Source organism: Salvia splendens, chromosome 8 (genome assembly GCF_004379255.2).
Source record: "Salvia splendens isolate huo1 chromosome 8, SspV2, whole genome shotgun sequence".
Lineage (NCBI taxonomy): Eukaryota > Viridiplantae > Streptophyta > Magnoliopsida > Lamiales > Lamiaceae > Salvia > Salvia splendens.
Window position 1 is genome coordinate 17,703,070 of NC_056039.1, and position 72,089 is coordinate 17,775,158.

A 72,089-nucleotide genomic window follows, 5' to 3' on the forward strand; every position below is an offset into this window, starting at 1 on the left:
TAGCAATCACAGCAGCCGGAGTCAGAGGCAGGCGAAATGACCGAAGTCACATCGGAGCCGAACTCGATGGTGTACGGCACTGAAGCCGTGATTCCGGTTGAGATCGGCGTACCCAGTCCCCGAACTCTAAATTTCTCCTCAGAAATGAATGATGACGGACTGAGAGCCGAACTAGATCTTGCCGAAGAAAGAAGAGAATTGGCCTGCATAAAAGCAGCCAAGTACAAGGAGCAAGTAGCCCGGTATTATAACCAAAGGGTGAAAAAGCTGCAATTTCAAGTGGGAGATCTCGTCTTGAGAAACAACGAAGTAAGCCGAGCAGAAAAGCTGGGCAAACTCGAACCCACATGGGAAGGTCCGTATCGGGTGTCAGAAGTCCTCGGCAAAGGGTCTTGCAAATTGACTCACATGTCAGGAGAACAAGCACCCCGAACATGGTACATTTCCAACCTCATGAAGTTCCATTTGTAAGAGACAGTCCGGTCAGTCAGTCTTGTGTCTAGTTCGGTCCTAGGGGTATGTGCTTTCTTTGTTTTTTACTTGCGTTTTGTTTGTCTATATGCGTTTTGTTTGTCTAGGTGTGTTTTGTCTATGTGCGTGTCGTCTCTTACAAATGTTGCTGAGGTATCTTGTTCTTCGAAGGCTGATCCCCTTTTTAGAACATATATAAGCCTACGATTGTGAGTCCAAGCTTCTAAAGAGGATACAAGACCACAATTCGGCTTAAGAAACAAGCAGTTCGTCTGAAACGAACTGCAACAATAAGCCTACGATTGTGAGTCCAAGCTTCTAAAGAGGATACAAGACCACAATTCGGCTTAAGAAACAAGCAGTTCGTCTGAAACGAACTGCAACAATAAGCCTACGATTGTGAGTCCAAGCTTCTGAAGAAGATACAAGACCACAATTCGGCTTAAAAAACAAGCAATTCGTCTGAAACGAACTGCAACAAATGGATAGTCCGATCCACGCGATAAAACTCGCCGAATTAGGACAAGGGAAAGTCCGATCCAAGCGATAAAACTCGCCAAATTAGGACACAAGCTTAGTCCGGTCAAAGATGTTTATTTCATCAGACCAAAGACGAGTCCGGTCAAAGAAGTTTATTTCATAAGACCAAGGACCAAGTCCGGTCAAAGAAGTTTACTTCATAAGACCGAGGACAAGTACGATGAAATTTTTTCGCTAAGCTGTAAATACACAGTGTTAGAAGCGAAAACAAAATTTCATTTTTCAAATCTTGTTCGGCACACAACTCCGCTACCCTACGAGATGGCGTTACGCTATTACAAAGGACTATTCTACTGTCCAGGGTTGCTAAAGTTGAGCCATCTATTCACAAAATCCTCGTGAAGCTGAGTTCGGGCGTTCCAGGCAGCTGCAGAATAAGCAGGTCGACGAGATGCTCTAATCGACCTGCCACCTCTTCTCTGAGCCCGGGAAGCCCTAGCACCTCGGCGGCGAAGAGTCTCTTCACGAAGCATTTGCCGATCTTGCTCACTCATAACCACAGCTCCTCTGCGAACTTCAGTCCGTCCTCGACTTGACGTCTCTGGTTGTCCCTGAGTTCGTTGTTGACTTGGAGTAGGGTTTTGAGCAAGTGAATCAGAGGTTTGAGCTGGAGTACTAGCATCTGTTGGCGGGAAATGCCTGAGGAATCTCTCAATTAAGGGACGCCGGAAAAGAACTATGTCGTACTGAGAAGCCCAGCGCCGCAATGATTTCACGACTTGTTGGCAAGCCGAGCTCTCCAGCGCATTGTTCCTCCGGAGTACATGATATTCCTCCCACAGTTCGTCAACTCGTTCCTGAACTTCAGAGATGGTCATTCCCCCACGCCTGCAGATGAAATCCTCATACGCAGTCCTCTCAGCAACGGCAGTGTTCAGCTCGGCCTCCAGATCCTTCTTTTCGGACTCTAAGTCCTTATTGTCGGCCTCCAGCTTCACTGAACGAGCCAAGAGTTCGTCATTCTTCACCTGGTCAGCTATGGCTCTTTTCTCAGCTTCGTCTAAAGCCGAAGAGTACAGCCGCTTCCAGTGAAGTACCTCCAGCTCCTTAAGAGTTCAGAATATAGAGCAGCTATGTCAGTTCGGCATTTCAGATTACTGAGCAGGTAGTAAACCACAACAGGAGTAAAAGAGAGTACGAAAGGCTATACGAAGACACAAGAGCAGAAAGAAGAATTTTTTCATTCATAAGAAAAAAAATTTTCTACACAAGGGCTTCAAGGCCGTTTTACAAGAAGGAAGAAACTAAACTAAGAGAAGGTAGACGAAATCATACTCCGCCAGCTTCGTCTCCGCCTTCTCGGTGAGGTTCAGCTTCCTTCTCCTTGTCTGCTTCAGCTTCAGCCTCGGCCTCCCTGCTCTCCCCAGCCTGCTCGGCGCCGCCGTAGCCGATCTGCTGCGCCTCCTGCTCGGCCTGCTCATCGCCGGTCTGCCGCTTATGCTGCTCGGTCTCACCCTCTCCATGCAAAATTGGAGCGGGTGAAACTGACCCTATGGAGGCAAAGATAGCCTCCATGTTCTCATCGCGGTCAGCTCGGCAACTACGAACTTGGTCTGCAGAAAGCAGGACCGAGGACGAAGCAAGCTCCTCAAGCACCGGCAGACTCTGAAGCCGAGCTGCTATCTCTCGGCCGTACAGCGGCAGGATGACTTCGGGACCCTGCTCGGCTTTATCGGTCATCAGTTTCAGCAGATCACCGACAAAGGCTGAAAATTGGTTGCTCAGAAAGAGTTTCTCCGCGAAAGCACGGAGAACCTCCCCTTGGGCAACCACGGCGGCAGCATCCCTCCGTTTCGTCTGCTCTCGCTGGATGACGAGCTGGTTTTTGGCAAACTGAGCTTCATCTTGGGCCGAAATCCTAGCAGCTCTGGCTTTCTCAAAGTTTGCCTCAGCCTGCTCGGCCCGGTGACAAGCAGCCGCCAACTTCCTCTGCATCTCAGCATAGTCGTTGGACGCTTTAGAGAGTTCAACGGCGACGAGCTTGGAGAGCATATCGTTCCTCTGAAAATGGAAAAAGCAAAAAGTCAACAAAGGGGCCACAAAAAATACAGGAAAAAAGCAAGGCCAGAAAATCAAGAAGAGAATTCACCTCGGCGAAGTCCGTGGGCCATGCAAAAGGCTCACAGACATTTTCCGAAGGGGGCCCCATGACGATGTCTCTCTCCGACGCTCTTGGGGGCTTCTGGGCCTTCCCCTTCCCCTTTGCCGAAGTCGACTCCGGCTTCTTCGGATCCGAAGAGGTTTTTTGCCTCTTCGGAGTCCTCTCGGCATCAGACGCCGAGCTGGTGGTTTTCGGCCTCTCCGGCTCCTTGGACTCCAAAGATTTGCGGCTCAGCTTATTCAATATGTTCACTACCGAAAAACAAGGAAACAAGGTTAGTTTTCGCCGCTAAAGCAGTAAGGCATAAAAAAGAAATCCTCACCCTCAGTCTCTTCGTCCGAAGACGAGATATTGAACACGAGGTCGCCCTTGACGAGCTCAGTTTCCGAGTATTGTTTCCTAATCATAGGAATCTTATTGAGCTCGCCCTCGAGCTCGGCCAACGGTTCTAACCGAGGATGGGGAATCACGGACTTCGGCCCTCTCCAAGGAAAGCCCGGAGCCGAAGTCCTATTATAAAAAAAGAAACGGTTTTGCCATTTCGGCCACTTGGTTTTGCAGAAGGCCCTAAAAGGCTGTAAGGGGATCAAGTAAAACCAAGATCCCTTCCTTTTAAACTGGAAAAAATTAAGGATTGCCCGCAGAGACAGATCCTTATCTAGCCTACGGAGTTCGGCAGCAAAAGCCGACAAGTGCCTCCAAGAATTCGGAGTCACCTGACCTAAAGGGAGTTGAAAAAAATCAAGAAGCTCTACAAAAGTTGGGGGAAGAGGGAAACGAAGCCCGCATTCTAAGCAGGCTTCGTAAACGGTGGCATAACCCTCCGGCGGGTCGTTAGCCCTATGATCATCGTCGGGAACCACCGCCTTCCCCCCGGGAAGAAGATATTTTTCGTGTAGAGATATCACGGTGTCCTTACTCAAGACGCTGTGAAAGTATTCTACAGTCTTCTCCCCGGACTCTTTCCGGCTAGAAGACCCCTTGCCCCCTTTCCTACCGCTACCCAACTCAGAAGAAGAAGAAGAAGACATGGTTCTTACTCTTTGCAAAATCTGAAGAAATTCTGAAGAAATTCTTGAAAGCGGAAGGAAATTTTTACGCAAAAGAGACAGAGTGCAGAAGAAGCAATAGCAAAAGTATTCAAAGGATGAAGAAAGGGCGTATTTATCAGATTCGGAGAAGATTTCAAAATCATCGCACCGTTTCGAATCCCACCTTTTTAGGATTCAACGGCCGGATTTTACTGTCGCATTTAATGCAGTCACGCGCAAGGCACGTCCCCTGACGTCAGCCTCCCCCGTACCTTTATCCAGAATGCCGAAGTGACTCGCTTCGCCGAAGTGATTCACTTCGCTTTTCGGGGGGGGTAGTGATGGGGTACGGACTAAACAAGCCCAATAGCAGTGACGGCCCATCAGCCCAAAGCCCAAGGAAGAGTATCAGATCGGCATTACCAAAGAGTTCGGCCCCAGCCTACAGCTCGGTAAAAGCCAACCAATCAGTTCGGCATTACCAAAGAGTTCGGCCCCAGCCTACAGCTCGGTAAAAGCCGACCAATCAAGCTCTACTCTCAGATCGGCAAAAGCTGCTCGGCAATAGTTCAGCAGTTCGGTCTCAGTATTCGACCGAACTGGGAGATAGTGGACCCATGCAGGATCTCATGACCACTACACGATCTATTTAGTGGTGTCAAATCATGCAGGATCTCATGCGGGATAAGCGGACCAAACAAAGAGGTAGTGGACCCATGCAGGATCTCCATGACCTCCACGACATCCACAACCATCATTAGTGGTGATGCAAGCCACGATCTTAGTTCAATGTATAAATAGAACTTAGATCAGATAGAAAAGGGGGAAGTTCTAAAGAAGTTCTCTAGAGATCAAAGATCAAATAACAAATCTGTATTGTAAGCTGTAGAAAACAGATCAAGCAATACAACTCTGCCCTCTTTTCTTCCCGTGGACGTAGATTTACCTCAGTAAATCGAACCACGTAAATCTCTGTGTCGTGATCTGTATTTTCCTGCATTCATCACCATCAAAAACTCGCCCAACCATCACTCTCAATATTATCTTCTCCATATTCTCTGCATTCATGAAGTTGATCTCCGTGAGTTTGTTATGGTATCAGTGACAAAATGCTTCCGCCTCCTTGATCTTCTCTAGATCATCTTCAGCTCCTTCGATCTCCTTCTCTGATCTACTCAAATTTCTTCTCCAAAACTCCATCATCTCCAGATCTCTCTTTTATCTCCAGATCTCATCTTCTGATTTCCAATGGCTAATCGAAACCGAGTTGTTCCACTCCCATCCGAGGACACATTCAGTCCATACTTCCTTCATCCGAGCGATAATCCAGGAATCACTCTCGTTCAACAACAACTCACTGGATCAAACTATGCAGCTTGGAGCAGAGCGTTCAGCACTGCTCTCATTGCCAAAAATAAGCTTGTTTTTGTCGATGGATCCATCCTCCGGCCAGCTCGTGATGATCTCCTTTATCAGCCATGGATCCGTTGCAACAACATGGTGATTTCATGGCTCCGCAACTCTATCTCCTCACAAATTTTCTCCAGCATCATGTACCTTGATGATGCTTATGCGATCTGGTTCGATTTGAAAGAGCGCTTCTCCATTGCTGATTCTGCTCGGATCTATCAACTTCGCCAACAACTCATGTCTCTTTCTCAAGGATCTTCGGATGTTACCTCTTACTTCACCAATCTTCGTATACTTTGGAATGGATACAGAAATTCTCAGCCTACTTCTTGGTGCACATGTACTAGATGCACCTGTGACTATGCATCAAAATGGAACCAGCATAAGGAGAATGAATGCACTATGCAATTCCTCATTGGCTTGAATGCCTCTTTTTCTCAACTTAGATCTCATATTCTCTCAATGATTCCTCTACCTTCTCTATCTAAGGTCTTCTCATTGGTGATTCAGGAAGAAAGACAGAGATCAATCGATGGAAATAACACATCATCCTTTGCTCTTACTCGAGCTCCAGTCACAAGTGAATTGCCTTTTGCAAATGCAGCTTCATCCTTTAGTAGAGGCTATAATAAGTTTCTCTGCTCTCACTGTGGAAGAACCAATCATCCGATCGAAAAGTGCTTCATCCTTCATGGTTTTCCACCTGGATTTGGCAGAGGAAAGGGGAAATATCCACCAGCATCTGGCTTTGCAAAACCTTCACAGAATTCTGGTTTTGCTGGGAATCACAACACTCATCAGCAACGATCTATTAATTTTGTTGAAGACACTGCTGATCTACCAAGTTTGGATCAATATAAACAGCTCATTAGCCTCTTGCAGAGCCATAAACTCCAAAATCCCTCTCCTCCAGCCACTGCTCCAGCCACTGACTCACCTGCTCAGCCATCTACTCATGCCTCATCCAATTTTTCTGGTACAATTTTCTTCTTTCCTTCCATTAATTCTATTTCTTCATCATGTTCTACCTCATCTACCTGGATCCTAGATACAGGAGCTACTCACCATGTATTCTATGACCAATCCTTGTTCAACTCCACCTTACCCATAGCAAATGCTTCTGTAAACCTCCCTAATGGCAACACAGCTCCTGTCACTCATCTAGGTACTGTGAAGCTTACTCCCCTAATCACTCTATCTCCAGTTCTACATGTTCCCTCCTTCTCATTCAACCTTATCTCAGTTAGTGTTGTCACTCATAATTCAGCTTGCATTGTCACTTTTACTCACAATAACTTCCAAATTTAGGAAGCTTCACTGGGGACAGTGATTGGGAAGGGTAACCGAGTTGGAAATCTATACATTTTTTAGTTTTCAGAATCATTATGTTATAACACTGATTCATCTCTAGCTTGTTCCAGAGATAGTGTTGCATCTTCTCTATTTCTGCTTCTGTAAACTCAATTGTAAGCCTTGATACTTGGCATAAACGTTTGGGCCATCCTTCATTCAATAAAATGAAATTGTTATCCAACATCTTATCTCCATCCAACTCACATCTTACTACTTGTCAGATATGTCCAATTGCTAAACAAAAGAAACTCTCTTTTCCCATATCTACACACACTTCATCTGACATCTTTGATAAGATTCATTGTGATGTATGGGGACCTTTTTCTACCCCTACACACGATGGTTTCAAGTATTTCCTGACCATTGTTGATGATTTCTCCCGTTTTGTTTGGACATTCCTTCTCATACATAAATCTGAGGTTCAACCTGTCTTCACACAGTTTTTCTCTACTGTCCACACTTAGTTTTCCAAGAAGATTAAGGTCTTGAGAAGTGACAATGCACCTGAATTTAACCTTCATTCCCTCCTCTCAGCCTATGGAACAATAGCTCAACATTCTTGTGTTGAAACCCCACAACAAAATGCTAGAGTTGAGAGGAAACATCAACATCTTCTCAATGTAGCCCGCAGCCTCTTATTCCAATCTCATCTATCCATTTCTTTTTGGGGAGAGTGCATCCTCACAGCCTCTTTTCTCATTAACAGAACCCCCTCTTCTGTCTTACCAAATCAAATCACTCCCTTCCAGGCTCTCTTCTCAAAGCCTCCCTCATATACTCATCTCAAAGTCTTTGGATGTCTTTGTTTTGCATCCACTTTGGACAAAAGTAAAAACAAATTCTCTCCCAAAGCCATAAAATGCATTTTTATTGGATATCCATCTGGCTACAGAGGCTACAAAGTCATGAACATAGACACTCATGAGATCTTCATAAGTAGAAATGTTTCATTTCATGAAACTGACTTTCCTTTATCCTCTCAGCCTCAGTCAGTGTTTCCCCCTGATATCCCACACTCTCAACACATATCTCCTTCTGAAACTGATATTTCTCCACCTACTCTCATATCAAATGATCCAAGCTCTTCCACATCAACTCACTCAAAATCTGGCAGACAAATCAAAATACCATCTCATCTCACAGATTATCTATGTAACTCAGTCACTTCTTCTTCCAAATATCCCATCTCAGATTACTTTTCTCTATCCAAACTATCCAAACCATATCTCAACTTCATCAGCCTCCTTTCTGTTCTTACTGAACCCTCTACATACAAAAAAGCCTCCCAATGCCCAGAATGGGCTATGGCAATGCAAGATGAGCTACAAACTTTGATTAGAACCAATACTTGGTTAATCACATATCTACCTCCAGGCAAGATACCTATTTCTTGCAAATGGGTGTACAAGATCAAATTTAAAGCTGATGCCACTATTGAGATATACAAGGCACGTTTGGTTGCCAAAGGCTTCACTCAACAAGCTGGTATTGACTATCATGATACCTTCTCACCGGTTGCTAAATTGACTACAGTTAAGTTGATGCTTTCTCTTGCAGCCATAAAAGGTTGGTCTTTGGCCCATCTTGATATCAATAATGCCTTTTTGTATGGGGATTTGGATGAAGAAATCTACATGACTCTACCCCATGGATTGGTTATCTCAGATCCTCCACCCGGGTCTGGTCAGCTTGTTTGCAGGTTGAAAAAATCATTATGTGGCCTTAAATAACCCTCCAGACAATGGTATCTCAAATTCTCTCAAGTCTTAGCTGGTTTTGGTCTGATTCAATCTGCATCGAATCATTCTTTCTTCTTCAAACACTCTTCAGATGGGAAATTTTTTGGTTTTGTCATTTATATTGATGATATTCTGGTGGCTAGCAGTGAGGACTCCATGATTTCTGACTTCAAAGCTTTTCTTGCCAATCATTTTAAGTTCAAGGATCTTGGTAAACCGAAGTACTTCCTTGGTATTGAGATAGCAAGGAATGGAACTGGAATCTTTGTCTCTCAACACAAGTATGCACTTGATCTTGTTACTGATGTTGGCTTACTCGGTTGTAAACTAGCCTCTACACCCATGGATTCCACCATACAGCTGCAGATGGATGCAGGAGACCCTCTCCCTGATCCCACAGTTTATAGAAGACTTATTGGACGCCTTGTATATCTCTGCATCACAAGACGTGACATCACCTTTGATGTTAATAAGCTCAGTCAGTTCTTGTCTAAACCATGCACAGATCACCTTCTTGCTGCTGAAAGAGTTCTCAAGTATTTGAAGGGCACAATAGGTCATGGTTTATTCTATTCTTCTCTGGCAGATCCTTCATTAAGCATCTTCTCTGATGCTGATTGGGCTGGATGCCCGGATACTAGAAGATCCATTTCTGGTTTCTGTCTATTTTTGGGCACCTCTCTGATTTCGTGGAGATCCAAGAAACAACACACGGTTTCTAGATCTTTAGCTGAAGCTGAATATAGATCAATGGCCCTTGCTTGCTGTGAAGTGGTGTGGATCATCGCATTGCTAAAAGATTTTGCTATAGACATTAAGAAGCCGGTTCCACTCTATTGTGATAGTCAAGCGGCTGTGCACATCAGCACCAATTCTGTATTTCATGAACGGACAAAACACATAGAAATCGTTTGCCACACCGTTCGAGACAAGATTATTGCAGGTGTGATCAAAACGGTTCATGTTCCCATCAACCTCCAACTTGCTGATATCTTCACTAAACCGCTAGCCACTACCCCTTTTAACACATTGTTGTTCAAGATGGACTTCAAGAGTCTATATAGTTCATCTTGAGGGGGCCTATTAATGATACATCATCTTCATCCTACAACTGCAGCTCCATGCAGACAACCGTGCACCTCACCTCATCTACACTCAAGCTCTCGGCTATGCATTGTGAAGAGAAGTTAATTAGTTAGTTAGTTAGTTAGTTGACAGTTGGATGTTTCAGTTAGTTAGTTATGCTTATTAGTTGTTAGCTTCATATAGCTTCATGCACCGAATATATAAGGTGTAGTGTACTCTTTGTTAATCATTGAATAAAGTTTTCATCATTCTCTCAATATTATCTTCTCCATATTCTCTGCATTCATGAAGTTGATCTCCATGAGTTTGTAAGAAGTGGAGACGGTGGATCTTGAGAGCGCCGCCGCCGCAATCGTCGAAATCAGAAAACTAGTCACAATTTTTGCGCCAAATGCCAAAGGTTCATAAATTGCTAAAGTACTGAACAAAAATTGTTAAAATTCTGATCAATACTCCCTCGTCAATAATTTAAATTCCCACTTACTTAAGATTGAGTTTTAAAAAATATAAAAAATTATTGAAATATAGGTTTATTTTTATATATTTGTACTAATTTTATAGTAGAATGTGACTAGGAGAGCGCAACTGGATAAGAATTGAATGGGACATATGATGATATTAATATTAATACTAATTAAATTTACAGTTTTAATTTTTTTCTTTTTTATTTTAATTCTTCCTCCGTCCCATTGAAGATGACCCACTTTTCTTTATAATTCGTCTCATCTAAAATGACTCATTATTAAAAATAAAAATCTATTTATCTCTATTTTATTCTCTCTTATTTTTTTCTCTCCATCTAACACATAAAATAAAACTACATAAAATCTCGTATCACCCAAGAAAGGGGTATCTTCCTTGGGATGTAGGGAATACTTTATTTAAACTCTTAAAATTTGAAACTAAAGGAGAAAGCATGTAAAAGATTTGAGAGTATATAACTAAAAATATAAAGAAAGAAGGATGTACCGTTAATGGATCGTTGCCTTTCAGATTTAATACTTTATCTGATTAATTAATGGAATTTATATGATGTAAAATTTGTATAGTTAAAAATCAGTAAATGACTTATTCTTGCCTATATAATGAAATCAATGGGGTGAATTATTGAATCATCCCACCCTCTCAGAATTTCAACATGTTATTTCAACATGTTCAAGATACTAAAGAAGGATGTACCGCTAATGTTTCTGTAATTAGCAATTATTTTGTAGTTATTTGCTACTTATGGCTGCGACTTCTGATTGCGTAAGGATAATAGGGTTCATGTCGTAAATTTTTCCTGAAAAATTCTCAACTTTTGAGGTTGAACTGTAGGTAAAGATTATTAGCGGAAGTTGTGCCCTAATATTTTGGGCAATACTTTATTCTTTTTGTCATTTATGGTGGGTCTGAAGCAAGTAGCTTTTGATGTTTACAAGCATCGGGATTATGATATGACAAAGCCCTTACATGTGTTTGAAGTGAAGAGCGATGATATATATTTTGCATACGATCACTCCCGGTCATCTTTATAGAAATATATTTGGTAGTAGCTTTAATCAGATTGTATTTTTATAATTCAATTACTCATCTACATTATAGTGCTTATTTGAATGCACAATAACGAGAATTTGTCTACAGCATTACTAATGATTAATTTATATTCCAATTTATCGTTCTTTCACATATGAATACTCCAACATTTATTTTCTTTCATGCTAATTTTAAAATGTTCAATGGAATTTAAAGTGTTAAAAAGTGTATTTTACTCGTACAATTACTTCGCCTTCTTAATAAAGAAACAAAGAAGATGAAAAAGATTGCAAAAAATGAATTCTTGTCGTTTCAATTTGACAGCAGAATGAAGTTTTCAATTTTCTTCAATATCTCTTATTTTATCAATTTATATTAAAATTCGTGTAGTTTTAAAAGTGTCGATTTTTAAGAGACGGATGAAATACCATCTTCATAAAATAATCAATTATTATCACAATTTGATATTTTCATCAATTATATCATTGATTTGGATTTTAGGAAATTGCGTATGACCCAAAACTGAAATACATTAACTTAATCTTATTATATTCCATATTTTTCAGACTTAAATCCATAACTTCTTGAATGATATACATAAATAATCTATCTTCCCATTAAAGATGACTAACTTTCCTTTTTGATTTGTTCCAATTAAGATGACCAATTACTAAAAATGTAAAGAGCTTTATTTCTATTTTATTCACTTTATTTAACGCATAAAATAAAATTGTATAAAATCTCGTGCCGCTCAAGAAATGGGTCATCTTCCTTGGAACGGAGAGAATACATAAAAAGTTGTGGATTTAAGCTTTTACTTTGTACAAACCTTTTTTTTCAAAATTTAGATAAATGAAACAATTGAGAAAAATGTCAATAATATTATGATATAATTGATTTTTTCAGTTGTGGAATTAACCAAAAATTGACCAAACTTGATACTCCCTCCGTCCTAACTTAAGAGTCCTAATTAGTTCGAGCACGGGTTTGAAGAAAGGTAAAGAAAAGTGGGCTGAATAAATTAGTGGAATATGAGTCCCACTTATATATATTACTTTTATAATAAAATGTGAGTATAATAAGTTGATGGAATATGAGGCCTACTACTATTATGGTAAAAGTGAAATAAGACTCTTAAGTTGGGACGGACGGAAATGACAAAATAAAACTCTTAAGTTGGGACGAAGGGTGTAACAAACCGAAATTTCGTAAATTTTAAAAGTGGTTAAAAAAATGCGTTAGAAGTGTATACTTAAATGAAATTAGAGGTTTCGGTGAATAAAAATGTGTGTCGGATTAGTAGGAAATAAATTGATTAGAAATGTGTTTGTTTTAGTTTTAGAATACAAAATCTAAGTTGTGGGGGGTTTTTGATTTTTGTAAATAAAAGAAAAAAAATTAAATAAAGATTAATACAAGAAAAAGAAAAAAGAGAATTGAAGAAATTGAAAAATGGAATGAGATTTTGATCTCCACTCCCGCTTACGGAACATTCTACACTCCCCCACTCCTTTCAATTCACACATAGACACACACTGCCATCTTCATACACACAAGGTGACTCGTACACACACACACACACTCCCGCTGTCAAATCCGTCTCCGGCAACCGGTGACCGCTGCCCTCCGCCAATCACCGTACTGTATTGATGGGGTACGAACTAAACCCTAATGGCAAGCCCAATAACAGTGACGGCCCATCAGCCCAGAGCCCAAGAAAGAGTATCTGTTCGGCATCAAAGAGTTCGGCACGACCAAAGAGTTCGGCACGACCAAAGAGTTCGGACTCAGCCTACAGCTCGGTAAAAGCCGACCAGTCAAGCTCTCCTCTCAGATCGGCAAGAGCTGATCGGTAAAGTCCAGCAGTTCGGTCTCAGCATTCGACCGAACTAGGAGTTGGTGGACTCACGAAAGGCCTCCACGACCTCCACTATACCCACGATCTTTTTAGTGGTATGAAGCAGTTATTGAGCAGTTATTGCTCACCCACGATCTTGTTAGTGGGGCTGCAAACCACGATCCTAGTTCAATGTATAAATAGAACTTAGATCTGATAGAAAAGGGTTAAGCTCTCTAGAGATAAAATAGCATATAGCAAGTCTGTATTGTAAGCTGTATTTTCGCAGATCAAGCAATACAAACCTGCCCTCATTTCTCCCCGTGGACGTAGATTTACCTCAGTAAATCGAACCACGTAAATTCATTGTGTCATAATTCTCTACCAGCATTTACTAACATCAATAATTCGCGGATCCATCACTGGCGCCGTCTGTGGGAAGCAGAGAACAAAATTTGTGATAAAGCGAATTTTTGATCCATTTTTTCCACCCAAAAAATGCATACCAGATCGCAGAATACCCGTATTCCAGCCCGTGAGAACCAGGAGGAAGCCAATCCATCCCATAGGTCGGGAAAACAGCCTAGGGATAAATCCACCACCAGTTCTCATGGCGAAGGAACAAGCCGCTCCAAAAATCGTCCCACTGAGTCTTCCCAGCAGCCCGATTTGAATGAGGCTGTTAAGCAGTTTTTGGCTGAAAAGCAGGAGGAATTCTTAACCTTCCTGCGAAAAAGCCAAAAGCAGCCGGAGACGAAAACGACGGATTCTCCTTCTCCATCCGCACAAGAAAGTCACTACCGCAGTAGTGTCGCATCTCCCAGGAGAAAGAATCCTCAACCCCGACATATTCCAGCTCCTCCTCGGTACCGGAATCACAGGAGAACTCAATCTCCTCCATACCGACGAGATATCGGATTCGCCGTGTACGGAGCACTGAAGACTCCGTTCTCGGACGACATCACCCGAACTCCCCTACCACAGAACTACCGAACTCCGTCGATGACTTACGACGGGCTCGTGGACCCTCACGATTTCTTGGGGCGCTATCAATATAACATGGCGAACCAGGGTCTCAACGAGGTCCACATGTGCAAGCTGTTTCCCGAGCTGCTCATCGGGAACGCGAGAAGGTGGTTCGATAGCCTCCCCCAGGGCAGCATCAGATCTTACCGAGATCTAATGGATGCCTTCCACAGGAGGTTCTTTCAGAAAGCGGAAGCCCGAATCACTTCGGCTCAGCTGCTTTCCATTCGTCAAGGTCGCGACGAAAAAATTAGCGACTTTATGACAAGATTCCACAAGGAATGCCTGCAAGTAGACGATCTCAACGATCTGCTTGTCATCTCGGCATTCCAAAATGGAATCCTGCCCGGAGCTCTCTACAGGAAGCTCGTTGAGTGCGGTCCGCAGACAGCTCAGGAAATGTGGGACATTGCGGACCAGTACTCCCGGGCCGATGAGGCAGACCGTCGTAAACGGTCGTTAGACAGCTCATCGTCCCGAGGAGACAGAAGGAAGCCCGATCATAGCGATCAGGGGCATCCTCGCCGGACTCCATTTGAAAGAATTCAAAGGGCTCCGGTGCAAGACAGATTGGGACCTCGTCTCAATCCCGAGAAGCCGCCCGCTCAGTTCGTACCGCTGAACAAGCCGAGGGCGGAAATTTTCGAACTGCACTCTGACCTATTCGAAAAGCCAAAGCGGATGACGAAATCAGCCGCGCGCCGACCACAGGATAACTACTGCTCCTACCATCAAGACCACGGTCACGATACTGAGGAGTGCAGAAACTTGGCTGCAGGTATCGATGTTCTTGTGAAGGCAGGGACATTGAAAAAATACCGAAGTAAGCAGCCAAAGAAGAATAAAAAGCAGAGTGGTGCGAACTGCGCCCCTCAGGATCCGAAAAGGCAGCCGGATCCCGAAGACGATGACGAGCCGCAATATGATGGAGTAATCCAGACTATTGACGCGCTCCCTGCCGGGAAGACCAAGTCGTCCCTAAAGTCAGAACGCAGAGGCTACAATCGAGAGGAGCCAACGCATAAAAGGCTGAAGCAGGACGAAGTGATTACGTTCTCGGCTGCTGATCCCGTCCCGGCCATCTCTCCTCACCAAGACGCCATTGTCATCCAAGCCGGAGTGGCAAACAAACTGATCCACAGGGTGTTTGTGGATACAGGAGCGTCGGTTAGCATTCTTTTTAAAGAGTGCTTCGACAAACTAGAAGTGGACCCAGCTCGGCTCAGTCCGGCTCCGCTTCCCCTGAAGAGCTTCACCCAGGAGGACACCCGCCCTGAAGGTATTATCAGCCTTCCGATCACGGTGGGGAAAGCGCCTACTAGCTCCAGTACGATGATTGAGTTTTTCGTGGTGAAAGCTCGGTCCCCGTACAACGTCATCCTGGGAAGAGACTGGCTCAACACAGTTCGGGCCGTTTGCTCCACCTATCACCTCACCATCAAGATCCCCACTAAAGGAGGGATAGCGGTCATCCGAGGTGACCAAAAGAGAGCAAAGGAATGTCTGCAAATTGCGCTTAGAAGTGCCGAGCAGTCAGATCGGCACCACCAAGCATAGCAATCACAGCAGCCGGAGTCAGAGGCGATGACCGAAGTCATACCGGAGCCGAACTCGATGACAGTTCAGCTGTACGAAGACGATCCATCCCGAACGGTTAAGATCGGCTTCGCGGGAACGCCCCTACTTCGGGAAAAAACCATCCAGCTCCTCAAGGAGTATAAAGACGTCTTTGCATGGTCTCCGTTGGACATGACCGGAGTGCCCCCCGAGGTAATCACTCATCGGTTAAATATTGATCCTTCAGTCCGGCCGATAAAACAGAAGCAAAGACTCTTTGCGGCAGAACGAAATCAAGTCATCCATGACGAAGTCCGTCAATTATTGAAGGCGGATGTGTTATTCGAAGTGAAGTACCCTTCGTGGGTAGCCAATCCTGTCATGATCAAGAAAAAGGAAGGAGGATGGCGGATGTGCATAGATTTCACCGATCTAAATAAGCACTGTCCCAAAGATTGCTATCCCCTTCCGAACATAGATAAAAAAGTAGAAGCTTTGATAGGCTTTGAAATTTTTTGTTTTCTTGATCTGTACAAAGGATACCATCAAGTTTTAATGGATGAGATTGACGCTTCAAAAAACGGCCTTCATTACTGATTTCGGCATTTTCGCTTATAAAAAGATGCCATTCGGTTTAAAGAATGCCGGAGCCACTTATCAAAGGATGGTAGACAAGCTTTTTCGGCACCTGATTGGAAAGGAGGTCGAAGTGTATGTTGACGATATAGTCGTCAAAAGCAAAAGCACTTCGGAGTACGAGCACAACCTCAAGTCCACTCTCAACGTGCTCAAGAAAGCCAACCTCAAACTTAATCCCCAAAAGTGTACCTTTTTGGTAGATTCGGGAAAGTTTCTGGGTTGTTGGGTTTCAAAGGACGGACTCAAGGCAAACCCCTCAAAAGTTCAAGTCGTTCAAAACATGGCAATGCCGAAGTCCATACATGACGTGCAAAGGCTAACCGGATGCCTAGCCGCACTGAATCGATTCCTTTCTCAAGCAGCCGAAAAGCAACTGCCGTTCTTCACGGTGTTGAAAAAGGCACCAAAGTTCGAGTGGGGAGCCGAGCAGAAAAAGGCCTTTGACGAGCTCAAAAGTTATCTAGCCGAGCTTCCTATGCTCTCTGCTCCAACCGAAGCCGAAGTAATATTCTTATACTTAGCGGCATCGGATCAAACCATCAGCGCGGTGCTTGTACGAGAAGAAGGCCTAAAGCAGCTTCCCATCTACTTTACAAGCCGAGCATTAAGAGGTCCAGAAACAAGGTATCAACCACTGGAAAAGATTGCTCTGGCATTAGTAAATGCAGCAAGGAGACTGCGGCCATACTTCTATGCTCACAAGGTATGCGTCTTAACTGATCTGCCACTTCGGCAAGTGTTGACCAAACCGGAAGCATCAGGCAGAATCGCCAAGTGGGCTATAGAGTTGGGAGAGCACACAATTGAATATCTACCTCGGAAAGCCATCAAGGGACAAGCCTTGGCAGATTTTCTTGCAGAAGCAAAGTTCGATCAAGCAAGTCCTGTTATTGCCGAACAGAAGAATTCTGCCAATGCCGAACTAGCACAGCCCTTGGAATCCGAAGTAGAACCGCCGGACTGTTGGAGCGGATTCGTAGATGGAGCTTCAAACAAGATGGGAAGTGGAGCTGGTATTCTACTTGTCGCTCCCGACGGACACGAGGTAACCTACTCACTTCGGTTCCTATTCCCCACTACTAATAATGAAGCCGAGTACGAAGCCCTCCTGGCCGGACTCCAGTTAGCGCAAAGTCTGCTCGTCAAATCTCTCAAAGTCCATTGTGATTCACAAGTCATAGTAAATCACATGTTGGGTACAAGTGAAGCCCGTGACGAGAGAATGAAGAAGTATTTGGACAAAGCGCAAAGCATCAGCCGAAGTTTCTCCTATTTTCGGATAATCCGTATTCCCAGAGCGGAAAATAGCCGAGCAGATATCTTAAGTAAGTTGGCCTCAGATCCGAGCTCAAAGGCGGAAGAATTAATGCATCGAAGCATTGATGAAGCCGAGGTACATTCAGTATCCAGCTCGCCGAACTGGATGACGCCGATCTTGCAGTATCTGGATCAAGGACAATTGCCCGAGGATAAGAGAGAAGCTCGGAAGATCACGTGCCGAGCTCTTCGGTACGAACTTCATGAAGGAGTCCTCTTTAGAAAGTCTTACCTCCAGCCGTTATTGCGGTGCGTAGGACCAGAAGAGACGGACTACATCCTCAGAGAAGTTCATGAAGGATCGTGCGGTAGCCACATCGGAGCCAGAGCTTTAGCTAAAAAAGTTCTGAGATGGGGATATTATTGGCCAACCATGGTACAAGAGGCAGTGCAGCTCGTCAAGAAGTGTACGAAGTGCCAAATTCATGCAAATGTCCCAAGGATGCCGCAGACCGATCTGTACACTATGCAAAGCCCTTGGCCTTTCATGCAATGGGGCATAGACATAGTGGGACCACTTCCTCAAGCTCCTCGGCAAATGAAATTCCTTATCGTTGCCGTGGACTACTTCACGAAGTGGGTGGAGGCTGAACCATTAGCTACGATAACGAGCTCAAAGGCATTGGACTTCGTCTGGAAGAACATAGTGTGCCGATTTGGCATACCCCACATCCTCATCTCGGATAATGGGACTCAGTTCACCGACAAGACGTTCAAGAATTGGTGCCAAGAGCTAAACATTCAACAGCGGTTCACTTCGGTCTCCCATCCCCAAGCAAACGGACAAGCGGAAGTAACGAACCGGATTCTGGTGAAAGGGTTAAAAGCTCGGTTAGAACAAGCCAAAGGACAATGGGTAGAAAATCTCCCTCAAGTCCTATGGTCCTACCGAACTACACCCAAAACCTCCAACGGTGAAACTCCGTATAGTCTGGTGTACGGCACTGAAGCCGTAATCCCGGTGGAGATCGGCGTACCCAGTCCCCGAACTCTAAATTTCTCCTCAGAAATGAATGACGACGGACTGAGAGCAGAACTAGATCTCGCCGAAGAAAGAAGAGAATTGGCGTGCATAAAAGCAGCCAAGTATAAGGAGCAAGTAGCCCGGTACTATAACCAAAGGGTGAAAAAGCTTCAATTTCAAGTGGGAGATCTCGTCTTGAGAAACAACGAAGTAAGCCGAGCAGAAAAGCTGGGCAAACTCGAGCCCACATGGGAGGGTCCATATCGGGTGTCAGAAGTCCTCGGCAAAGGGTCTTATAAATTGACTCACATGTCAGGAGAACAAGTACCCCGAACATGGCACGTCTCCAACCTCAAGAAGTTCCACTTGTAAGAGACAAAGTCCGGTCAGTCTGTCTTGTGTCTAGTTCGGTCATAGGGGTACATGTTTTTATTTGTTTGTTTTTACTTGTATCTTTTACTTGTCGTTTTATAAAAGTTTAAAGTTTTTTTTCTTTCGTCTTTTTCTTTTTTTTCTCTATGTGTTTTGTCTCTATGTGCTTGTCGTCTCTTACAAATGGTACCAAGGTATATCGTTCTTTAAAGACTGATCCCCTTTTTAGATCGATTATTAAAGACTATTGTGAGTCCAAGCTTCTAAGGAGGATATAAGACCACAATTCAGCTTAACAAGCAGTCCGTCTGAAACGAACTGCAATAAGCCAACGATTGTGCGTCCAAGCTTCCAAGGAGGATATAAGACCACAATTCAGCTTAACAAGCAGTCCGTCTGAAACGAACTGCAATAAGCCAACGATTGTGCGTCCAAGCTTCCAAGGAGGATACAAGACCGCAATTCAGCTTAATAAGCACTTCGTCTGAAACGAACTGCAATAAGGGAAAGTCCGATCCACGCGATAAACCTCGCCGAATTAGGACGACTGAGTTCGGTCAAAGAAGTTTACCTCATAAGACCGAGGACGACCATGTCTAGTCAAAGAGGTTTACTGCATAAGACCACTTCGGTTAACTGGGAAAGTCCGATCCACGCGATAAAACTCGCCGAATTAGGACAAGGGAAAGTTCGATCCCGGCGACAAAAATCGCCAAATTAGAACACAAACCAAGTCCGGTCAAAGATGTTTATTTCATCAGACCAAAGACGAGTCCGGTCAAAGATGTTTATTTCATCAGACCAAAGACGAGTCCGGTCAAAGATGTTTATTTCATCAGACCAATGACGAGTCCGGTCAAAGAAGTTTATTTCATAAGACCAAGGACCAAGTCCGATCAAAGAAGTATACTTCATAAGACCGAGGACAAGTACGATGAAATTTTTTCGCTAAGCTGTAAATACAGTGTTAGAGGTGGAGACAAAATTTCATTTTTCAAATCTTGTTCAGCATACAACTCCGCTACCCTACTATTACAAAGGACTATTCTACTGTCCGGGGTTGCTAAAGTTGAGCCACCTATTCACAAAATCCTCTGGAAGCCGAGTTCGGTCGTTCCGAGCAGATGAAGAATAAGCAGGTCGACGAGATGCTATCCTCGACCCAACGCCTCTTCCCCGAGCCCGAGAAGTCCTAACACCTCGGCGATGAAGAGTCTCTGCAATAAGCATCTGCTGATCTTGCTCGCTCATAGTCACAACTCCTCGGCGAATTTCAGTCCGTCCCTGTCTTGACGATTCCGGTTGCTCCTGAGCCCGTTCTCGTCTAGACGTTTCCGGCTGTTCCGGAGTTCGTTGTTGACTTGGAGTAGGATTTTGAACAAGGGAACCAGAGGTTTGATCTGGAGTGCGAGCATCTGTTGGCACGATATGCCGAAGGAATCTTTCTATGGGGGGGCGCCGAGAAAGAACAATGTTGTACCGAGAAGCCCAACGCCGTAGTGATTTCACAACTTGTTGGCAAGCCGAGCTCTCCAGCGCATTGTTCCTCCGGAGTACAAGATATTCCTCCCACAGTTCGTCAACTCGACTCTGAACATCTGATATGGTCAATCCCCCGCGCACACGGATGTAATCCTCGTACGCAGTCCTCTCAGCAATGGTCGTATTCAGCTCGGCCTCCAGATCTTTCTTATCGGACTCTATGTCCTTGATATCGGCCTCCAGCTTCACTAAACGAGCCAGAAGCTCGTCATTCTTCGTCTGATCGGCTATAGCTCTTCTCTCAGCTTCGTCTAAAGCCGAAGAGTACAGCCGTTTCCAGTGAAGTATCTCCATCTCCTTGAGTACAAAGCAGCTATTAGTTCGGCAGCTATACCGAGCAGATAGTAAAATACAACAGGAATAAAGGCGAGTACGAAAAGCTATACGAAGACAAATGTAGAGAATTTTTCATTCACAAGGAAAATTTTTTACACTAGGGCTTCAAGGCCATTTTACAAGGAAGAACCTAGACTAAGAGAAGGGAGACGAAATCATACTCCGCCTGCTTCGTCTCCGGCTCCTCGGTCTGGTACAGCTTCCTTCTCCTGGGCTACCTCAGCCTCGGCCTCGCCTCCTGCCGGCCTCGCCTCCGCCTCCTGATCGGCCTCCTTCTCCGGATGCCCGGCCTGATCGACTTCGGCCTCCCGCTCCAGCGGCTCGGCCTCACCCTCTCCGTTGTAAGTCGAAGCGGGTGAAACGGGTCCCACGGAGGCAAAGATAGCCTCCAGGTTCTCGTCCCGATCAGCTCGACAACTCCGGACTCGGTCTGCAGAAAGCAGGACCGAAGATGAAGCGAGCTCCTCAAGGAGCGGCAGATTCTGAAGCCGAGCTGCTATCTCTCGGCTGTACAGAGGCAGCACGACGTCGGCCCCCTGCTCGCCCTTATCGGCAATTAGCCTTACCAGGCTACCGACAAAGGCCGAGAACTGGCTGCTCAAAAAGAGTTTCTCCGTGTAAACACGGAGAGCCTCCCCTTGGGCAACCACGGCAGCAGCATCGCTCCGCTTCGCCTGCTCTCGCTGGATGACGAGCTGGTTTTTGGCAAACTGAGCTTCATCCTGGGCCGAAATCCTAGCAGCTCTGGCCTTCTCAAATTTAGCCTCAGCCTGTTCGGCCCGATGACAAGCAGCCGCCAACTTCCTCTGCATCTCGGCATAGTCATTGGACGCTTTGGAGAGTTCGACGGCGACGAGCTTGGAGAGCATATCATTCCTCTGAAAATGGATAAGGAAAAAAGTTAACAGAGGGCACCAAAAATACAGGACAGAAGCCAAGCCAAGGAATCAAGAAGACAATTCACCTCGGCGAAGTCCGTGGGCCATAGAAATGGCTCACAGATATGCTCCGAAGGAGGCGCCAAGACCATGTCTTTCTCTGGCGCTCTCGGGGGCTTCTGGGTCTTCCCCTTCCTATTTGCCGAAGTCGACTCCGGCTTCTTTGGACCCGAAGAGGTCTTTTGCCTCTTCGGATTCTTCTCGGCATCAGGCGCCGAGCTGGTAGCCTTCTCTCTCTCCGGCTCCACAAGCTCGGAGGACTTTCTGATAGCCTTATTCAACATGAACACTGCCAAAAAGCAAGAAAGCAAAGTCAGATTTTCTTCGTTAAAGCAGTAGAGCATAAAGATAAAGAGAAATCCTCACCCTCGGCCTCTTCGTCCGAAGACGAGATGTCGAACACGACGTCGCCCTTGACGAGCTCAGACTCCGTGTATTGTTTCCTAACTAGGGGAATCTTGTTGAGCTCGCCGTCGAGCTCGTCCAACGGTTCAGGCCGAGGGTGACGGATAACGGACTCCGGCCCTCTCCAGGGAAAACTAGGAGCCGCGGTCCTATCATAGTAGAAGAAGCGATTTTGCCACTTCGGCCACTTCGTTTTACAAAAGGCCCTAAAAGGCTGTAAAGGGATCAAGTAAAACCAAGACCCCTTCCTCTTAAATTGAAAGAATTTAAGGATCGCCTTCAAAGACAAATCCCTTCCTAACCTACGGAGTTCGGCAGCGAAGGCCGACAAGTGCCTCCAAGAGTTCGGAGTCACCTGGCCTAAAGGAAGCTGAAAAAAATCTAGTAAATCTATAAAGGCAGAAGGGAGGGGGAAACGAAGCCCGCATTCTAAGCAGGCCTCGTACACGGTGACGTAACCCTCCGGCGGGGAGTCAGCCCTGTGATCACCGTCAGGTACCACCGCCTTCCCCCCAGGAAAAGAGTATTTTTCGTAAAGGGATATCACAGTATCCTTACTCAAGATACTGTGAAAATACTCTACGGTCTTCTCCCCGGATTCTTTCCGGCTAGAAGACCCCTTACCCCCCTTTCCTAACGCTACCCGACTCCGAAGAAGAAGAAGAAGACATTTTTCTTACTTTTGAAGGTGAAGATAGTCTGAAAAAAATTCTTGAAAGCGGAGAGAGAATTTTCGCAAGAAAGAGAGTATAGAAGACGCAACAGCAAAAGTGCTTCAATGATGAAGAAAGAGCGTATTTATCAGATACGGGAAAGATTTCGAAATCGTTGCGCCGTTTCGAATCCCACCTTTTCAGGAATCAACGGCCGGATTTTACTGTCGCATTTAATGCAGGCATGCGCTAGGCACGTCCCCTGACGTCAGCCTCCCCCTTACCGTTATCCAGAATGCCGAAGTGACTCACCTCGCCGAAGTGATCCACTTCGCTTTTCGGGGGGGGTAGTGATGGGGTACGAACTAAACCCTAATGGCAAGCCCAATAACAGTGACGGCCCATCAGCCCAGAGCCCAAGAAAGAGTATCTGTTCGGCATCAAAGAGTTCGGCACGACCAAAGAGTTCGGCACGACCAAAGAGTTCGGACTCAGCCTACAGCTCGGTAAAAGCCGACCAGTCAAGCTCTCCTCTCAGATCGGCAAGAGCTGATCGGTAAAGTCCAGCAGTTCGGTCTCAGCATTCGACCGAACTAGGAGTTGGTGGACTCACGAAAGGCCTCCACGACCTCCACTATACCCACGATCTTTTTAGTGGTATGAAGCAGTTATTGAGCAGTTATTGCTCACCCACGATCTTGTTAGTGGGGCTGCAAACCACGATCCTAGTTCAATGTATAAATAGAACTTAGATCTGATAGAAAAGGGTTAAGCTCTCTAGAGATAAAATAGCATATAGCAAGTCTGTATTGTAAGCTGTATTTTCGCAGATCAAGCAATACAAACCTGCCCTCATTTCTCCCCGTGGACGTAGATTTACCTCAGTAAATCGAACCACGTAAATTCATTGTGTCATAATTCTCTACCAGCATTTACTAACATCAATAATTCGCGGATCCATCATGTATCTCCCCATCCAATTCTCTGTCTTGGCACCTCTTGCTTTGCACATACACTTACGTATGTCTATCTCTCTGCACGCGGCTGCTTTCGCCTCCGCCATTGCCGGATTATGATGTCACTATTCTAGTTCAGCCTCTTAATTGAGTGAGCAACCTCCCTACACCTCTATATCAGAGAGAATTTTGACGATTTTTGCATATTGTTGTTTAAAGATGTTGAAACTGAGTTTTGTTATGCATTCTTGGGAATATTTACTACATGACAAAATAAGAAAAATGAAGAATAGTTTGATACTTTATAGACCAAGTTGTTTAAATAAATTTGGAACTAGTGTTTGTATTATCTTAACTGTATTTTGTTTATAGATTTTAGTTGGGGATTTAGAGCAAGGGTATAATCTTTTAAAAATATGATAGATATTTAGAGTAACATAAAAAGAACATGTATTATTATATTTGAATTAGTTAGTATTGATGTTGACATACGAAATATATATGTTAAAAGGTAATCTTGACCGAGATGTAATACAGGGAATGAGAAGAAGCAGGCGTTTTGGAAATTGAGGTAGTATATTCTTTATTAGATCTTAATTTCGGAATTAAGTCTACGTAATTGCATACTCCATATATTAGTGTGTGCTAATTAGTGATAAAATATATGATCCGAGTATGTTGCTTATGGCGTGCAATATGTGAGTTCTGGATATGTAAATTTGTGATGGTATTGAGAGAGTTGGAATGTTAATCTGTTAATTTGGTATGATATGGTGTGAAAAGAAGTTGATGATCTATGATGTTAAAATTATTGGAATTAGGAATTTCGATGAAAATGAGTGTACTTGACTGTGTTTATGCTTTGTGCTTGAGTGTGTTCTGCGGGTACAATTGGCATGCCATAGGACAGCAGCGCTGCATTATTTGCGATCACTCGTCTTCTAGACAACCGAAGCGAGGATCGTCTGAAATCAAATCTGATATGTATATCTGTCTGCACCTTAGATGGGTGGTCTGTGCAGAGTCCTCTCGAGGACAAAATCCGTGTCTACATCTGATTCTGTTTCTGATCTGGTCCGCGTACCCTAGTATGTCACTAAGCACTTGAAGGGGCTATATGTGTTTGAATATGTGAAAATGTTGGTGATCTGTATAGGTTTTGGTGACCGGATAATATTGTTATATATTATGTGTTTCACTCGTTAATTGTTGTTATGCAATTTATTTTGTATTCTCATATTTGATTTCTGAGTTGATGTTGTTATAAACTTTTGGGGTAAACTGAGATCAAAGATTGGCGATATAAATGTAAGATTTTATTATTGTTCGTATCTGATATTAAATATGTGCATGGAAATAACGATGATGGTTTTGGAGTGTTTTCATAATTAATCGTGTGAATATATAGGTTGTATAGCGAGTACTTAACTTCAGAAATTATGTTCTAATGTTGAGTATACTACTGAGCTTGTCGAAGCTCACTCCCTCCCTTTCACCCTGCAGATTAGGTGGTCAGATTAGCTCCTTTGCTGCACAACTACTCAAGTCGAGTAACTACCTAAGCTTTCGTGTTTGAATGATTATTTTGATATATTAGTTGTGGCATGTATAGGAAGTGTAATGTATTTGAAACGTCTTAATCTTTTCATACACTTTTGTTAAACATGTATATTTTTGTAAAAAGTTATCCAGGTTGTTTATATATATATATATATATATATATATATATATATATATATATATATATATATTTAGACGTTATATAGCAGTTTGTCTGGTTATCAACTAATGGAAAATAATTCATCTATAAGCAGATAAAGTCCAGAATTTTCTGATAATTAGATGATTGTACCAAAATGTGACATTACTTATTCGATTATTAAATTAATCAGATTAGGGGTGTTACAAAGGGAGCAGTAATTTTTTCCGACAATTTACTATTTATACAAATAAGAAGTGATTGATATTATAAATTCATTATATTCTCCCGGTCCACAATTAACCGACATCAATGTGGTTATTGCTTTATAAAATGGTTTTATTTGTCCTTTACATTATTTTATATGGTCTAATCAGCGTGAGAAATTCGTTACCTGATTATCCGGTAATCATATCAAAATCGGCTGTTTTTTGTTTAAATTATGATTTAAATTTGATTTTGGTTATTAAATTTTGATTCGAAGCTTGCATAGAACAAGTTCAATACAAAGGTGAATGCTTTCGTCAAGAGTTGAATCCAAAGAGCATGCATAAGCAGTAAGTTCTGCCACTGCCTTCTCCAAATTAACGACACGCAAGAGTCTGATCCTAAGGAAGGTGTTCCAACCATCACTCACCGCACACCAATGGTTATTATTGAGTAAAGACAATTGAACACAAAACTAACAAGAATCAAGCGAAAAAGGATGACAAGAACTTCAATTTAACTAAAAGAAAACAATATTCGAAGAGGTCCAAGACAATCCTACAAAAGAGCTTCAGTCACAACTCAAAATGAGCTTACATTCTCCATCACAAAACTCTTGAGAGAGACAAAGCTTGAAGCAAGGATGGTCGTAGGGATGTAAGTATCAAGATCCTCTCGAACCACAATGTCATAGTCAAAAGTTTTCGACTTGTTGGAGTAGTAGAATAGCTTTCCATCATCCGATTCCATGAAAATGTCACCATTTTCGAAAATTCTTAATGGCCAAACATGAAGACAAAACACCAAGGGGATCAAAATCGAGGATGATAAATTTCTTTGCCCAACATTGCTCATATTCATTCATCAACTAGATTACAATCCTATCATCGATTGAAAAATCGCTTACACAGATGCAATCCCTCAAAACACAGAGTGACATACCGAATGTAAAACCTAGAGGAGGAGGTGCAGAAACGGCGCTAAAAAGTTTGGTTGCAAGATCAAAGCAAAGAATCCATCTACCAAAGGGTTTTGTTCTTTTCTCGATCGTCCAATGAAGATTTCCATTCAGATATACCCCTCCAACATCTTCATATAATCTGAGCGACCTATCAAACCTACCAAAGGGAACTTTTCTCCATGATCCGGTTCCAACCGTGTATACTTGGCACTCATTTTTGTACTTGTCTGGTAGTAGTTGTTCACCGAAAATCCTAACAACCTTATATTGGTCTGTCATCCTGCTAACTCCAAATCCAAACGTCTCCATGCTAATCGAATCTTTTGGGGAGGTTTGTCGATGACAAGGGAGCTTGATATAGTCACGTGTGATTGGATTGCACAAGATAAGATCACCATGATCGACGCCACTTAGAAAGATCAAACCATTAGCTGAACTATGCATTGGCTCATCAAAAGGAAGTTCGAAGTTGAAGGCTACATTCCAGGGATGCTCCTCATCAAAGTTGAGGTCAAGCTCATCCATATACTCAATGATTTCATATGATTTCGGGTGGGTTTCAACAGCAATGCCCCAAACTGATCTAGAAATATGTGAATTCACAAACTCAGGAGTAACGAGCAGGCTGAGCCATGGCTTACAAACACACTTGCAGGCCATAGCGACTCGAGTGGGGAGTCTTGAGAGGATAATTACTACGATTTCTGATGGTAGATATTTGAAGAAATCTTGACCCATTTTGGAATTATCAGCAGTTTTCATATCACAACTTAATAACGTCTTCATCATTAACCAAAAAAAAGTGAAATTAGAGCAACACCAAAATAACAATCTGGTCAATGTAACACACTTGCAAGTTTATTTTACAACATCAAAATATAGGTCTCCAAACCCTAACACTATAAAAACTGAATTCAGGCAAATTTGATGCCATTCTAAATTTTGCAGGAACCGAAGTACAAATTATACAATACTAAATCGGTTTTAGGTTATAATTATATATATACAAAAATCTGCATAAACACAATCCTAATATTATAGCATCAAAGCGCATTAGACAATACTTGATTCAGCAAATTTTTACCGCTAAAACAATGTCTACAACAAGCAAAATACATGGATGCCATAGTTTTACAAAAAAACTGAGTAAAATAATCTTCAGTTTGCAGCGAAATCCGAAAAACAAAGGTATAGCAGATAGGAAATGAGCTAAATAAAAGAGTGGTAGAAACTGTGGAGTGTTTAATAAGAAAGTTCATTCCCCTTCTGGTGGAAATGCAGTGGAGACGGCGGATATTCAGAGGGGCGCCGCTGCTTGAGACAAAAGAGGTTGGAATGTTCTGAGATTTAGATTTTACTACTATTATATACTCCCTCATTCCCATAAATTTATGGGCAATTGATTTAACACGAGAATTAAGATAAAATTGATAAAGTAAAAGAGAGGACAATAATAGTTAAAATAGTGTTAGGAGAGGCCAGCTGAAGGGTGAATTAAAATTAATAGTGATGGCAGTTGGAACAAAGATTTGGTAAGAGCAGAGCAGGTGCTGGCGGTGTCATGCAAGACAGCCTTGGTAAGTGGATCACAGGATTTGAAATGAAGTGTGGACTATGCAGTATTGAAAGGGCGGAGCTCTGGGGAATTCTAACTGGGCTTAGAGTCATTTGGGGAGAGAATAACCGCCGAGGGAATCTCGATTCTGACTCTGTGTCTTTAATTGATATTATTAGAAAAGGAGTTAATGCGCAACATCCCTTGAGAGACTTAATCCGTGCGATACATCGAATGATGCAATTAGACTGGAAGTGCAACATCAAATACATACCAAGGAAAAAGAATCAGGTAGCTGACTGGTTCAAAGATAGTCTTAGTTTACATGTAGATTTTCTTTATTTTCTTTTACATGTAGATTTTGTTTTGTTTTATTTTTATGAAAGTAATGACATTTGAGTGTAAATTTCATCAACAATTAGGTTAAATTTTATGTCCAAATATGATAAATTTTAAATGAGACTCTTAAACTGGGATGGACGGAAATTGCAAAACAGGAATCTTAAAGTGGACAGAGGGAATATATAAGTGGGAAACATACTCCACTAAATTATTCAGTACATTTTTCTTTACATTTCTCAAAACTAGTGCCATAACTAAATAGGACTCTTATTGCGGGGCATTTTGTGATTATAGTAAAAGTAGTACATCCAACACCTTAGACTCACTAAGATAGTATAATTCTGTAACTTTTCTATTAATTTTAAATTACGTCCAAATACAATCACTATAGATGTTCAAGACCCACAAACAATTCTGGTCGATCATTGCAACCAGCAAAATTTTCTAAGAACACTACTTCCAATTACAACAGTCAAACAAAAAATCATACCTCTAACCCATAATAGTAAAAAAAATCCATTAAATTTGGTCCTTAGAGATGCCGCTATCCTCGGAGTGATTACCCAAACTTAGAAAGTAAGATCCAGTAGGATATTTCCCATCAGATAGCAGTTGTGGATTATCCTCATTCCTCGATCGATAGATCATTCTGAAGGCCTTTGATTTTGTCTTAGTTCCCACCACTCACCCTTCTTTTCCTTACCCAAGAGAGATTCAGCTTCATCAGAACTGAAGCAACCAATATCCGGATCCGAATCCCCACTTTCAATTGTGTTGTGACAAAATAGAGTAATTGTGTAATCGAGACAAACAGAAACGTAAAGAGACACAGAATTCACGTGGTTCACCAAAGTTGTTGGCTACATCCACGGGCAGAAAACGGAGAACAAATTTTATTCAGATTGTGGCTACAGATTTTGGATCACAAAATTATGTGTTCTACTCCCATATAAATAGGCACACATGAGATCATATCCTAATAAGGAAACATAATCCTATCCCAATTAGGAAATAGATTGAAGGCATACTAAGGGCATCCGCAATGGGGCGGACGATAGGCCGCCCGATGCCTCGGGCGCGCCATCGTCCGCCACTGTAGGTGTGCGGATGATGCCCGATGCATCGTCCGCGGACGATACGCGGACGATAGGGCATCGTCCGCCCACTGTGGGCGACGCGGACGATGCAATGCGTTTTCATTTTTTTATCAAATTTTTGTCTATTTAAACCTCGTTTTCATTCTATTTTTCATACGGACATTTCTCTCATTTCTCACTTTCCATACGGTTATTTCGATCATCTCTCACAAACAAAAATGAACCACGACGACGACTGGAGTACCTTGGAGGGCGTTAGTAGGATCTTGACTCGAGCCTTATTCAATGCCGTTAATGACGCAATGGCGGATTGTTTAGCCGAATGCAACGCGAGCAGGAGGCGGCGGCGGCAGCGGCAGAGCAGATCCCCCCAGGCCTATTCGACGTCGGACATTTGTCCGCCGCGACCACACCGTAGCTCACGAACGTCTATTTGCAGATTATTTTGCCGAGCAACCACGGTGGGGCCCAACTATTTTTCACCGCCGGTTTAGAATGCATCGTTATCTTTTTCTCAGCATTGTCCAGACGTTGGAGTCACATGATGAATACTTCCAGTATCGGGAAGATGGCATCGGTAGACCCGGACTTACGCCGTTGAAGAAGTGTACGGTTGCACTCCGACAGTTGGCCTACGGCACCACGACGGACATGTTCGACGAGTACCTTCACGTCGGGGAGACAACTGGTCGCGAGTGCCTGAAAGATTTTGTAGGGGAGTTGTGGAGGCTTACAGCGACACATATTTGCGAAAGCCGACTGCTGTGGATTGTCAGGGCCTGATGAACCACCTTCAAGGTTGTCGGAACCACCTTCGAACCATTCATAATATGCATTACTCTACCTTCGCCTTTGAAACTGAGTCCCTTACTGTCGAAGGTACTCAGAGATATCAGATTCTTCCTCATCTGTGGAACATGCCTGACACCGTTCAAGGTGCAGAACACCCCATCATGTGTCCTTATCCTGATAGAGCCAATGCCAATCACCTTGCAGACATCAATGTTGGCCATGGTAATATTGCCTCCGTCTATCTGCTCGTAAGTGGCGAAATACTCCCTGTGTGAACATAGATGGTACGATGCTCCCGAGTCAAGAATCCACACATCATTACAGTGTGGCTGTTCATCTGCAACCAGCGTCATACTATGTTCAGAGTTTGTGTCATCAGCTTCAGCCATAGTTGCAGAACCGTTGGCATCTTTTTTCTTGCCCTCTTTCTTTTTCTTCTTCAGGCATTAATTCTTCCAGTGCCCTGGTTCTTTACAATATCTGCAGATGTCGCCGGGCTGGAGACCTTTGGAACCTTTTGAGTTTGACTTCTTCTTTCCAAATTGCTTCTGCCCTGTAGCACATAATCCCGACTCCCGACTTTCTATGGCTGAACTAGTTGCCTGTTGCCGATCTTCTCTGATGTGGAGAGCAGATCGAACATCTTCCAAAGATAGAGTTTCTTTCCCAGTCATAAAAGACTCAACGAAATACACGTATGACTCAGTTAAAGAAACTAGCAGAATTAAAGCATCATCCTCATCTTCTACTTTAACATCAACATTACGCAAATCCAGCAAAATTTTGTTCAAATTTTTTAGATCATACCTTCCTGCATGAGTAATCGGAAGAGACGTTGCTTCAGAAGCAACATATTGGTTAGAGACTTCGTCATGTATAAACTCTCCAACTTCGTCCAGAGGGCAGTTGCAGTTTCTTGATCAGCGATTTCGATGATAACATCGTCAGACAGGCACAACATGATTGTCGAGTGAGCCTTTTCATCTAGGGTTACCCACTCGTCATCCTTCTCGTCTGCCTTCTTCACTTTTCCCTTTTCCGTTAGCGACCCCCACAATCCCTACTGCTTCAGCAAAGATCGCATCTTGATTTGCTATAAACCGAAACTATTTCTCCCAGTGAATTTGTCGACCTTCTCGTTCAGAGCAGACATCTTGATCGATTAACACAGAAAACCTAACAGATGCGGAAATCAAAACCCTAGTCCGAAAACCAGGCTCTAGATACCAGTTTGTTGTGACAGAATAGAGCAATTGTTTAATCGAGACAAACAGAAATGTAAATAGACACAGAATTTACGTGGTTCACCAAAGTTGTTGGCTAAATCCATGGGCAGGAAACGAAGAACAAATTTTATTCGGATTGTGGCTACAGATTTCGAATCACAGAATTATGTGTTCTACTCCCATATAAATAGGCACACATGAGATCTTATCCTAATTAGGAAACATAATTTTATCCCAATTAGGAAACAGATTCAAGGCAAACTAACAAATAGCATAGAAATGCATTCTCTTATCTGTCTCATGATCATACGCCCACTCTAGTTTCTGCAAAACATTTCGATCCTTCCACTTCCCAACGACTGATACCGCATCTTTCTTTGCCTTCCCAATCATGATATCCTGCCACGAGAAAGCAACATCTGTAGTCCTCTTAAGAGCACCATCACTGATATCACCAACAACCACCGTTTTGAAGCACCTCATCCTTGCCTCCTTCAACACCTCCACGAAATTCGAATCATCCGACACAAGAACCAAGCATTCAACCATTCTCCTGTCTATCATATCCACCATTCGGTGCCTCATCTCAACATCAGCATCTTGTGGCTTGACCCAGAATCCAGCTCGTTTCAGCTCATCCGCCAAACCATACCCGACCTTTAGGGTCAATATATCCCTAGCTGCATTCCTATACTTCTCCATCTTGACAACATTCCTAGCCACCAAATTTAGCCTCCTCTTTCCCCTTGCAGACTCGATCTGATTCAACCGTTTCATCTGCTCGCGCTCATGAATCTGTCTAAAATGATTAATGAACCTCTCATTGTTGTGAAATCTTCTCCTACAGACTTTGCACATATATGGCTCCTTCGGCATCACATGCCCTTGTTTTCTAATTGATTCAGTGATTTCCTCTCTTTCCTTTGTTCCCAAATCGCAGGAGGAACGTAGCTGAACGCATGACGATTAGCATATGCAATCATGTACTTAACTAAACCAAATTGTTGAGCAACCTTCTTTATCCTAATTGCTGCACATAAAGAGGAAATGATCTCGGTGGCTTGTTATCCAAATCCCAGAAAACTGCAATATTTGTATCCTCAATATTCTGCTCCAAACCCTTTAGAGTTTCAGAACCATGATTTTGATAGAAACTGAGGTATAACCATCACATCCGCAAATCGAATAACACGAGGCTAAAGATCGAATCTTCTCGTATAAATGTAACTTGTTGAAAGTTGTATGGTATCTAGTTGAATTCAGCATATTCAGAGGCTCTGCTCTAATGCGAAAACAAATCGACAAAGCTAATCATAATCAGAAAGTGATGTAATTTTTGAAATCTCTCAAGTAGAGACATAGATGTGCCTCAATTTTACTTTTATACAAATCACACACTAGTGTAGAAAATTGAGAAACTTCTCATAAATCATAGTACTCCTAATAGTTAACCACACTGATCATAAAGGAAAACTAAATTAACTTGTTAATTAGATTTAAGATGGAAATTTCGATGGTCAATATAATTTCCTCAAGAGTTTAAATGTTGTGAATGTGCACAAAGCTCGAGTTCAGCTCAATCGATGCAACAAGTATTGAGTTGGAATATTACCATTTCTATGGAAAATTGGATGAGGAACCCTTCATCCTTTTACCGCCTGAGAATGAGAGGGGAGGCTTCGGGCGACGATGGCGGTGGCGCCATTGGTTAAAACAAGGGGTGGTGAAAATAGTAGTCATGGACTTGGCCTAATCCTACTTGAGTTTTGTTTTGGGGCAAAATTAATTTTTTATTTTTGAGGCCCCATATTTTAATTATTATATTGGATATATTATTGCAAGTTATAGTATATCTGTAACGCCCGTACTTTTAAGTACTAATTAAAATATGTTCTGAAGTAATGACGTATTTTATTTAAATAATGAAGTTTTCTAGGAGACATGTTTGAAAGTCTCGTTGAAGTAATGACGTTGATGTTGCTATGCTTGGCATGATTGAATGAGATGGTTGAGATGAATTTTATGGTGTTTGAAACAACACCAAGTTACTATGAGACAAATATAATAAATTGTCTAAACAAAAGGAAACGAACAAAAATAAGAACTTGGGCGGATCCAAATAATTATAAAGAAAGTCCAATGTGTTATTTTACATTTTGGCTTTGGGCTTGATTTATTTACAACAAAATAAATCATTTTGGGCCTATGAACTTCAACAAATAAATAAAATATGAGAGGTAGATTTTGAGCCCAATTCTTCCCTCTTCCCTACCGCCAACTCTTGATCTTCCATCTTCCATGACCTTCCATCTTCCATCTTCAATTCTAAACATCAAAGGTCACCCAAGTTTAAAAACATTAGTTTCTTCACTTCAACCTACACTTTCACATCTGCAAAGTAAATCGAGAGAGAGAAGACAGAAAGGAGGAGTCATAGCTATTGCAATTCAAGTTCTTTTCCCAGCCATTGGTAATTCCATTCACCGTGTTTTCAATTTCAAAACTATAATGCAATTGAACTTATAGTTTCTTGGCAGATAACTCAATCAAGAATCAACAACCTCATCCTTTCTTGCCAACTCGTGCGGCAGAGGTATACTTTGATACTCCCCACTTCCATCCTTGCTTCACAAACATTCATATCATTTTTGTAGAATACACAATCTGCCAAACTCGCCTCCCACATGAACAAATCCAACAATAAACACCAATCGAATATTAAATCAACAACCAACTCAATGGAACACCACAACTGAACATCCCTCGGTAATTAATCGAAAATGCGGAGAAGAACATAAGATTTGTAAAAGAAACTTATCTTTCGGGTTGGTTTCGGGGCTGTTCAGGTCGGTTTCAGAACGAATTGGGGGCTGCGGTGATGTCTCGGGGCTGCTGTAACTGCAGCGGCTCATTAACCACGGCGGCGACAGCAGCAGCCTGACCCGGGCGACGGAGACGAATCTGCGAACGGCGACGGCCCTGTGCGACCTTCGACGGTACAGCAGCGTGCGACGGAGGGGCGTGCAGAGGCGGCGCATCAGAACAGCGGTGGAGTCCGCCGGCGAACTGCAGCGATTCCGCACCAGTGACCTGCGTCGAGCCTGGACAGCAGCGGCGATGAAGGTGATACTTCCTGTTCTGGCGATAAGAACGAGGAGATGGTGCTGAGCGACACCACAGTAACCGGAAGGTTGAAGCACCGTAGTGAATCGGTGGAGATTGGGGTCCGATTTGGAATCGGAGGGGACGACAGAAGTTCTCAATTTGGGGAAGAAGTGAGGAAGAGAGAGAGAGGAGCTTGACCGAGAGTGATGGAGGGGGGAGTATTGTGGGCTCCTTTTCTTTAATTGTTTGGGCTACTTGTTGGGCCTCACAAAATTCAAATGGTGGAATAAGATTGAGTCTACTAATTTATTTTGGACTAGAAGTAATTATGGAGAAGAGCTTGGAGCTCGAAAGTTGATGAATTAATTCCCAAATAATTTGTTAAGTTTCAAAAGATGGAAAGTCATGAATTTAAGGACGCGAAGGGCCGACCGGCGTCGCCCCGCGACGCCTTGGGCGGACGCCGAATAATAAAAAATGCACAAAAATCGAGAAATGAGATAAAAGACTTTAACTAGAGTGCATGCATTCTAAATGTTTTCTTTCTTGAGAGTGATGTGTACTGTAATTTTCTCAAAAGGTGGTTTGCCCGCTCGTTAAAGTCGGATCAAGAAGTTTGTTAAGGAAACTACTAAGCTTTTGAGGTGAGATTTATTACTTAAACTCTTTATATGCAATGATATGTATATGGTGAGATAAGGGTGGTTTGAACGTTATGTCATGCCGTATTTTATATTTTGAATTGCCTATCTGATTGTCTACTAGGATAATGTCCTACTAGACTTTGATGGTTAACGAATTTGGGTCTGACTAGGGAGTGAGTCCCTACTCAGACTTGTGCACTGATGGGGATCGTGAGCCGTCCTATGGGTCGGCCGGTCCAGTGATCGAGTTTATGGCCACATTCTCGTTTCACATGATGGTTCAGATATGGTACATGATGGGGGATGAGGATGATAATTGCATGCAGGCACCTTTTTATGGAAATGATTTTAGTGTTTCTCGGCATTTTAAAGTAAAACACGAGTTTCACTCAACGGTGGCTTGACATAACTTTATTGATAAAATGTATTTTTGGGCATGAGTTCACTGAGTGCATCAAATACTCAGCCCCTGCATATGTTTTCCCTATGTGCAGGTTGAGCGTGGACGGGGGACGGAGGATGTTGAGTATTTGGACGAAGACAGTATTCAATAAATGTTCCGGTTGCTATTGTGTCTTCATACATAGTAGTAGCCAACTCTCAAATGCTTCCGCTATGCCAAGTTTTAAAACTCTGATGTTTCTGTATTCTGTTGGATTATTTTCATATGAACTTGATACTTCGTGATTTCAACTATTATCTGGTAATAAAGTTTCACCTTTTGATCTACATGTCGAACCCCTTGATTGTTTTCCCTTTTCTTTCCCGCTTCTTAATTCCCCCATTAGTCACGACCCACCGTACTTTCTATCCTTAGGAAGTGCGGTCGTGACAGAATGGTATCAGAGCAACTTTTCCTTCCGCTCTGGACCGAGAGTCTTTTATTCAATCTAGTCTAGACTCGTTTCGCTAGACTAAAAGAGTATTCATTGAAGACTCAACAATCCGTCTCGCCGCGCTCAACGAAAGAGAAGGTAAAATGTTTTGAAATGAGAAATGTTTATGCAATTGATGTTGGACGTGATAACGAATGGAGTATGATTTGTAATATTATGAGATGTAGACTTCAAAGGCCTTAGATGTAGGCTAAGTCATATACGCCCGGACTATACTTTTTATTAAGGCAATGTATTTATCGATGGAATGAATGAGGCTTAGAAAAGAGCGAATTCCAAGTGGTGAAAATTTGGACAATTGTACTAACGCGTGTGTTAAACAGAATGTCTCCCAGACGCGCAGCAGTTCATCACGAAAATGAGGCCAGTAATGAAACCCAGAGTAGTGTGGGACCCGAAGGACAACCACCACCACCACCACCGCAACCAGAACGAAACATTGAAAAGGAATTTCGAAAAGAATGCCCTCCGGTGTTTGATGGAATGTGAGATCCGACCAAGGCTGAAACATGGATACGTGCCATAGAACGTATATTTAAATTCCTAAGGTGTACCGATCAGGAACGTCTATCTTGCATGATCTACCAGCTCACTGGGTCCAGAATATATGATAAGTACATTCCGAGGAGTTACCGTAAGGCTAAAGAAGCCGAATTCTACAATCTGAAGCAAGGGCGGATGACAGTAACTGAATATGACCGTGCCTTATGCGATATGTCTCGATATGCACCAGAGCAAGTGAATACTGATGAGAAGATGGAGGAGAAATTTTGTGCTGGTCTGAGGCACAAAATAAGAATGGCCATGGCATGCCGTGGAAGGCTTTCGTATGCCGAATCACTGTCTCGTGCTTTGGATGTAGAGTAAGCAATGCCATGAGAAAGGACAACAACGCCTACTACCCCAACACCACCTACACCACAACAAAATTTCCGCGAGAAGAGAAAGTGGGCTGGGAACCGAGAATCCCTCGACAACAAAAGGTTCCAAGGTACCCCAAACTCTGCACAGGGCAAAGGAAAACAAGCTACTCCCTACCAAGGTGGAGAGTACCTTCAGAGAGCGACTCCCTGCGCCAAGTGCCAATAGAATCATTTGGGTGAATGCAGAATTGGGACTAATGTGTGCTACAAATGTGGTGGAGTTGGACACTTTGCCAAAGAGTGCCCGAGCAACAACAATGCTTGTTATGAGAAGGCTACATGAGAACTCGAGAATAAAAGGAAAGTACCCGAGTTGTTTGTTAGAGACTAGCAAATTTCGGGACGAAATTTCTATTAAGGTGGATAGAATGTAACGCCCGTACTTTTAAGTACTAATTAAAATATGTCGTGAAGTAATGACGTGTTTTATTTAAATAATGAAGTTTTCTAGGAGACATGTTTGAAAGTCTCGTTGAAGTAATGACGTTGATGTTGCTATGCTTGGCATGATTGAATGAGATGGTTGAGATGAATTTTAGGGTGCTTGGAAGAACACCAAGTTACTACGAGACACATAATAAATTGTCTAAACAAAAGGAAACGAACAAAAATAAGAACTTGGGCCGATCCAAATAAATATAAAGAAAGTCCAATGTGTTATTTTACATTTTGGCTTTGGGCTTGATTTATTTACAACAAAATAAATCATTTTGGGCCTATGAACTTCAACAAATAAATAAAATATGGGAGATAGATTTTGAGCCCAATTCTTCCCTCTTCCCTACCGCCACAAAAGATGTCACATTTCCTTTTATAGAAAAACTCACTCTCACATTAATATAAATATACTATTTTCTCTCTATCTAACACAAAACATCTCCTAAAATCTCGTGTCATTTCCCAAGTATGTCATCTACTATGGGACGGAGGGAGTATCACATTACTAGTATAAAGTTCATAAAAGTCGTATTTCCAAATAATAATTTTTTTTAAAACAATTTTTTTACGAATTTTTTTCTTAATTCCATATTTATATATTTTAAAACACTTGAACTCGTATATGGTATGGTATATTTGTATCATGGTATGTACGCATATGTCTATTGAAAAACCATACATGCATTAAGACATACAATATCTTACAATATCACAAATTCAGTAGTATTGTTACAATTCAATTAAAATAACCCCGAAATTAAGTAGTTCAGATTGTGCACTCCCTATGTCACATGTCTTGGGAATTGTTATTTTATTTAATAGTGAAAAGAAAAGTATAGTTGAATACTTGAATATGTTAAGAGCATCCACTACGCGGCGCGCCGGCGTCCCGCGACCTGTCCAGGAGAGACGGGTCCGTCGCGCCGCGTTGCAGCATCCGTCCCGTCACATCCCGTCCCGCGTCCCGTGTTGACGAGACAAGCGACGGGCCATCTCGCCACGCGCCTATGCGACGTGGCGCGACCCGGCGTCGTGCGTGACGCCCACTCGCCGGCCCGCGAGTGAGCGTCGTCACGTGCTGACGCAATTAATATTTTTTTAAAAAAATTTGAATTAAAAAAAAATAAAAAATAAAATTTAAAAATTTTTCTAACGGCAATAATACCGTTTTTTTGTTTTTTTTTTAATTTTTTTATTTTTAAATTAATTTTTTTACTCTATAAATACTCCTACACTCATCCTCATTTCACACACAACTACACATCTATTCTTCTATCATCTCAATTTCCTCTCAAATTTCCTCTCATCACAAGATGTCCGGCGAAGGCAACTACGGCGGCACCGGCTACGGCGGGTGGGATCTCAACGCCTTCGGCGATTGGGAGACCATGATCAACACACTGGGCGGTTCCAGTGCGTCGACGCCGGGGACCCAGGGTTCGGCGATGCCGGGGGGTACCAACCACCCAACTTTGACGTTGATGCATATGCCCGTCCCTCCGCCCTGCGGTATTCGCAGGGATTATCCCAGATCCGGGAGGATTTTCCCGTTGATCCAACGCCGGGAGTAGGCCGAGGCTGTGGAGGTGGGCGAGGCGGTGGAGGTGGACGAGGCGGTGTACAACCCCAGTCGGGCGAGGACGAGGAGGATGAGGAAAAAGCGGAAGAGGAAGAGGATCTAGGCCGGCATCCGTACAACAACCATGAAACGCTGGCGGTGTACAACGCCTGGATCACCGTCTCGTACGATCCCATCGTCGGGAATCAACAACCCCGGAAGTGTTTCTGGGAAAAGGTCTGTGAGGTCTACCACCAGATAAAGCCGAAAGGCTCCCGCAAGCGCAAATATAAAATGCTCCGCTCTCACTTTGTCCGAGTCGACCGACAGGTCAAAAAATTCTGCGGCCTCTACTCGGCCGAAGCGGCGCGCTACCAAAGCGGCGCCACGGCAACCGACATTTTTGACGTCCGCTTTGCGCGCCTACTACCAGGACACCCGTCAACAATTCAGATTTGTTGATGTTTGGCAGGCCGTGAAGGACGAGGAACAGTGGGCCGGCGGTTTCCGCTCCAGCTCGGGCTCAAACTTGAAGTGCACGAAGCATACGGCGAGTGGCCAATACTCGTCTTGTGGTGACACCGCTGAGGGCATCAGCTCACATGAGGCTGAATTGCAGGAGTTTGCGGGTACGGTCGGCGATGTTGGAGGATCCAGTCGTGGGCGCCGTCAGCCGCAAGGAACAATGGAGGCAAAAGCTGCTAGAGCGAGGAAGGGCCGAGGCGAATCAAGCCAGGCGGTCTCGGGATCGGGCTCGCGGGGAGGCTCGGACACACTTATGGTGGCGTACATGACCGCCACAATGGCGGACACTTCCCGCTTCTCGCACGCCCAATTCGCGGCCTGGTGGAACGGAATTGTGCATATGGCAGCACAACTTGGCCTTCCGACTCCCCCTCAACCTCGACCGCCTCCGGAGGATGATTAGCCGGCGGAGTAGTTTTTTTATGTTCTTTAAATTTGTATTTTAAATTATGTTGTGTGTTTTTTTATGTTGTGTGTTTTTTAATAAAGTGTGTTTGTTTTAATTGAATTGGGTTGGAAAAAAAATAAAGTATTAAATTAAATGAATAGTAATTTAAGAGACGGAATAAGGGACGATTAAGGGACGGAGGGTTGCAAGTTCCGTTCCTTAGTTAAGGGATGGAGAAATAAAGTACAGTGAGGCTCTCAAATAGTAGTTTAAGGGACGGTGGAGGAACAACGTAGTGGATGCTCTATTAGAACAAAAAAAAAGAATTTAATTTTTCTAGAAATGAAAAGAAAACATTTTTATTGGAATAGATGAAAAGGAAAGTAAACATGAATTGAGTGGCGAGACTAAAATAGAAAATATTAATAGCAATCTATGATAATACATTTACATTTGCATCACACGTGATTCACATCAGAAATGATGTCCCAAATTATTAACTACAGTTTTGTTATCCAAACTCAACAATAGGGCTCAATAATATATCAAGTGGTATATGAGATTCCTTCAAAGAGACATATTCTGTTTAATTAGTATAATAAATAATACTCCCTCCGTTTCGAGATATTGAATTAGTATATCATTTTGGGTTGTCCCAACATACTTGAATCATTTATATTTTTAGTAAAAGTCTCCTTTATTACCAACCCCACTTACACCACTAAACAACACATCCTAAATTTTTGTGCCAAAAGAAATGAGTCTAATATCTTGGGATGAAGGGAGTACCAACTTGTTTTTTATTTGGCAAATTAAAGCTAATCTCCTCTAACAATTAGCTTGACCTTATACTTCCTGTGTACCAGTCTAAGTGAGACGTATTTCTTTTTGTTACGTCCCAACCTAAGTGAGACGTTTCATTTTTTGGCAACAATCAACCCACTCATCTCACCTACTTTATCCTCTCATCTCTTCTACTTTATCCTCAATCTTTCTTTATTCTCTCTTTCTCTTTCTCTTTCTCTTTCTCTTTCTCTTTCTCTTTCTTACTTTATCTCCTCTCTTACTTTTTTTCTCTATTTCTCTTTCTTGCTTACTCTCTCTTACTTCACCATCAATAATTTAAGTCACTAAACACTACTACCAAAATTCTTGTGCCAAAATAGAAACGTCTCGCTTAAGCTGGAACGGAGGGAGTATTTATTATTAGGGACATAAATTTATAAAATTACAATCACCAATCTCAAAGTTTTTATTTATCTTTTTATTTTATTTAGGACTAAAAGTAATTCTAATATATTTAGGACTATTGTTTAGTTTTTATTTTATTTCCATTTCTTATTTTTGTGTGTATATGTAATTAACGGTGTAATACGAGTTTAGAATAAGCCAGAACACTTAAATTTCTTCATACAAGAATCAATCAAAGCAGCATAAAATAGAAAGCCGATTCTGAATTTTAGGATGAAATGTTTAGATCCCAATCAAACAGCAAAATAACTAAGAGATTCTCAAGCTAGGATGTTCAAAACACTGAAACACTTGAGAAATAAATTAAAGTGATGCAAAACAGAAAATAAACTTAAGTAATGCAAAACAGAAATAAACAATTGTATATTCACTCAGAAGAGCAGTGGAACAACCACTGAGATGTTAAAAAGAAGAAACCACGGTGCTCCCCCCTCCGAGCTAGGAGGCAAAGAGCATATCTAGAGTGTGGAGTGGACTTTCAGCTGTGAACCCTCTCTTGAACTGCCTTTTTCTTCAATGTTAATTCCTTTATATAAGATGACTCCAAGCTCCAATCCCTAGGGTATATCCTCCATGATTTGACATTTGTACCCTTATAGCAAAGTGTATCTTCAAATTCTCTCTCCTCTCCCCTACTCCTTGCAATGCCCGCTCCTTATGATAACTCATCTTGATCAATTGGGCGGCCTTTCTGCATTTTCACTCTAGTTTACCTCATATGCGTCTGCTTGCCAGTTTGCACTGTCGAACTGATCCAGCTGCCATCCTGCACACTTCAACTCACGATTTGTGCAGTATCTTCCCCAAAAGCATGTAAAATCACCCAAAAGCCAATGCATGAAATGATCCTTATCAAACAACACTATATTATTAACAAAAAACATAGTGTATAAACTGATGGGGTTACCGCAGCGAAAGACATGAAAAACAAACATATCCTAACGGATCTATTTAGGTGATTATGTATTCGTTTCCAATTTCATGCAATTAAATCTAGATCTATAGATAAAACATATCAAAACCACATAAACATGTTATTTGATGTAGAAATCGTTGATTGTTACCTTTTGATCCTTGAATGGATCGAGGTTGCTTGCTTAATCTCCCATCAATTCATGATTTCTCGACCACGAATCTTCCATTCTATCCCCACGTCCTTTATTGTTCATCCGGGTGGGTGGATCTTGAAGAATCAACAATAGTGAGATGAAATGTTGGAAGAACAATACACACATCAACTTATCTTGATTCAATTCTATGAATTAGAATGAACAAAACAAGACAAGAACCAAAACCCTAGATTTCCCTTTGGTGTGGCTCAAAAATCGAGACAAGGGATGGAGAGAGGCCACGTGAGCGGTGGCTAGGATTAGGGTTTGAGAGTTGTGAATTGTGTATAGTATCTTAGGGTTTCCCACCTCTCTTCACTATTTATAAGATAGACTTCTATCACGCTAAAATGGGGATCCATGGAGTGATTAGATGTTGGGCTAGCCCATTAGACAATAAACTTATTAAATCAATTAACCCAACATTTAATATATAATCTAATGGAATATTATTTTATTCCACTAAAGAATAATATTGAACTTCTATCTAAATCACCAAATTACGAAGAACTTGGGTTCCATTTTATTTTATAATATTTCCCGTGTTTGATTATCTTAATCCATTAATTTAAAACGCAGAATGATTTACCGAATGTATAATCTAGAGGAGGAGGTGCAGAAAAAGTGCTAAAAAGTTATGTTTCAAGATCAAAACAAAGAATCCATCTACCAAAGGGTTTTGTTATTTTCCCGACCGCCCAATGAATATTTCCATTCAAATATACCCCTCCAACATCTTCATACAACCCGAGCGAGATATTAAAGGGAACTTTTCTCCATGACCCGGTTCCAACAACGTATACTTGACACTCATTTCTGTACTCCACCGGTAGTATTAGTTCACCGAAAATCCTAACAATCTTATATTGGCTAGTCATCCTGCTCACTCCAAATCCAAAAGTCTCCACGCCAATCGGAACTCTTGGGGAGGTTTGTCGAGAACAAGGGAGCTTGATATAGCCACGTGTAATTGGATTGCACAAGATAAGATCACCATGATCGACACCACTTAGAATGATCAAACCATTAGCTGAACTATGCATTGGCTCATCAAAAGGAAGTTCAAAGTTGAAGGCTACATTCCAAAGACGCTTCTCATCAAAGTTGTGGTCAAGCTCATTCATAAACTCAATGATTTCATATGATTTCGGGTTTGTTTCAACAACAATGCCCGGGACTGATCTTGAATTCACAAACTTGGGAGTAGCGAGCAAACTAAGCCATTCCTTACAAACACACTTGCGGGCCACAGCCGCTCGAGTGGGGAGTCTTGAGAGGATATTTACTATGATCTCTGAAGGTAGATATTTGAAGAAATCTTCACCCATTTTGCAATTATCAGCAGTTTTCATATCTCAACTTAATAACATCTTCATAAAAAAAAGTGAAACTATAGCAACATCAAAATAACAATCTGGTCAAACCCTAACACTAAAAAACTTGAATTTAGGCAAATTTGATGCCATTCTAAATTTTGCAGGAACCGAAGTACAAATTATACAATACTAAATCAGTTTTAGGTTATAATTATACATATACAAAAATCTGGAGAAACACTATCTTAATATTATAGCATCAAAACGCATTACACAATACTTGATTCAACAAATTTTTACCGCTAAAACAATATCTATAACAAGCAAAATACATGGATGCCATAGTTTCACAAAAACGGCAAAAAACGAGTAGAGTAATCTTCAGTTTGCAGCGAAATCCGAAAAACAAAGGCATAGCAGATAGGAAATGAGCTAAAAACAGAGTGGTAGAAACTGTGGAGTGTTGAATAAAAAAGTTCTTTCACCTTCGGGTGGAAATGCGGTGGAGATGGCGGATCTTCAAGGGAGCGCCGCTGCTTGACACAAAAGGGGTTGAAATGTTCTGAGATTTTATTAAATAAATAAATCTGACGATTTTCCCGCCACTTTAGATGACAAAAACATAATTAATTTTTTGATAGATAATTATGCTTTACCAAATAGGAGTACTCCCTCCGTCAGTGAATAAGAGTCCCGTTTTTCCATTTTAGTCCGTCCGCAAATAGAAGTCCCGGTTCACTTTTACAATAAATGGTAACAGGGTCCCACCTTCCACTCACTCATTCTACTCACATTTCATTTAAAACCAATCTATACAAGTGGGACCCCTATTCACTAACTTTTTTCCACCTACTTTTCTTAATATTTCTTAAAACTCGTGCTGCCAAGAAATGAGACTCCTAATGACGGACGGAGGGAGTATTACGCAAATTTTAATAAATATGAAGTTGGTGGAAGTGTTATGAGTATAAAATACTTTCTCGTCCGCCATTATAAGTCTAATTTTTTTGTTACACGGGTTTTAATAAATATTAAAAAAAGTGAGTGGAGTATGAGTCTCACTTGTATATATTAATTTAAAATGAAATGTGAGTGGAATGAGTTACTAGAAGGTGAGATCCTATTACCATTAATGGTAAAAGTAAACCAAGACTACTATTTGCGGATGGACTAAGGCCACCCGCAACGCGTCACGCGGGTGGCACGGAACCCGTCACGCAGGGACGGGACGGTAGTGCGACGCGTTGCGGCGCCCCGTTTCGTCCCCAGCCCGTCACCATCTCGTCATGAAACCCAATCCGCCGGGACGTAATGCGGGACAGCTCGCCACGCGCCGCGGCGACGTGGCGCGCTCCCAGGCCATGCGTGACGCCCACTCGCCGGCCCGCGAGTGGACGTTGTCACGCTGACGCAATAATTAATTTTTTTAAATCGAATCAAATAAAAAATTTTAAAAAAAGTGAAACAATAATGTTACCGTTTAAAAGAGCCATTTTCAATTTTTTTTACTCTATAAATACTCCTAATTCATCCTCATTTCACACACAACTACACATCTATTCTTCCAAATTCATCTCCATTTTCTCTCCAATTTTCATCTAACATCTAATCACAAAATGTCCGCCGACGGAAACTCCGGCGGTGGCGGCTCCAGCGCATGGGATCTCAACGTGTTCGGCGACGGAAACTCGGGCTCGATGTCGGGCACCCAGGGTTTCGGGCACGCCGAGGGATACCAACCACCCAATTTTGATGTTGATGCATACGCCCGTCCCTCCGCCCCACGGTATTCGCAGGGATTATCCCAGATTCAGGAGGATTATCCGGTTCAACCCACTCCGGAAGAATGCCGAGGCGGGGGAGGCTCCAGGGCAGAGGCGGAGGTGGAGGAGGAGGAGGATCTAGGCCGGCATCTGTACGACCCCAAAGAAACGCTAGCGGTTTACAACACCTGATCAGCGTTTCGTACGATCCCATCGTCGGAAATCGACAACCTCGGAAGTGCTTCTGGGAAAAGGTCACCGTGGACTACCACGAGATTAAGCCGAAAAGGACCCGCCGCCGCACATATAAGATGCTCCGCGGTCACTTTGACCGAGTCGATAGAGAGGTCAAACGATTCTGTGCCATCTACAAGAATTAAGCGGCTCAGTACCAGAGCGGAGCCACGGGAGCCGACATTCTGAGGTCGGCTTTGCGCTCTACTACGAAGATACCGGTAAACAATTCAAATATGTCGATGTTTGGGAGGTCGTCAGGGACGAGGACAGGTGGGCCGGCGGTGTGCGGTCCAGCTCAGGCTCGACCTCGAAGAGCACGAAGCACATGGCGAGTGGCCAATACTCGTCTGGTGAGGGCGGTTCGGGCATCGGGCCACAAGAGTTTTCCTCGCAGGAGGAGGAGACCCCGGCAGACGATGCCGGGGGGTCCTCCCGTGGGCGCCGTCGGCCGCAAGGGAGAAATGCGGCGAAGGCGGCTAGAGGGAGGAGGGGCTGAGCCGAATCAAGCCAGGCGGGCTCGGGCTCGGGGGGACCCTCGAACTCCCTTATGTCCATGTACATGACCGCCACAATGGCTGACACTTCCCGCTTTACGCCCACCCAATACGAAGCCTGGCTTAACAGAGTCCTGTTTATGGCGGCACAACTTGGTATCCCGCCTCCAAGTGGCCTCAGGGCACCTCCACCGCCTTCGGGGGATGATTCGCTCGCGGAGTAGTTTTTTTTTATTTTCTATAAAATTGTATTTTAAATTACTTCATTTTTATTTTTTTAGGATTTTAATTATGTCTTTTTTTTATTTTTTTGAATTTTAAGTTGTATTTTTATTTTATGTTGTAATGTTATTTTATTTTTAATGAAGTGTGTTCTTTATTTATTGAATTTGGTGGAAAAAAATAAAAAAATGAAATTGAATGAATAGTAATTTAAGGGATGGTTTAAGGGACGGTTAAGGGACGGAGGGTTGCAGGTTCCGTCCCTTAGTTAAGGGATGGAGTAAAAAAGTACAGCGAGACCAGCAAATAGTGTTTTAAGGGACGGTATAGTGGCAGCGTTGTGGATGACCTAAGTAATAGAGAAAATGGTGGGAGTCAAAAGAAGTGAATTAGAACTATTGAAACGCCTTCAAGTTTTCAATATTTTAAAAATACAGATGCATTATTGAGAGTTGATTACGCATACGAAGAAAACATAGTTTGACATTACTTTTTTTGTGCTAAGTGATTAAATTCAAAGCCATATATTTTTAAATCACATCCGCATATTATTTTGTTAACGTTAATAGCTAGTTAATTACTCCATTCGTCTCATTCAAGATGTTCACCTTTCTTCTTTAATTTGTCCCATTCAAGATGTCTACTTTCTATATTTGGAATTAAATACATCTCTCCTCTCTTCTCATTAAAATATTCAATCATTTTTTCCACTCTACTTTTGTTTCGTAAGTACAGATGTGGATTGCTTGTGACTTCATGGTAGTTCGTATTAATTTACAATTAGTTCTTCCTTTTGTTCATTTAGTTTCTAGTTTAGTTTTGATAGCATGGAGGATCCCGATTTGTGGGACCTTCAGTTTATTTGTTCATGTTCTTGCTTTGGAATCTAGTCACTTTTGGGCTAGGATCATGTTCTAGAACGTTATATTTTGATTTTATTCACGGGTTGGGGTCTGACTAAACCCCCTACCCGCTATGAGTGTTTTTGATAAATTTTTTTTAAAAAAAAACTATTCCACCTAATATTTCATGCCACTCAAGAATGTGGCCATCTTGAGTGGAACGGAGGGAGTAATTTGTTAACGTTAACTACAATCCAAAGTTTCCATAAACCCTAATGATGAACTCGTACACATGATTAATGAGAACATAACTGTCGACTAAAGATAGTCTTGGTCAACAATCATTTTGAGGCATACAAATTTGTACCGTTGTAATAAGCTATTATCATGCCGCGTTGGAAAAAAACATTTTGAAAATTTAAATGTGATAGATGTACACATCCAATTTGTTGGAATCGCATCCAGTCAACGCTGTTTAACTGAATAGTATAAGTGAAATTTTTTTAATTTTATGAAAACTAAATAGTACTCCATCTGTCGCATAGAAATATGTCGTATTTCATTTTTCATCCATTTCATAGAAATAGTCCATGTTCAAAAAATATTCTAGCATGATCATGTGTGCTATTTGCTAAACCTTCATGTTCTCTAAAAATAACAAGTGCCCTTCTTCCAATTTTTAAAGTTCGTACTCACGAATACGTCACCTCAAAAATGATTCCCATTAATAGGCTTCAAAAAAGAAAATACCAATACTATATTACAATCATACATGTCTCTCAAACCATTATTTTTCAACACTATATTCCAATTATACATGTCTCTCAAACCATTTAAATTGGAGGCTCCTTCTCTCTTCACCATATGAAGTTTTTTGAAAGACATAACCTTTCCGTTGGCAAGGTCCCCTAGAGATGTATTCTCTTCGAATGTGATCCATTACTTTAACATCATAACTAGCAATAGGACACCGTAACCTCGGGTCACTAACTATGTTTTCCGGATTAACTTCAATACTGTCAACATTGATTCTTTCTTGATTCGCAATTGGACTCGAGTCACTGACTATGTTTTCCGAATTACCTTCAACACTTGCAACATTAATTTCATCTTAGTTTATAGTCAGATTCGAGGGTTGCAATACTCCTATTATTTGGAGCATTGAAAGTTGAATTATTCCTTGGTTCTTTAGAAAATATCCATGCATATTTGTAATCAAGAATAAACAAGATTTATTAGATAATGTGTATTCATATATTAATAAAATTTTAAATCACTACAGTTGAAAGAGTAGGGTTTTAGGTAGTGGTGTGGTCAACGGATCAGGAGGATATCCCAACCTAGCTGAGTCGTTGTCACGACAGCCTAAACCTGGTATCAACAAAAAATCCTCAACCCACTTCTAATGGCTAGTATAGTGGATGTAAGGGTCGAATCCCACTGAGATGGATGTTTGCTTCTTGTGATTGTGGTGATAATCTGGAAGGGGTTGGTTAGCTACCACGCTTGGGTTGAGTTTTTATCTAGGCAGGAAATTTAAGACCTCTACTCTACTGACCAGTGGGCAAGAGAATCATCGATAGAATAACAGAAGATATTTGGTGGGTTCAGAGCTGCCACTGTCAGGCTGCAGGATCTCTGAAAAAGTAAAGGATAAAAAGTAACTAAAAGTTAAAGGTGGTACAAAAGGCAGAAAAGGACGTTGTCTTCACCACAAGTAACACAGAAACTCAGCAACTTCATCAACTCCATTAACGATTCACAGAAATTATGCAACAACTTAAATTGAAATTAAATTCTAAATCAGACGATTAAACGGCTAATCCTTGCTTACGCTGACTAACACGGCATGCATGAAGACAGAAAAGTTACGACTACGACTTAATGCATTTTTACTTCAGATTTTACCGATCAACAATCATGAAAATCACACAGAAACCAGATTCTACACTAAATTTCTAGATCTATCTAAGCAAGGCAGAATGAAAACATTGCAACTCAAAAGATAAACAAAAAGTGAAATCAAACTTCATTTAGGACAGATCCAGATCAGAACGCTTCAGAATCCAAAAGACAACTAAAATTACGAAATATCCAAAAGATGCAACAACTAGAGTTAAGCTAAGAAAGCGATTAGAGATTGTTTTGCCCAACGGGCGATGAAACGGTGGAGAACTTTCTCCGGCAGGTGGCCGAAGTCTTCAAGTGATCATGGCTAGGGATGTCAATCGGGCCAGTCCACCGGGTTTCGGGCCAACCCTATTCGGGTTGCGGGTCAATCGGGTGCGGGCTAATCGGGTTGTTATTTTTTCGGGTTATAAAAGTTCAGCCCTAACCCTAAAAGCTCGGGTTTCGGGCTAGCCCATCGGGTTAATCGGGTTGCTACCGATAAAATTAACATGCGATCAATCCAATAAATAATGGTGAAAATTAGTTATATTTATAAAATGTAAAATATTTAATTATGATAAATTTGAGATATATGCGTAAACTCAAATATTAACATGATCAAATACTAATATTTGAGATTTATGCAACATAAAACATAAACATCAAGAAATTTTAAAGCATGTTTAGAAATTTAAATATATTTTTTTAGTGAATTTGAAGTTTCTAATTCATTTATCTATTATTATATTAATAAAAACTTAATATATAATTTATATATTTAATATATAAAATGGAAAGCTATTTTTTCAGTAATCTGTATTATAAAATAATCAATGAAGTGTCGAATTAGAGTCAAACAAATAGAACAATATAAATTTTATCGGGTTTCCGGGCCAGCCCATCGGGTTTTCGGGTCTGGCCCTAACGGGTTGCGGGTTAATCGGGTGCGGGCTAATCGGGCTGTAATTTTATCGGGCTGGAAATTTTCAGCCCTAACCCTATAAATTTGGCGGGCTATTCGGGTCAGCCCACGGGTTGCGGGCTAAATTGACATCCCTAATCATGGCTGACGGTGAGGAATGAGAAGTGCAGGGGCTAGTCTCCGCTGCTACTGGAACTGAAGGTATCCGAGAGAGTGATTTTTGAACTGGGACTAGGTATCAAGGTTCGTGCTTCTCTCTCCAAGTGATCTTCTATTTATAGGGTGGCTTGCCCTCACTTTTAGGGCTGACTTTCCTCATGAAATGTCTCTTTTGCCCCGGTGTGTAGTTGGTCATTCCTAGAAATCCTTCCTTCCCCATCTCGAGCCTTTTTGGCATGCATCCTGGCCAGTATTGCACCCTTCTGGCACCCTTTTCACTTGAACTGTCTGATCCTTCTCCTATTGGCTTGGCCCATTTTTCCTTCACACTAAGACAACTTTCTTGTAGATAATGCATGTTGATCTCATCATACTGACCAGTAACCAAGGCATAGAATACGACTTATCAATAGTCTACAACTTGTATAAGAAATAAGAAACTAAAACATTTATGTCGAGTTCAGGCCACAACTACATATTTTTATAATACTTTCGTCCCACAATAAGAGTCATATTTTGCCATTTCGGTCTGTCCTACAATAAGAATCACATTTAACTTTTACCATAAATGGTAAGTATGTCTCATATTCCACTAATTCACTTCACTAACATTCTATTAAAAAATTAATATGGACCTCATATTCCACTAACTTTTCCAACTCACTATTTTTTACATCTTTTAATACCCGTACTCACACCAAATGTGACTCCTATTGTGGGACAGAGAGAATATCAAATTGTATTCATTCAAAAACTCTTATTATCTCAATTCTCACAAGTCAATTTAAAATTAGTAACAAATAATTTTAAAATCTCAAGCCAATAATTCAAAATAAAAAGTTAAACCACAATCAAATAATCAAACCTTTAATTTTCCGTCAAGTATAGGTTGTATAACGTAAGTCTGGCCTAGGAATGGTTAGTTTGGTTACCAAACCGACTTGTCGGTTAACCTACCCTAAAAATTGGTAAAAAAACCCGGTAGGTTATCGATTATAACCAAAATAACCGAATTTGTTTAGGTACGTCAAAAGTTTAAACTTTAAATGATCTAAAAACTTTTCTACGACAAATAAGTGAAGGGATATCCTATTTTTAAAATAATGTTTAGGCACTTTATTGACTTTGAGAGATCTTATTTTTCAAATAATGTTTAGGCACTTTATTGACTTTGAGATATTATAAATGATAGTGACATAAATTAAAATAGACTTTGTCAAAATTTAAAGATAAATTAAATTTTCTTCTATTGTGACGCTACATAAAGCAATGTAGAATCAAAGTAATATAGAAATGAAACTTTAAAAGTATAAAAATATTATAGAAGTTTATTAATTAAAAATATAGTTAAAATTAAAATTGAATTTAATTTCGGGATAACCGACTTCGAGACAAACCGATACCGACCCGATTACCGTGAATTTATGTTATCGTTTAACTGATACTGTCTGGTTCCGAACCGTTTACCCACCCCTAACAGTGCATAGTCTGACTCAAAAGCACTATTGCCATTCGCCGCCTCTGATATGATTTTAGTAGGAGAAGAGCCATTAATTGTAATTGTAAATTTAGTTTTATTTTTTCCATTATTAAATGAAATTGCTTACCAAAAAAATATAAAGGCCCAAGGCTCAAGTCCAATAGAATGAAATTAAGGCCCACTTGGAAATCCAATTACATATGTCATCTTCTTCAAATTAGGGATAGTTCGTCTTCTTCAATTTAGGGATAGTCTTCCACTTTTGCAGTCTGACATAGTATACATCAAAATTTAGGCCATCCAATGTAGGGGCGGATATCGGACGGGGGAAACATCAATATGTTGTCTTCTTTAAATTAGGGATAATTCTTCTTCTTGAATTTGAGTAATTGTATAGTTTTTAAATTGAATGTGAAATAGTGGACCCACGAATAGTGGACGGCCTCGAACGAGAGGTTGCGTGAATGGATCAAGTTATATGGAAGATAACCGAACCGGTTGGATCAGTTAGCAAATGTCGTTGCCACTTGATCAATGCAATCTCGCTCTCACTCGATTCCTACCAAAGTAATTTATAACTCCCAATTTTGCATTACTTTAATAGTAAAACGGCAAGTTCGGGGTCGATCCCACAGAGAAGCTAGTGAATTAAGTGTGTGAGTAGTGAACAGGGGGGTTGGCTGCTGCCACGCTTTAACTTTGGGAGTTTTTAACTACTGATTTTAACTTAGACAGAAAAGTAACTAACTACTTGCTAAAGGGAAATTTAACTACTGGGTCAAGTGAATTTCTCACAGGAATGAAAATAAAAATACGTAAGCAGTAAACACCATGATGAAAACGAAACAACTTGGATTACAACTGAACTCAAAACAGTACAGCGTGAAATATAAACTAAGCTAACACTTCGGAAAATACGAAAGCAAGTAAAACCGAGGAGATCCTCAGCGGGAAATTTAAGAAAACACCGACAGATATCAAGTATTCTGCAGCACTCCTTCGATCGCCCTTTCTAACTAAGTATTACTTTATCTAAGCTAAGCTAAGCTATTCTAGAGAACTGAACTAAGCTAAAGAACTAAGCTAAACTAAGACGGAAAGTAAAGAATAAGAAGGTTTTCATGTGGTGGCACATCCTCTATTTATAGGCTCGGTACGACCCCCAGCTGGATAACGATCTTGGCAGGGAATATTCGCTCATGCTGAGAGTGAGCGACTCATTGATTGCTACGTTCTCTTCTTCTAGAATGACGACGCTTCTCAGCAACAGAATCGTGACAACTCCGTCCTTGCGTCTCATATTTCAGCACGTGTCCCCTTCTAGAACGTTGTTCTTCATAACAGAATGCTGCGCACCATCCAACTCATAGCCTCGCGTGTCCTTTTTCTTACATCCAGTGGTCCCCTCCTTAACTGCTTGATTACTCACCCTTGATCAACTTCCCCCGAAATCTGACCTGTTTCGCCTATTGTATTCGCTTGATCAGTTTGGCCTTGTTGCCTTGGTCAAGCGGCATTCCTGCACATTTAACATTTGCTTTGCGCGATAAACCGATCAAGTAGAGTACATTTTACCCTTAAACCGATGCATGAAATGAGCCTTGTCAAATAGTAATGTAATGGAAGGCATGAATTGTTGTGGGTGTTGTGTGCCTTATTAAAGCACAGAAAAAAAATGTAGATAAAAGTGGGTGGAGTCCATAAATAATGAAGAGCATGCTCTTCGAGAAGAGCATTGTTGCTCATGCTTATTGATAAGGCTCGTTTCATGCATGTGTTCTATGATAAAACTACACCCATTTTTGTGATCTAACTTGCAAATGTGAGTCAGGTGTGTGTAAAAGTCCGCCATATTCAAATAATGAAATGATCAACTGGTGATGCACTATTTTTTAGCACTACAACTACTTGAAAGTAAACAAGGTAGAAATAGTATAGCTAAAGGTCAGTACCGGGATATCGAGAGCACAAGGAATATAATTGCAACTGGCTATCATGTACTAAGCGTCATATACTATTTAGAGAAACAAAGTTTTGGATAAAAAAACATAAATGAATAAAGAAACAAAGCTAAAAGATAGATATAGGCAAATAGAGGAATTTCAATTATAATGATTTCACTAACTCTTTCGTTATTCTAATTAGTTTCTACGTTCATCCGACTTATGTTTTACCAAGATTTCTCCATATCATGCATCAATACTCATGTCACAATTATTGTATGAAGATATAAGATAAACCAATCAAAGCTATCACCGATCAAAAATTGGCAATAATCAAGGTAACGACCAATTAGTCGAATAAAAGCTCAAGAAAAATCAAGTGGAAACGAGTTCTGAACATTAAACATAAAAAAGAACTACATAAAACTTAATTACTACCAAACCTCAAAATTCTATTGTTTAGCAATCCATAGACAAATGAACTAAAACAATAATTAAAGTACAAGACATGAAATAAACAAACAAAACCCAAGGATGAATCTTGAAGACTTCATGCTCCTCTTGCCTTGCTTCAATCTCCAAGAATGGTGGAAGAATTAGGTTATGGAGTAATGAGGGATGAGCCTTGGAGGCTCCCCTTTTGGGGGCTATGGATGGGTGAACATTATGAATGAGGTTATGAGGTATATATAGGCTTGAAAAAGATTTAAACATGGTAAAATGTGTCCTCCAAGTAATAGGAAAGATGAAAATTTCGCGCTCAATAAGTAAAGGAAAAGATTTGGCTTAACAAGGTAATAGTTTCTTTCCTTCCTTAAATTCCTGCCAACACTTGACAGCTTTGCACAGTCTTCGTAGAATGACCATAACTTTCTCCTCAAAACTCAGATTGGGATGTAGAACGCCCTGATCGGACTTCAGAATCGCTGACAAATTAGGTTTGAACACAGGCATGGTTTACTCATTTCAAGAAAGTAAAAGAAAACGAAAAAGGAAAACAAGACTCGAAACAAAAACACATATTCACAAGTATGCATTAGACCGAATAAATTTCCAACAATCATACCCGAGGTCGAGGTCAATCCATTTGCCAGCAGCTTATGTTTCTTCTCTTTTGCGTTTGCTTGATCAAGGTGTCAGTTTGTCAAGATTGCTCAATTTAAACCACTGTTGGATTCACTCAGTCACTCATTTCTCACCAGAGATGTTAGGACTGTTCACTCGGTATTGCCACAATTTTAATACCTTGAATCAGACTGCACAAGATAGTTCCTTAAGGTCTTTGTTTCGGGTGTAATGGGGCTTAAGGGTAGTGGTGCATCAAGGTAGGGTCCTAGGGGTTTTAAGTTTTAAAAATTAAGGAAAAACACATGAGTCAAGAGCCCAAAGAATTGAACTATTTATTTCGCCACTAGATATCTTACGTGGTCAAGTGGTGACTTTTAGCCTTGAATTTTTGGCTTTATTTTCTAACTTCCGACTTGCTGGGTCAGGTTACAAATTTTTCCTGCCCTCTTTTCTCAAACTTTTCTCAATAACAACAATTTCTTTTATGACGATTTCTGACTTGATCAACCTGATTGACTAACTTGCTCAACCCAGCTACCCATTTCCTTTGAAATTGACTCATCTCTCTGACCCATTTTCCTCACGTGTTTATAAAAAGTATATGGATGTAGGTCTTGGTTATCAATGAAAGGGTAAAAGTGTATGGGCTCAACTTGGCTAACTAAGGGGTGCCTTGCTTGACGAGGCGGGTTCGTGGAGCGAAAGAAGAAAACGGCTCAATGGTTTAAGTCCTAATGCCTTTAGTCATTACTATTTGTGCAATTTTTATCTAAATATAAAAAATTCAGCCTCTCGTAAAAATAGTAGAAAGTGTTCTACTTTGGCTTATAACTCACATATTGAGAGGCTTCACAGTAAGTCAAAAATTGAGCGTTTCCATCATACTTACGTCGTTCAAACTGATCAAGTTTTTGCAATCAAGTTTCTACATGTAAACATACTGATTCCTTTTACTTACTCTTCCAAAAAGTAATCAAGTCTTCCACTTATCCAATTTCATGCATATTGCCTATTTAATACTAACTGATAATTGAAAATTTTTGACATGTATGATTTTACTGTAACTAACCCTCCCCCCTCCCACTGCATATGAACTCGTCCTCGAGGGACTTGATGCAGTGGAAAAAGGGTTAGGAACAGGCAACAGCACAACAGAAAAAAACAAGGAAACTTCTCACACTTAGACCAGACACTGGGTTAAGTGTGAGACAGTGCCAGCAATCAAAGCATGCCAATAAACAACAGAAAAAACAAAAAAAAAAACAAATCAAATATAGGCAAACAACAAGGAAAACACAACAGGCATGCATACTTCTCACACTTCAACATATGTATAAGTGTGATGTGGAGTGGAGTATCAGTTATAAATACCATAAACAAATAAAAATTAAAAATGTTATGGAACTTGAAATGAGCTGAGGTTCGGGGGGAGGGGGGTTTACTCAATGTTTCCTGGGGGGTTGACTGGGAGATGCTAAGGGTGGCCTGGAGGACGAAGGGTGCCGAGTCGGGGGAGAGCTTGTAGAGGGAGGTGGTGGTTGCCTGGCAGGGGTTTGGTCGTGGGTGGTTCCCAATAACCTGGCCAGCAGAACCAGTTGAGTATTTGAATTCTCCACCAGCTGCATCAGCGTCAGCTCCATTCGTAGCTTCCACTCTTCGTCAGCACTTGCAGCCTCCTCTCCCTCCATCCTTGGAGTGGGCGCCTGATGTGTATCCTTCTTTTCTCCTTCGGCAAGGGTTTCTGAGGTCTCTTCTAGCCTTGTTCTCCTCTTGGGCTGGCTTCTTTGTTGTTCCCGCCTACTTGCTGCGTAAAACTGGAAATTCCTCCCCTGCGTCTTCTCCAGGACCTGAATTCTAACAAAGAAATCAAGGTCAAACAATTCAGGACTAGGGCAAAGGATGGGGCGTCCGACATTCTTCACGGTCCAGTTTCTCCTTAGATAATCCTCGAGGAGGTGGCAGACGTTTAAATGGCGGGCAGCAAGGGTAGCAATTTGGTTCATGGAATAGGCCAGCCAGAACCTAAGGTGGACTTTCCTCTGATCTCTCATGCTCCACATAAAGTGGAGCTCGACCAGAGTGAGGATCACCAACGTATTGGTTTGTCCGAGGAGATTACAGGCCAGGTAGACCTGGGCTAGGCGGATGGCAGGATCAGCAATAAGATGTCCTCTGGATACAAAGGCTCCGAAAGTTGGGGCGCGTCCACCGCATATGGCCTTCCAGACGGCCTGCTGATCGAATTCGGGTTTCCTCTGAGGGAGACCGATATCTCGCCCAACCCAAACCCCATTGGCCACCTGGCTCTCTGTATAGAGGCCTATCCGGATGGAGAAATCATTTAAGCTCATCAATTGGTCCTGGCCAAAAACCCTGAAGGAAACACTTTTGTCGTTCAGGTCTGAGCTTCCGGTGAAGCGGAAGGACGTGAAAAACTCCTTGGCCAAGTCCTCCGGTACGGGGCACTCATCAACCTCTAACAACCATTCAAAACTGATGCCGGCAATGTAGGCGGCAAACCTCTCCTTCATCTCTATCTTCTCCAGGGACGGCTGGTGCAGCATCTTCCCCTCCTTTAGCTTCTTCTGGGAGGTCACCCTTTGGTGAACCTCCTTCTGTATTTTGAGATCATCGAATCCCAACATTTGTTGGCAAAGAGCTGGGGTCAATACCACATGCTGAGGGGAGTAGGTGGTGGAAAGAGATGTTGCAGGCCTTCCTTGTTGCCCCCTGGACATTCGGGTCCAGCGCAACTCCTATCCCGCTGAATCATTGCCCTCATCTCTTGGCCATGGGGAAGCGGGTGCGGAAGCATCTGTCATGACGACCACTGTGTTGGCGGGGCGACTTCTCTTGGAAATAGGGAGAACACTTCCCTTCCCCTTCCTCTTTCTCTCTCTCTCCCCTCTCACCAGGTTGCCCTCGGCAGCCTCTCTCTCCTCTCCAGCCCCCTGGAATTGAGGCTCTTCCGGTTCCTCTTCATCCACCAGCCGTCGTACTGTGCAGGGTCTCTGCACCACCACTTCCTATTCTCCTCAGGTTTTCACGGTTTCAGCTTCCTCCAGAAGCCTGTCCATTGTCATACTCGCGTCTAACGGGGTAACGGCCCATCCTCTCTCTCCGTCTCCCCATAGTCAAACAGTGGGCATAAGTCCTCTACTTAACGTCACCGCCCTTAGCCAAATGCGGTTCACGGATCGAAGTAGAGGTGCCACCGCTTCCCGGTGACAGAATAGCAAACGGCTGCCCATAATCCTCCCCCCAACCTTCTTTGTCAGAGGTATCCTCGCTGGTTTGCATTGGCTGGATGGGGGGGAGAAGGTGAAGGTGATATAGGAGAGCTAGGAAGGTTGAATGTAGGTGACGGTGATGTAGGAGGGCTAGGAAAGGGTGACGTAGGCGGACGTTGAATGGTAGATGCGGTTTCAGGAAAAGATGATGGCGAAGGTTGGAAGGTAGGCGTGAAGGTGATATAGGAGAACTAGGAAGGATTTTTAATTTAGAGGGTGAAGCAGGATGTTTAGACCGGGAAATCCCAAGTTTAGCTTTGAGTTCAGCGTAGGCAGCTGCATCGTCCAGCTCGGAGGGTATACTTCGGAGGATTTTATCGAGGCACCACAGGGTTTGTTCGTCTACTGCTGGAGGTGGAGTAGCAGTGCTGGTTTGTAGTGGAGCGGTGGTTGGAGTAGGAGGGCTAGTGTTTTCTTTATGGGGTTGGGATGAGGTTTCCCCTTCGCCTTCGTCGGCACCGGCGTCTGAGGATGAAGAAGAAGTTGGAATTTGCTTGATCAACATTCTTGCTGGTAATGGTGATGAGTGCTGGTGGAGAAGATGTTCTAGGCAAGGGTTCAGAACTTGGAGTGGTATGGGGAGGGTAAAAGGAAAGCACTATTGTCGCTTTTGGTTGAAAGTGAAATACGGCCCTGAGATGTGCCTATTATACTGATATCGCGACTATTGGGATCTCTGACGGTTGAGATCCCTGCGGCTGTTCACGTACTCTGCGACTCTTCACGTACAGGTGTGCCTTTTCAGAGTGCCAGCTGGCCTAGTTTCCGTGTTACGCTTCCTCCTTTTCCCTAGAACGTCCCTTCATTGCGACAGTTGGCGCCGCCTGACACCTCTCCAATGACAGCATGTGTCCTATCATCCCCTGTCCCTGATCAATTAACTTACTGTGGCCACTGGTTAACTCACATTGTACTGATCAAGTGGACAATTAAACCCAGATGAGAACTTTCATAATTCCACTTGATCAGTTTTTTGCCTCCACTTCCGACTTTTAATTTTCTAAAAAGAACAACACATAAAATATTTACACTACACTATCAAGGGAATGACTGGTGCCCTTAGGATGTCACTTGATCAGACCGAAGATTAGATTACTGTTGCTTGGTCAAGCAAACTACCCAAGAATACACAGTCGCTCCCTATACCTGTTTACTGGATAAGATTGGGCAGGGTTAGTGGAATTTCTTCCACTATACCCGCTTTGGTTTTGTTTCTGTAGGGATCAACCCTATTACTCTCCACTACGAAGGAGAACGAATTGGGGGGTATCCCTGATGTGCGTCTACCTCTTGTGTGTATATTGTCATGGTGGTACGAGGGTCTGCCCATATTGAATTCCACCTTCTAGGTATCAGTTTAAGTTGACACTAGAAGAGTAGCTCTTCCTGCCCCGCTATGAGCTCTTCCTTTCTTAAAGCGGGGTCGAGTCTGCGTTGTCGATCAAGGTGGGATGTCACTCCTTCTTCTATCATGGAGGGATACATGCACAGATCTGGGTTAACCTTTGCTGTCTTCCACTTGACCACATTCTGACCCAGCCTCAGTTTCTCCATCAACTGTTCTCTCTGTCCTTGCAGACTTGGTTTGACTGGTTCTTGATACGCCTGGTTGGACAGGCTTTTGAGGGTAACTGGTGATGTAGGTAAAGGCAATAGTTGCCTTGTAGGTGAGGGATTTTCCTTCAGCATTCCTTTCAACGAGGCGGCTTGGTCAGGTGGTTCTTCGACCCCTTCCGGTTGAGTGATCTCTTCTGACTCAGCTGGTCGCGGTGGTTTACAGAAATCTATAATTTCTCTTTCGATGGCTTGATCATCCATTTCCCAATTCATTGTTGCCTCGAACCATTCAGCTGCTTCCCTCTTAAGCTGTTTATCTTCAGTGGAACCAGATGGTGGTTCTTTGAAGGGTTCATTTTCTAGATACTTTCGTTCCCAAGGACTGATAGCGTCTATCGATTGTATGCTCTCGCCGTCGTGTGACTTCCTCACAGCTTTATCAATATCGAATGTAAGCTGTTCTCCATTAAAACCCAGCTTCATCGTCCCATGGCGGACGTCGATGACTGTGCTAGCTGTGGATAGGAATGGCCTTCCCAAAAGAACTCCGGTAGATTCCTCTGCTCCTGGCTCTGTCATCTTCATGACGAAGAAGTTGGTGGGATACTTGAATTTGTTAACCTTGACGATTTCATCTTCCAGAATTCCCTCTGGGCGAATGCAAGACTCGTCCGCTAGCTGTATCACCATGCCAGTTTTGACAAGCTTAGCCTCTCCCAGCTTTTCGTGTATAGAATACAGCATAATATTGATGGAAGCCCCTAGGTCGCACATTGTGTACTCCATTTGAACGTCTCTGATGGAAATGGGGAGCGTGAATACCCCTGGGTCAGTCTTCTTGGGAGGAAGATCACTAGGTTGGATCGCCATAGCTACATTTTCTGCTTCGACCATCCTTCCCTTCTTAGTGACTTGTTCAAAGGTACTAGACTCTCCTTCTTTTGTGACTTGATCAAGGGTGCTGGACTCAAAGCTTTCTTTATGAATGGGTTCATCTTCAGGTGCTGGAGAACTCGCAGATGGGATTTGATAAACTCATTCTGATTTTAGAGAGACTGCATTGACATTCTCTCACCCCGCAGGTGGCTGCACTGTAGCCGGAATTTTCCCTTCATTTCCCCTCAGTTTGCCCAGTGACATGGCGACCTGAGATAACTGCTTTGTGAGCATATCTAGTGCAGCCCTCTGTTCCTTCTGGGCTTCTTGTATTTCTCGCATTGCATTATGGGGCTGATGTGGGATCATTATATATCCTGGACCTTCATTTTGTTGTTTGCTATATCTCTGATTAAAACGACCTCCTCCATAGCTTTGTTGATGGTAGCTGGAAGGTCCATAATGCTCTGGCTGGTTCTGGGGGAAATGATTCTGTTGGCTCCCATGGAAATACTGGTTTCCTCTTTGGTACGGTGGGACATGATTCACCAGTTGATTATATGGCTGTCTTCCCTGGCTGCTTGGCTGATGGCCTTGGTGTTGGTATCCCCAATTTCCCTCCTGTTGTTGGCTTGACCAGTTGGACTGTCCTCCACTAGACCAGTTCCCTTGAGGTCCATTTGATCAACCTGCCTGACTTCCCTGCATTCTGTTCCCTCCAGTGTTTGGTCTATCCTGGATCCGAGCAGGCCAGTCGGGCTGCCCTTCGATGAGTTATATGTACTGTTGCGCTGGTTGTGGTGGTTGGCTTTGATTTGGATCATTCCATCTAAAGTTAGGGTGGTCTCTCCATGGAACGTCTCTCTGTTTACCCTGGATCCAGTTGCCATTCGCATTCCAGTGGCCGATAGCATTCACTTGGGTTTGCGGCTCCGCCGCCTCAAGGGGAAACTCGCAATAGTAATAATGGTGCTCTTCAGGCGGAGGCTGTGGCGGCGCATACTGCGTCTCTTTCGGTGTAGGTGGTGGAGGCGGTCTGGCTTTCTCTACTGCCTCAAGCAGCTTCTGCTCCATTTGCTCAAATCGAGCCTCTAATTTTTCATAATTGCGCGCCTCTGCTACGTGCACTGCCCCTCTTCTATACTGCCCTCGAGATGTCTCATACGACCACTTAGCCTCGATCAACCTCTCCAGTATATTTTTGGCTTGGCTAAATGGGGTTTTCGAGAAATCCCCTTGAAGCAGCCCTTGGAATCTATCCTAATACTAGCCGAGGGGCTCATCGTACTCCTGTCTAGCTTCTGTAATCTCTCTTTTCAGGGCACTCGTTTTTTACGCGGGGAAGAAACGATCTAGGAAGATCATTCGGAACTCGGCCCATGTTTTGATGGACCCTTCAAAACGAAGGGGATGGCCTTCAGCCTGTAATCTTCAGACGTAGATCCAGCCGATACAGGCTGGATATCACAGTATCGCCAAAATTCATCCAGGAAGGCGTACGGGCATTCTTTTGAAAGGCCGTAGAAATAGGATAAAACGGCCAGTACTCCTAACTTGATCGCAATGGTCCACATCCCAAGAGTAGCAGCAATGGCATGTGTGGGCTCCATCTCATCATGAGCGTCCAGAGAGCCGATTCCAGAGTCGTTGTCGACGAGGCCATCTCTGCTTGTTCAGGTGGTGGTGGTTTGGGCTGTGTGTTCTTTTCTTCTTTTTCTTCTTCGCTAGCCAGTTGTTCAGCGGCTGCTGCTGCTTGTGCGGCTCTGTAGCGAGTGGTAACGACGTCGGCTTCCAGGACTCTCCAATGCGAGTAAGTCTCTCTGTAGTAAAAGGGGTGATTCCCGTGTCCACCGCATTGGTACCTTCTCATCAACAGTAAGAAAAAAAATAAATAAGAAAAGAAAGAAATAAGATTATGTGCACCTACGCACTACGCACAAACATAAAATAACACCATTCTTCCCAGGCAATGGCGCCATTTTGGACAACCCCGAACGAGAGGTTGCGTGAATGGATCAAGTTATATGGAAGATAACTGAACCGGTTGGATCAGTTAGAAAATGTCATTGCCACTTGATCAATGCAATCTCGCTCTCACTCGATTCCTACCAAAGTAATTTATAACTCCCAATTTTGCACTACTTTAACAGTAAAGCGGCAAGTTCGGGGGTCGATCCCACAAATAAGCTAGTGTATCAAGTGTGTGAGTAGTGAACAGGGGGGTTGGCAGCTACCATGCTTTAACTTTGGAAGTTTTTAACGACTGATTTTAACTTAGACAGAAAAGCAACTAACTACTTGCTCAAGGGAAATTGAACTACTGGGTCAAGTGAATTTCAGACAGGAATGAAAATTTAACTACATAAGCAATAAACACCATGATGAAAACAAAACAACTTCGATTAAAACTAAACTCAGAATAGTAGAGCGTGAAATCTAAACTAAGCTAACACTTCAGAAAATACGAAGGCAAGTAAAACCGAGGAGATCCTCGGTGGGAAATTTAAGAAAACACCGACAGATATCAAGTATTCTGCAGCGCTCCTTCAATCACCCTTTCTAACTAAGCATTACTTTATCTAAGCTAAGCTAAGCTATTCTAGAGAATTGAACTAAGCTAAATAACTAAGCTAAACTAAGACGGAAAGTAAAGGATCAAATGATTTTCATGGGGTGGCACATCCTCTATTTATAGGCTCGGCACGACCTCCAGCTGGATAACGATCTTGGCAGGGAATATTCACTCATGCTGAGAGTGAGCGACTCATTGATTACTACGTGCTATTCTTCTAGAATGACGACGCTTTTCAGCAACAGAATCGTGACTCAACTACGTCCTTGCGTCTCATATTTCAGCACGTGTACCCTTCTAGAACGTTGTCCTTAATAACAGAATGCTGCGCACCATCCAGCTCATAGCCTCGCGTGTCCTTCTTGTTACATCCAGTGGTCCCCTCCTTAACTGCTTGATTACTCCCCTTGATCAACTTCCCCCGAAATCTGACCATTTTCACCTATTGTACTCGCTTGATCAGTTTGGCCTTGTTGCCTTGGTCAAGCGGCATTCCTGCACATTTAACACTTGCTTTGAGCGATAAACCGATCAAGTAGAGTACATTTTACCCTTAAACTGATGCATGAAATGAGCCTTGTCAAATAGTAATGTAATGGAAGGCATGAATTGTTGTGGGTGTTGTGTGCCTTATTAAATCACAGAAAAAAAATGTAGATAAAAGTGGGTGGAGTCCATAAATAATGAAAAGCATGCTCTTCAAGAAAAGCATTGTTGCTCATGCTTATTGATAAGGCTCGTTTTATGCATGTGTTCTGTGATAAAACTACACCCATTTTTGTGATCTAACATGCAAATGTGAGTCAGGTGTGTGTAAAAGTCCGCCATATTCAATTAATGAAATGATCAACTGGTGATGCACTAATATTTAGCACTACAACTACTTGCAAGTAAACAAGGCAGAAATAGTATAACTAAAGGTCAGTATCGGGATATCGAGAGCACAAGGAATATAATTGCAACTGGCTATCATCTACTAAGCGTCATATACTATTTAGAGAAACAAAGTTTTGGATAAAAAAACATAAATGAATAAAGAAACAAAGCTAAAAGATAGAATTAGGAAAATAGAAGAATTTCAAGTATAATGATTTCACTAACTCTTTCGTTATTCTAGTTAGTTCTACGTTCATCCGACTTAAGTTTTACCACGATTTCTCCATATCATGCATCAATACTCATGTCACAATTATTGTATGAAGATATAAGATAAACCAATCAAAGCTATCACCGATCAAAGATTGACAATAATCAAGGTAACGACCAATTAGTCGAATAAAAGCTCATGAAAAATCAAGTGGAAACGAGTTCTAAACATTAAACATAAAAAAGAACTACATAAAACTTAATTACTACCAAACCTCAAAATTCTATTGTTTAGCAATCCATAGACAAATGAACTAAAACAATAATTAAAGTACAAGACATAAAATAAACAAACAAAACCCAAGGATTAATCTTGAAGACTTCATGCTCCTCTTGCCTTGCTTCAATCTCCAAGAATGGTGGAAGAATTAGGTTATGGAGTAATGAGGGAGGAGCCTTGGAGGCTCCCCTTTTGGGGGCTATGGATGGGTGAACATTATGAATGAGGTTATGGGGTATATATAGGCTTGAAAAAGGTTTAAACATAGTAAAAGGTGTCCTCCAAGTAATAGGAAAGATGAAAATTTTGTGCTCCATAAGTTAAGGAAAAGATTTGGCTTAACAAGGTAATAGTTTCTTTCCTTCCTTAAATTACTGCCAACACTTGACAGCTTTGCACAGTCTTCATAGAATGACCATAACTTTCTCCTCAAAACTCAGATTGGGATGTAGAATGCCCTGATCGGACTTCAGAATCGCTTGAACACAGGCTGTCGTACGCGACCAGGCCCAGGGAGCCGTTGGCAAGGGCATAGCGGACCGCTGGTTCAGCGACCGCTGCATTGGGTGCAGTGGTTTGCTGGGTTGCACTTCAGTTCTAGCTTCCGAATTGGATATGTAATGCAACTTTTCAGCATTTCTCACAAAACACGTCAAAATACCAAAATGGATCAAATATGCAAATAATGGACATGTAATGCAACTTTTACACTCAAAACGGACCAAATAATGGTCTTAAAATAGTGCAAAATCCGAGCGTATCAACTGGGCGGACGAACAGATCAAGGAGGAGGAGTCAAATTTTCTACGCAAACGGCTCAAGTCAAGAGCATCCTACTAGGAGATTGAGTGTCGCACAAGAAAGATCCCCAAGGCATAGAGTAGGAAAGACTTTTCAAAGGACGGTTTCCCTAGGGATCAAGACCTCACGCCTTCCTATAAATGAAAATGGGGAATGAGGAAGGAGGCAACTTCCAAGCTCTTGGTACTCAACAGACTTCAGCTATTTCCTAAGGCTGAAACGGGAGCTCCCAACACTCAAGACTCCTGAATTCCGTCGCATACACACTTGGTTCTTAGTTTAGTTTAGTTTAGTGGTGGTTTGGTGTTGGTTTTATCACACTCTATCTTTTGGTTTTGTAATTCTGCTTCGAGAAGAAGCGATGAAACAATTTCTGTTTCGTTTTGTTCACTTTTAGTTTACGTTTGATGTCACAGACTATGGATATTTTGATTTAGTACTTTTAGTTTAATGATCTTAGTTCACATTGGAAGCTTGTTAAACATGCATGAACTCTCCGATCTATGTTTGATTTCCGATTAATGATGTATATCTTAGCTCAAGTGTTTAACTACTGTCAATTTTGTTGGATCTGATCTATTCTCTATGAATCCTCATGGATTGCGAAGAAATAGTGGATGGAATGTGTTAGGTTGTGTAGATTTGGTTATTTGCAGTATGGTAGGGTAGATATGAGCATGTTTACGTTGATTGAATATGCGATCGTGTCTGATTTTGTAACATCCCAAAATTTTTGTGACCTTTATTTAATATATGTCGATTGGAAATTTCATTTATGAAATTTAAATTGTTGCTACGTGATTGAGTTTGATTATATGGAATAAATCGTCATGGGGGAATTGGAATGAAGTGCTATTTAGATTTTAATGTGGGGAAAATCAATTTAAATAAGATCATGCATCTGGTTCTAGCCAAATAAAGTGGCTATTGTCGGCCCCTCCAATTATTGGAAATTTTATTCTTTCTTGGATTTAATTAATTATTTTTGGATATTCATCCAAATCAAATTATCCCTGAATTGTGCTACATGAAATTCGAACTCTAACCTATTATTTTTGTGAGTTTCGAATATTCTCTATTTTTAATTAGGAGGATTAATTAGTTTCTTTGATTTAATTGGTACCTTGTTGATTTCCTTTAGCTATTTTAAATCCAATTAAATCTTGCCACATTTTATTCCCTCACCCCAATTAAATTAAGAGTTGAATTATTTTCTTGTGGCTAATTAAGCCAATTCCCCCCTCCTCTATTTGTAGAGGAGAATATATTTGTTTCCTATTTTGTGGAATTCCTTTTATTCAATTAAATACCAAATTAATACCTAAGTCAAATTAGTTGGGGATGTGAATATTTTCCTTCTATTGTGTCTCCATCCGACACATTTTTTTGGCTTAATTTCCTTGTGGAAATTTATTTAATTGTTGCCTATTTTATGGGAGTCTTTTCCTATAAAGAAATTACCAAATTTAAATCCTATTCTATTTAATTGAGGATTTAAATAATTTCCTTGTGCACACCATCAAAATTTTCACCCCCTCCCTCATTATTTCCTACTTGGAGTTAATTTATTTTGTTCCCTTGTTTATGGAATATTCATTGTTTTATTTCCTAAATTGTGAATCTATTCCTCTTCAAGTAAATACCAAATAAATTCCTTATTGAATCTCTAGCCATAATTTTTGAAAACTTGCCTTCCTTTTAATTGTGGGATTTTATTTATTGGCCTCTATTTTATTCCTCCACAATTAATTAATTAATTAATTAATGGGATTAAACCTAGGACTATTTAATCACCTAAACTAAACATGAGCCCCCATTCTCCCTCAAATTTTCGTCCACCTCCATCCTCTCCCTCTCTCCACACGCCACTCTCCTCCCCCACTCTTCATCCTCTCCAAAATTCCTTTCAATCATTGTTCTTGCATCCATTGGAGTTTGATTTTCAAGAGTTCCCGACGAATCGTATCAATCTTTGCTTCTACCATTTGGTTTTCGATTTAAGAAGGTATAATTGAATCTTTTCCCTCATCTTCACCATTGAAAACCTTGTTCTTGATTCCTTCATGCATATAGAGAGTGTAGGAATCTTAGATCGCATAATTAATTGGTGGGAATTTGTGTTTGTATGAGTACATTTGTGGAAGTGCGATTTTGAATGAATATGTGTGAAGTTTGGATGATTCATTGGTGAATGATGTGTGAATATATGAGAACATGATTGTGAGAACTTTTTGAAGCATGATTGTGTGTTGGAAGCAAGAATAATTGTATTTGGATGAATGAGGAATAAACCCTAATTTCAAAATTGTGAAGCCTGAAAACTGTGGCGTTTGGACAGTGGATTCCGACGTGTGTTTGACCAGCCAAACGCTCATATTTTGACACGAATTTTTAACTTGGTAAATTTTGAGGTTTTTTCTGTGTTGTGTGTGAATTTAAGCCCCTTTTGAAGAAAGGTTAAATTTTAATAAAACGACTGGACGTGCTTGAATGTGTCTACTGTGTAGTGACCAAACTTTAGCTTCCTATGAGGTCGGATGGATTTTTGGTGATTTTTACAAAACGACTGCGCAGTTCTGCCAGATTTCTGTTATGTCAAAATAATACTTGTTGCCAAGTTTGGGTGTATCTTATGACGTGATTATGTGTGATAAGTTGAGAAATATTATGACATGTTTTTCCTTATGTTGATGAATGTTGGGGTGGATAATTTAAGAGAACGATGAAAGGAACGATAGGACATGCATGATAATTTGTATTGATGGAAGGCTGATTGGATTGTGGTGTTGACAAGGATTGTCGTGCGTATGTGAGCACAAGGAACGAGGGTTGCTTTGAGTTGTGTATTGTGTTATCTAAGCAAGTGAGGTGGACTTTCTTTTACAAATCTTTTTATCTTTCGAAAATATGATGTGGTGTTATAAGGGTGGTTTAAAGTGTTATGTCATGCCATGGATTGTTTTGATTGAGATTGTGTGCCTGATGCCTAGTTCGTTTGAGTTTACTCCGTTAGGCTATATGGCTATGTGTGAAATGAATTCGGGTCTGAGTAGGGCCGCAAACCCTATCAGCTTGTGTACACTGGTGGGATCGGGAGCCGTCCTTGCTAGTCGGCCGGTCTCGTGGGCGAATAGTGTAGCCACACTTTCGTCGCACTGTAGAAAGATGATGTGATTGTTGGATTGTTGAGAAAGTGGGGAGATTGTTTGTCTGGCCAGACTATGAAATGTTTTTGTGTTCTGGATGATTTTTCTTAAATACATGTAAATCTTGAGTTCACTGGTATGGATGACATAATTGTTATAAAATGTTTTCGGCATGAGCCATTGAGTACAACAAGTACTCAACCCTGCGTATGTTTTCTTTATGTGCAGGTTGAGTGGGATGTTGCGATGGATGTTGAGTCGGCTTAAGAAATTTGGATGCGTTGTGTCTTCATACATAGGCGTCATCCTATGACTCTCTTGATAACTTATTTCCGCTGCTACTTTTTGAAACTGCTGTCATAAGAATTTACTTTACTTCGTATGGTTTTGATTGTGTAAAACACTTGGATAATTTAAATTCTGCTGCTTACTTTCTTTAAACTAAAATGTTTTGTAGTCTAAACAATTGTTCTTTTGGAAGTTAATTAACTTTTGCTTTAAGTGTCGACTCTTGTTGTGCCCCCATTTCTTCCCCGCTTCTTAGTCCCTCCCCTTAGTCGCGATTTCCCCGTCCTTGCTATCCTTAGTGAGGGCGGCCGTTACAGATTTGTTTCGGTAGGCGTAGATTTGAAGTTTAGTTTCGAATTCTGCATGAGTATGAGTAGGTCAGTTAGTCTTGTGAGTTTGTTCCTTCGTGCTAAGTTTGTTATGATGAAATTCCCTGCAGATATGATTTACTGTGTTCCTTTATTTGGTTGTTTGAGGAAGATGAGTTTGTTAGTAAAGTTTTGCTTTATCGTACACTTTACAGCTTTCTGACACCAGTTTACTTTTATACTATTTGGCTATTTCAGGAAACCGTCATACAAGTTCACAAATTTGAATGAGTTGATCATTTTATCTTAGTTAACCTCTCAGTTTGTCGCAACCGTAGTGACCTCAACTTAACCCACTTTAGTGAAGCGTGGCAGCAGTCATCCCCAACTTGTCCACAACAAATGAAGAACACGTCCTCTCTGTGGGATTCGACCCTTGCTTCCCTTTACTGAATAGTAGTACTGCGAGTTAAGGTTTTGAAACAGCTCTTGAGTTCCTTCATCTGCGCACCAGATGAGTCGGAAATAAGTCAAGTTGATCAGTTAAATTGCTCACTAGATCATTTCACAGGTATCTGCAGTGAAGTCATTCGTCGATCAGTTTGGATTTCCGACTTGATCAATCCACAACGACATGAAAAAAGCAAAAGGAGAGCGTAAAGTAGCGAAGCTTTCAAATGGCGCCGTTGCCGGGGAGGATGGCGTTCTTTATACATTTGTTGCAAGACACTTTGGTGTAAATATGTTGATAATTTGCTTTTCTTCATTTTTGAGTTTTCAGTTGGAACAAAGACAGCTCAAGTCAACCAGGAGTGTGAACAAAAACTCCTATCCATAATGAACAATTGCCGATTGGTCCAAAGGAAGTTAACCAGCTAGTGTGGATCAAGGGGGCGACGGGGGAAGAGTAACACTTAGATGGACGGAGTATCTCAGGTTACCTTTAAGAAAATCAGTGCAAATCTTGTAAATAAACTTTTCGTTGTTTTCTGTTTTCCCAGTTGGAAGGCACCGAGTTCAAGAGGCGACTAGAGGGAGAAGTGGAACCAGACACTGTACAACCAAGACCACTTCTTAGCTTGAGTATGATGAGAGCTTGAGTACATATGATGAGAGCTTGAGCACAGATACAGAGGTCTTTTGGACGCATGCCCAAACCACTTGTTCTACGATGGGATGGATGCGAAAAACAAGGACCTGGTAAACTCATCAAGAGGGGAAAGTTTTTCCCAACTCCGGTTGAGTAAGGCAAGATCGTCGTGGAAAAACTTCTAAATGCAAAAAGAGGGTACGATGATACATCAGATACTCTGCCCCAAGGTAATGTAAAGATTACTCCCATGGAGAATAACGACGAGCAGCTGAATAATCGGGTTGATAACTTGAGAGGGCATTCTAACTAGTGATCGTAACAAATCTCCCGCAAGCTTCCTCAATCAAGATCCAACCCCAGACTGACCAACTGAATCATCGCCAGAACGCGGGTGAGATTTGGAGTTCAAACAGGAGTTGGAATCCTGGGGGCAGAGATGGATGTGTACCAACATGAATACCCCCATTATGGAGAACGGGAGAGCAGCAGAGCTCTACCTCAATGGAGCTTGTCTGAAGACGACTCACCTTTCATGTATCAGTTAGAGCCGCATCCAAGTATTACTTAAATGTCCAAATGGCAAATGGGATATCCAGACCACCGATCTTACTCTGAATTTCAAGACTATGAATCCAGTCAGCTAATGTACCAAACTGACTGCTCTAGTTATTATCCACCTTTTCAAAATCAACCCCATCACCCATGGCACTCCCAATGCCGAAGATCATCTCCCAGCCTGGAAAAGTGAGGACTGGCAAACTCAAGATTCCCAATTTCACCAACATCAAGTCCATCTCAGTCAGAGTCTATATCACTCTCATCCTCAACAAGACAATGAGCCTCCCTTGGACAGGGATTGACATGCATATTCTACAGAGGAAAGGATCGAGGGATTGATCGTATCCCAGCAGAACATGAGGCGTTGCTTAAAAAGCCCGCATGGACGAAATGATCAAGCAAGTCTCCTTGTTAGCTGACATCATGAAGGGGATACAAGAAGACAGATCAAGATTTCGGGCAGGTGAACAGATGGTAGATGAAGAAGGTGTAAGCAAACCCGAGGAATGGGGACCAACGAATGCTGAGCAAGAATCGGAAATACCACTTGAGAAGCAAGAAGAACTGTTGAGGCCGAACCAGCAGAAGAAGAATCTCAAACTGAAGAAAGGCCAACAGCCACACCTCTTGAGGGCGAGATATCGCAGGAGATTCCAGAGGGGGTAAATGATGGACCTCGGAAAAATGAAGAAGAAGTCATGGAGGGTTGTGCAGAATTCGGTGCTACATTACTCTACCTCTAGACAAGAAGAGATCATGTCTTCAAAGAAGGAATGGAAAGATTTGTGTCCAGAGTGGAAGGAGAGAAAACACAGGTAGAGAGGCCACCTCCAGTGACAGAGAAACCAGATGGGTGTTGCGAAGAGGAAAGACCGAGTTTGAATGAGGAGAGGCCCAAAAGAGAAGCCGCAAGACTAAACTACCGTGAGCAGCCGGAACCATGCCCTGAACCGCTTAAGATAGGAAAGTCTCCTGACCCTGGACTACGCCCCAAGGAAAAGAGAAAAGTACGAGGAACCTTCAAGAATCATAAGAAGAACCGGGAAGTCATGAAGGTGATGTACCCTCGTGGAAGTTGGTGGATAAGAAGAACTGCTAGAGGAAAAGTTATTTCAGGATCTCCAGTTGAGGGGAAATTCCCCAACGGATCGCCGACCTATGAACTGATCAAGTTGAAAGAAATGTTAACATCACTTAGTCCAGTTAACTGCAAGGATGGCAGCAGAAACCGAAGGATGGAAGACTGTGAAGAGGGAAGGAAGCTGCCGACAAATGTGCACAAACGTGCGATGACTACAAGCAGGGCTGAAAGTACTACTCACCCAGTCTTGGTGGGATACAAAATCCATCAAGCTCAGACAAGCAAAGACCAATCTACAAATGAATCGACCCAC

At 42.0% G+C, this 72,089-nt stretch overlaps 3 protein-coding genes, 1 long non-coding RNA gene and 1 pseudogene across 4 annotated transcripts; 1 reads left to right on the forward strand and 4 right to left on the reverse strand.

Annotated features, from left to right (window-relative positions):
• The first annotated feature begins 5,391 nt into the window (after positions 1-5,391).
• LOC121745861 lies at positions 5,392-6,861 on the forward strand. The gene has a single exon (XM_042139806.1). The coding sequence runs from the start codon at positions 5,392-5,394 to the stop codon at positions 6,859-6,861; it is 1,470 nt and encodes a 489-aa protein (XP_041995740.1).
• Positions 6,862-31,867: 25,006 nt separating this feature from the next.
• LOC121745862 lies at positions 31,868-33,372 on the reverse strand (annotated as a pseudogene).
• Positions 33,373-33,763: 391 nt separating this feature from the next.
• Positions 33,764-35,015, reverse strand: LOC121744095. The gene is made up of 2 exons (XR_006038474.1): positions 34,229-35,015; positions 33,764-33,992 (listed from the first exon to the last, which is right to left on the reverse strand). It is a non-coding gene; the product is annotated as an uncharacterized LOC121744095 (long non-coding RNA).
• An 8,124-nt stretch (positions 35,016-43,139) lies between these two features.
• On the reverse strand, positions 43,140-43,832 carry LOC121745863 (putative F-box protein At3g24700). The gene has a single exon (XM_042139807.1). It carries the CDS (start codon positions 43,830-43,832, stop codon positions 43,140-43,142), a length of 693 nt encoding a protein of 230 aa, XP_041995741.1.
• A 15,666-nt stretch (positions 43,833-59,498) lies between these two features.
• LOC121745864 lies at positions 59,499-60,557 on the reverse strand. The gene has a single exon (XM_042139808.1). The coding sequence runs from the start codon at positions 60,555-60,557 to the stop codon at positions 59,499-59,501; it is 1,059 nt and encodes a 352-aa protein (XP_041995742.1).
• Between the last annotated feature and the right edge of the window lie 11,532 nt (positions 60,558-72,089).

What these genes read in the sequence shown, in the direction of transcription:
- LOC121745861 (XM_042139806.1), top strand. Translation starts at nt 5,392, where the DNA reads ATGGCTAATCGAAACCGAGTTGTTCCACTCCCATCCGAGGACACATTC.
- LOC121745863 (XM_042139807.1), bottom strand. Translation starts at nt 43,832, where the DNA reads ATGGGTGAAGATTTCTTCAAATATCTACCTTCAGAGATCATAGTAAAT.
- LOC121745864 (XM_042139808.1), bottom strand. Translation starts at nt 60,557, where the DNA reads ATGGCGATCCAACCTAGTGATCTTCCTCCCAAGAAGACTGACCCAGGG.